Source organism: Triticum aestivum, chromosome 2D, assembly GCF_018294505.1.
Source record: "Triticum aestivum cultivar Chinese Spring chromosome 2D, IWGSC CS RefSeq v2.1, whole genome shotgun sequence".
Lineage (NCBI taxonomy): Eukaryota > Viridiplantae > Streptophyta > Magnoliopsida > Poales > Poaceae > Triticum > Triticum aestivum.
This window is the reverse complement of record NC_057799.1, coordinates 570,828,876-570,900,964: the sequence shown is the minus strand read 5'-3', so window position 1 is coordinate 570,900,964 and position 72,089 is coordinate 570,828,876.

Below are 72,089 nucleotides of genomic sequence, written 5' to 3'. Positions count from 1 at the left end.
CCTCAACACACGTATTTCTACAATCCACAACTACCCACTAGCATGACTCTAATATCACCATCTTTATATCGCAAAACTATTGCAAGGAATCAAACACATCATATCCAGTGATCTACAAGTTTTATGTAGGATTTTATGACTAACCATGTGAATGACCAATTCCTGTCATCTCTCTAAATAGATATAAGTGAAGCAAGAGAGTTTAATTCTTTCTACAAAATATATGCCCATGCTCTAACAAATATAAGTGAAGCAAAAGAGCATTCTACAAATGGCGGTTTTCTATGTAAAGAGAAACAGGCAATCCAAACTTCAAATGATATAAGTGAAGCACATGAAGCATTCTATAAAGCCATACTCAAAAGATATAAGTGAAGTGCAATGAGCATTCTATAAATCAACCAAGGACTATCTCATACCAGCATGGTGCATAAAAGAAAAATGAAAACTAAATGCAAAAGACGCTCCAAGATTTGCACATATCGCATGAACGAAATGAATCTGAAAACATACCGATACTTGTTGAAGAAAGAGGGGATGCCTTCCGGGGCATCCCCAAGCTTAGACGCTTGAGTCTCCTTGAATATTTACTTGGTGTGCCTCGGGCATCCCCAAGCTTGAGCTCTTGCCTCTTCCTTCTTCTCACATCGAGACCTTCTCGATCATCGAACACTTCATCCACACAAAACTTGAACAGAAAACTCGGTAAGATCCGTTAGTATAATAAAGCAAATCACTACTCTAAGTACTGTTGCAAACCAATTCATATTTTGTTTTGGCATTGTGTCTACTGTAGTATAACTTTTCCATGGCTTAATCCACTGATATAAATCGATAGTTTCATCAAAACAAGCAAACTATGCATCAAAAACAGAATCTGTCTAAAACAGAACAGTCTGTAGCAATCTGAACATTTACCATACTTCTGATACTTGAACAATTCTTCCAAAATTAGGAAAAATAAAAAACTTGTATAGAAATACAGTGCAAAAAGAATCAGAACCATTTGACGTCCCAGTAAAAAATGAAAAATCGCGCACTATAGCCAAAGTTTCTGTCCTGCACCGTACAAACCAACAAGTATTGTAAACATCCTAAAGGCAAACCTTGGCACATTATTTTTATAATACAATGTAATTGTACAAGGGGATAATTATTTTTGTTGAAAAGTTTCTGTAATCAAGATTCACAAAGTTGCCGTGAGCATGAACAAAGTTCAAGGAGCTCTCCCACTTCAACAATGCTTGTCTTTCTCACTTTCACTTTCCTTTTTGAAAAGTTTTGGGTTCCCCTCTTTATTTTTGTTGTTTTTAAACTATATGAAAGCACTCAACAGAAATAAATGACCCTCTAAAACTTCCTGGTTGTCTCCCTGGCAGCGCTTTCTTTAAAGCCATTAAGCTAGGCATATAGTGCTCAAATAGTGAATCCACCCGGATCCCAAGGTATATCAAAGCCAATTTTAATTAGCAATGATTTGTAATTTAGTAGTGAGCACAAAGTAACATATATCATGTAATGACGAAGTCTAACTCTCTTCCTATGCAGCGGCATGTCATAAAAGAACAATTCATGCACACATAGTAAAGGCCAATGCGTAGTATAAACAGTTTCTTGCAATTTTATCGTGTGGGAAACATAGAGAGGTGGAGATATAGTTCCTCTCTCATAATAATTGCAAGTAGGAGCAGCAAGCACATGCATATTATATCTATCAAAATCATCCTGTGCAACGGTAAAAGGCAACCCATCAATGTAATCCTTAATAAGTGCAAACTTCTCCGATATAGTGTAGTTTGGAGAATTCAAAAAGATAATAGGACTATCCTGTGTGGGTGCAATAGCAACAATTTCATGTTTAACATAAGGAACTATAGCAAGTTCATCTCCATAAGCATAATTCATATTGGCATCTTGGCCACAAGCATAGCAAGCATCATCAAAAAGGGATATTTCAAAAGAGTCAACGGGATCATAGCAGTCATCATAGCAATCATCCTTCGGTAAGCATGAAGGGAAACTAAACAATGTATGAGTTGAAGAGTTACTCTCATTAGAAGGTGGGCACGGGTAGCTAATCCGCTCTTCCTCCTTTTGTTCTTCGCTCTTCTCATCATCTTTTTCATCCAGTGAGCTCACAGTTTCATCAATTCTTCTTCCATAGACTCCTGCAAAATATTAGTATCTTCTTGGACAGCGGAGTAGTCCTCAATATATGGTTCAACATAGGCATTAGAAGCATAATTATCATAGCAATATTTAAGTATGGCAAAATTTTCAGATTTGTAAAGAGTAGCACCATACTTTTCAATCAAAGAAGCAATTTCATAAGCACCCTTAAAAGCAACAAATTCTTCAATTTGTTGAACATCATAGTAATTATAAACACCCTTAGCATACGAAGATACGATTCCATTATCACTAAACTCACATTGGTAGGGAAGGTGTTTCTTAGGGTTTTCAGAACAACAAGTAAAATCATATATTTCACATAAATTCCAAGCATAGCATTGCAAACGATGAATTTGACCTAGTAAAAGTTTCCCTTTTTCAGATATGCGGTGTCGCACATAACAAGCATGCTCATCTAAAGATTTGCCCTCAACTAAGCTAGTTGGGGTTTCAGCACGAGCACATAGGGATCGAAGATGATCCAAGTAAAAAGCTTCAGGAGTGTGATAGATTTTGAGTGGTTCTTCAACCATTGGTTCAGTAGGTACAACTATTTTTTTTGGTATTTTGCGTTTCCTACCCATAACTAAAGATAGAAAACAACTAAGAACAGCAAATGAAAATTACTTAGTGATAAAGCAAACAAGCACACACGAGAATATTCACCCCACGCTATGACTCCCCGGCAACGGCGCCAGAAAAAGGTCTTGATAACCCACAAGTATAGGGGATCAACTGTAGCCTCTTTCGATAAGTAAGAGTGTCGAACCCAACGAGGAGCTAAAGGTAGAACAAATATTCCCTCAAGTTCTATCGACCACCGATACAACTCTACGCGCACTTGACGTTCGCTTTACCGGAAACAAGTATGAAACTAGAACTACTTTGTAGGGTTTTTTGGATAGGTTTGCTAGAAAGTAAAGAGCGAGTAAATAAAAGCTAGGGGCTGTTTAGATGAGGACACAACTAAATTAGTTTTAGTAGAGAGCTTTTTGTTATGAGAAAGTTATTTGTCCATAGGCAATCGATAACTAGACCGGTAATCATTATTGCAATTTTATTTGAGGGAGAGGCATAAGATAACATACTTTCTCTACTTGGATCATATGCACTTATGATTGGAACTCTAGCAAGCATCCGCAACTACTAAAGATCATTAAGGTAAAACCCAACCATAGCATCAAAGCATCAAGTCCTCTTTATCCCATACGCAAACAACCTACTTACTCGGGTCTGTGCTTCTGTCATTCGCGCCACCCACCATAAGCAAATCATGAACACATTGCAAACCCTACAGCGGGGATCCCTCACGCTTGCGCGGCACGGAGAGTACCATAGGACAGCACCAATAATAAAACATGCAACTCAAACCAATCTTGATCATCAAATAACCCATAGGACAAAACGGATCTACTCAAACATCATAGGATAGCCATACATCATTGGGAAATAATATATAGCGTTGAGCACCATGTTTAAGTAGAGATTACAACGGGTAAGAGAGAGGTTACACCGCTACATAGAGGGGGGAAGAGTTGGTGATGATGGCGGTGAAGTTGTTGGTGAAGATTGCGGTGATGATGATGGCCACAGCAGCGTTCCGGCGCCACTGGAAGAGAAGGGGAGAGGGGGCCCCTTTGTCTTCTTCTTCCTTGACCTCCTCCCTAGACGGGAGAAGGGTTTCCCCTCTGGTCCTTGGCCTCCATGGCGTGGGAGGGGTGAGAGCCCCTCCGAGATTGGATCTATCTCTCTGTTTCTCTCTGTTTCTGCGTTCTGTTCTGCTGCCCTTTCACCGTTTCGTATATATATGGAGATCCGTAACTCCGATTGGACTGAAACCTTCGCCGTGATTTCTTTACCAAAAAATAGCTTTGTTGCGGCCGAAGAAGGGCATCAACCGCCATACGGGTGGCCCATGAGGGTCAGGGGCGCGCCTAGGTGGGGCAGGTGCGCCCCTGCCTCGTGGCCACCTCGGGCACCGTCTCGCGTGGATTTTTCTTCCGGAATTTTCCAAATATTCCACAAATAAGCTCCGTCCATTTTTATCCCGTTTGGATTCCGTTTGATATGGATATTCTGCGAGACATAAAACATGCAACAAACAAGAACTGGTACTGGGCACTGGATCAATATGTTAGTCCCAAAAATAGTATAAAAAGTTGCCAAAAATTATATGAAAGTTGAATAATATTAGCATGGAACAATAAAAAATTATAGATACGACGGAGACATATCAGCTCACAGCCACGGCCTTCTCCCCGCGCCGCGACTGGACGGCGCCCCACTCGTGCCCCCTTACCTTCCTGGCCAACCACTGCGTTCGCCGTCACCGCGCCTAACCCGCAAGTGGCCTGGCGCGGGCCCACTGCTCTGCTGTCCTCTGGCTGCTGATCTTGCCTACTGCTGCTGCCCATTCTGCTGCCACCCAACCGCGCCCCTTGCCTCGCCTCCAACTGATGTTGCTGCCCCCCAGCTGCCTGCGCCCGCCGCCGTCTCCACCCTGCGGTGCCTGGTCGCGTCCGCCAGGGCCGTCGCCGTGCGGGGCCTCACCCCACTCCCGCTGCGTCCGCCGTCCACCGCGGCGGCCCTCTCCGCTAACCTCGCCGCCCTGCTCCGGCCGTGGCCATGGCCGCCGGAGCCAAGCCGCGTGCCAGCCCCTTCGCCCGCTGCCCCACAGCGCCCTGTCGGGCTGGCGCTCGTCGCCCATTCTGCCCGGCGCCCGTAACCGTGCGCCCGTTAGGCCCTTGGGCTATGACATGTGGGCCCCCCTGTGAAAAAAGGAATTAAAAAAAATAGTAGAAAATTAATCAATTAAATAATTAAATTAATTAATTTTGTTTAGATAACTAGTTAGACTTAATTAACCTGCTAATTAATCTAAATTGATGTTAATCAGTTAACAGCCATTGACGATCGGGCCCCATCTGGTAGTTTGACCATTCAACGGTCAGCTTTGACTGTTGACATCACGCTGATGTCATGATGATGCAGTAATTATTTTCAAATTAATTAAATAATAATAATTCTAGAAAATGATTGAATCTTTAAAAATTACTGTGTACATGAAAGTTGCTCAGAACGACGAGATGAATCCAAGTACGCGACCCGTTTGTCGGCCACACGTCCCTAGCATAGCAAACATGCAACAATCCACCTATGTTTCATGTGTCCGAAAATGCGAAACATCGGGAATTCTTTCCCGGTTGTTTCCCCATTTCGGGTCGGCTCGTTGAGTACCCGCGAGTGATTCACGGATTGGGGGCTGAAAGGACATGTTTTCCCGACGGCCCTCTGCATGGATCTTTGTGGCGGAGCAACAGGGCAGGTTGAGACCACCTAGGTGAGAGGTGGGCCTGGTCCTGGCCGGTGTCCGCAGTTACTACAAATTAACATGCTTAACGAGATCTTGGTATTTGATCTGAGTCTGGCTACGAGCCTATATGCACTAACCAACTACGTGGGAACACTTATGGGCTCTCGACGTCGTGGTATCAGCCGAAGCTCTTTTTGATGTCGGCGACGGAGCGGCGCACGCTGGATTGGACTGGAACGCCTGCTCTTGTATTAGGGAGGCTAGGTCTGCTTCCGGCCGCCATCACAACATGCAGGAGTGCAATGGGCGATGGGCCCAGACCCTTCCCGCTTAGGATTTAGACCGGCGTGCTGACCTCTCTTTGAGTCTAGGTGGAGCTGCGACGTATTCTTCTTCCGAGGCCGGGTATGACCTAGGAAAGTGTGCCCGGCCAGAGGGATCGCGCGAGTTGGGCAATGTGGTGCACCCCTGCAGGGAAGTTTATCTATTTGAATAGCCGTGTCCCTTGGTAAAAGGATGACCCGGAGTTGTACTTTGACCTTATGGCAACTAGAACCGGATACTTAATAAAATACACCCAGACAAGTTCAAGAGACAACCCGGTGATCGCTTTCCCATAGGGCGATGAGGGGAGGATCGCCGGGTAGGATTATGCTATACGATGATACTTGGTGAACTTACCAGCTACTCTCTTCTAGATGCTTCAAGATGGAGGCGTCCAGAAGCGTGTGTAACACCCCGGTGTAATGATGCTGCAGTAATCCCTGAGATCAAGCTAATCATTTTGCTATAACAGTGCTTAGTCACTTTAATCAATATTCCATTTCAAATTCCAGTTGAATTCAATTTCAATTTCTGAGCGAAATTCAAAATTTCTCAAACATGAAAACAAAAATGTTCATCATGTGCCCAATATTCCACAAGTAATATTGGTGGTGAAAAAACATTTTGTCAAAGGGTTAAGTGGCCTAAACTACTTAAAACAGTGACCTAAGCAATAAATTAAATGCCCTTGTTAATTTATAAAATTGGCAACTATTCCAAAAGCCTCCCAATCTTTTTGTGGCAGTGCACTTTAATTCTTTGACATTGTTTTGGCTAGTGGCATAATTTTGCAAAGTCATTATTGGCTAAAAAGAAAATGCAAAAGCTGCTGAAAATAAAAAGAAAAACTAAAAGAAAAGGAAAAGGGTGAGAGAGAGAGCAACCCCCCTCCTTGGACTAAACCCACCTGGGCTGGCCCACCTAACCCACCCGAGCCAGCCCAGTTGCCCCCTCGCAGTGGTCTCTCTCCCCCGCCCTGTTCCTCGGTCTTAGACCGCAACAGGGGCGTCGCCGCCGAACCACCTCGTCGGCCACGCCGCTAAAGGCGCCGCGGGGAGGATAAGGACGGCAGCGACGACCCCCTGCTCCCCCCGAGAGATCTTTTCCCCCCTACCCCACGAGCTGTTGCTTGCCCTCTCCGCCTCTCCCTTTGCCACCGCATCCGAGCGCTGCCGTGGCCCTGCCGTCGTAATGCACGCGGTCCCCGACACCGCCTCGCCTCTCCTCCGCGCCAAGAAGGACCGCCTTGACCTCCTCTTCCTCCCCGATGAATCACCCGAGCAGGAGCGCCTCTACACCGTCCCCTACGTCGTCGTCTTCCTCCTCTGCTCCGACGAGCTTCGCCATCGATTCCGCCGCACCGAGCCCTCCTCGAGCATGCTTGAGCACATCTACAGGAGCACTATGAGCCTGCGCTTCTTCCCCTCTCTCTCCCGAGCTTTTCCGCTGCCGTAGCCGCCACTCTGCTAGCACCCGCACCCCTCGCCATTGATGAGCTCGGCGCCGTGGACATGGTCACCTTCACATGCGGCCGAGCACCGCGTCATGCTCCTGGCGTTCCCAGGGGCCCAATGCGCGCGTCTGCTGCTCTCGCCGAGCCCCATAGCCCGATCGCCGCCAACGCCCGTCCCGGCCGTCCGCCCCGCTCGTTGCTGTCATCGTTGCAGCCCGCCCCCGTCCGAGCTAAGGTCGCAGTTGGATGCGCCGCTCCTCCCGCGTCCAAACGAGCCTGGCCGTGCTCGAAACGGCCCCCTGTGGCACTTTTTCGGTGAAGTCCGGCGAGCCCCACGCTGTTTTGGTCACCGGCGGCGAAACCCCGACGCCGCCGACGCAGCACACCTGGGGCCCGCCTCTGGGTCACTGCCCGTGGACCCCTTGGCCCCAGTTGACCACGTTGATCATGGTCAACTGTGCTGACTGGGCACACAGTGTCACTGACACGCGGGCCCCACCGCATATTTTGTTAACTAAACGTTTTGATAAATAAAAGGGGGATGCTAGGCGCCGGCGCGCCGGCCAAACAGTTGGGCCAGTCCAGCTTCAGCCGTCCGATGCAGACGCTTAAAGCCGTCAGATCTTTCCCAGTGCTTCGTCCTTCTCGCGAGTCGTTTTCTTCTGAAAAACTGAACGCCCCGAGCGCCGCCAGACACCCTGCCCCGAGCTTGAAGCAGCACCGCAGCGCCCTCGTCGCCGGTCGGTGCCCTTGCTGGCCGTCCTCGTCACCGGTCGGCACCCTCGCCGGCCGTCCTCGCCGCCGGTCGCCGCCCTTTTCCCTTGCTCTACCCATGCAACAGCTGCTCTGGGCGATAAAGCCGTCGCAACTCCGCCGCCGCCGGCCATTGACGCATGCAACACTCGCCACGGTTGCAGCTAATCCGTGAATGGACGTAGCAAAATTTAAAGACAGTTGTAGCAAAAACGCCGTCGGAACTTGTCGCCGCGCTTGAAGCACCATGGCCCGGTGAATGGATGTAGCAAAAACACGTCTCCAGTAGTAGCAAAAAACAAGGTTGTTGCAACAAAAATGTCGTCTTCGTCGTCGTCGCCGGTCACATCTTAATCGTAAAAAAGCACCACAGCTTCATGAATGGATGTAGAAAAACACACAGACGGTAGTAGCAAAAAAATGACATGGTTGTAGCTTTTCTCACAAATGGTTGAAGCATTTCCCCTCTACGATGGAAGCTTTTCTGCAAACCATTGAAACTTTTTTCGTTTTGAGCAGCGCCTGGGTGAAATCTTCCTCTATCGTTCGGTTGCAGCAAAAATAACAGAGAGACGCCATGGCTGTCATCGAGGAAGATTTCTCAATCTCTAGTTGAAGCTTTTTCATCTGCAGGTTGAAGCTTTTTGTCAAACGGTTGCAACTTTTCCTGTATTTTGTTGTCTGGTTGAAGCTTTTTTATCCACTCGATGTAGCTTTTTGTGTCCATGGTTGTAGCACGGGAAAACACCATTTGCAACTCTCCCAGTACCGCGGTTGCAGCTCCTCCCCGTGGCCATGGTTGTAGCACGGGCACCTCGGTCCTCCCGGTGTTTTGCCTGTCGCCGGTTGCAACAAAAAGGGAACAGAGGAGGAGGAAAAGGGAAGGGAGGGAGAAGGAAGAAAAAGGAGGTGGGAAGGCGAGCGCAGCTGCAATCTATATCCATGGCCGACGGCGAGCTGCTCCACGCGCTACAATGGGGGAGACGAGATGGGGGTCAGACGGCTGGCAGAAGGAAGAAGAAGCAAAGAAAAAAGAAAAAAAAGTGAAAAACGTTTGGGTTAACTAAGAGCGCGCCTGCCAGCGTGTCCCGCGCGTGAAAAGGGAAGCGACCGGCCGAGCGCTTCGGCTGGTGCACCGGGCCCAAACACTTCCCTAAATAAAAATAATTAGTTAAGCTAAATAGTCACTGACATGTGGGGCCCAGCTGCTAATTAACCACGTTTAATTAAAATAACCCATTGTTAGTCCACTGTCTATGACAGGTGGGACCCGCTAGTCAGTTTGACCTGGTCAGCCATACTGTTGACTATTGACGTCACAGTGATGTCATGCTGACATAGTATTTCTTTTCTGATAATTTATTTAATTCCAGAAAATGTTTAAACCTTTAGAAATTCATATAAAATAATCCGTAACTCGGATGAAAATGTTTTCTACATGAAAGTTGCTCAGAAAAATCCAACGAATCCGAATATGCGGTCCGTTCATATGTCACATGCCCCTAGCATGCTGAACCTGGAACATTCCCTCTCCGGTCATCTGTATGACACAGGTCCGGAACCGGGGAATCATTCCCGGTTGATTTTCCCCCTTCCCCTTTATCGTATAGCCATACGTTAGGTCACACCCGGCATAGCATATTGCCACGTTATGCTTTGTGATGCTATGTTTGCTTTATATTTACTGTTTCTTCCCCCTCTTCTCTCCAGTAGACCCCGAGACCGATGCTGCCCCTGTGATCGACTACGTCGACAACGACCCCTCCTTGCCAGAGCAACCAGGCAAGCCCCCCCCTTTGATCATCCCGATATCGCCCATTCCATTCTCTCATGCTTGCATTAGATTTTGCTACTGTTATTGATTGCTCCTATTCTGATGCATAGCCTGCTTTTGTAGCCTACTTATTGTTACCTACCTGCTTATCCTAAACTGCTTAGTATAGGTTGGTTAGTGATCCATCAGTGACCCCACCTTGTCCTTGTTGCCCTTGCTTCATCATCGAAGACCCGATCAACGGGATCGAAGACCAGGCCCCGGCACCGCACATCACTTTCCCCTTAGTTGCTCGACACTACTAGGTTACTATTGAGTGCCGAGGGTGAGACCTCTACAGCACTTCTGATGTTAACCCTGTAGTGTAGCTATTCGGTCATGATCATCGAGGGTGATTCCGCCTTAACCACTTCCGATACGACTCTGTCGTGCAACCCCTCAAGTGTGAACCTCGGGGGTGATTCCTCTTACGTTCACCTTGATGATTACATCAAGTAGAACCTCGGGGGTGATTCCTCGGGTTTTCCCCTTGATATTTGGACACACAGTTACTATGGTTACTATGACTTTACACTGAACCATGTTACTAAAGACGGGTCGGCCCTGAGGGGTACCCGCGCGAGCTTAATTGCGAGTGATGTGGAGACGGGTTGACCTGGAGGGTGCCCGCGAGATAATTACGAGGCGTGGCCGGGCATTCCTAGCCCTTGCCGCAAGTCCTCAAGACGGGGCAACGGGGTCACATCTTTCGTGAGTCTCTGCTTGTTACCGCGCATTCCTAATCCACTACGATTAGGATATTTGATCCGAGGGGCCTCTAGCCTGATAGCACTAACCATCACGTGGGCATAGTATGGGCGTTCTGCGTCGTATACATCAGCCGAAGCTTAATAGACGTCAGCGACTGAGCGGCGCGCGCCGGGTTGGATTGGTAAGCTCTTGCCTTTTTAGGGAGGTAGCTAGGTCTGCTCACCGGCCGCGTTCGCAACGTGCAGGAGTTCCCGGGGCGATGGCCCATGACCCCTGGGGGCATAGGTTTAGTCCGGCGTGCTGACCTCTCTATTAAGCCTAGGTCGGGTTGCTGTGTATTGTTTGGCCAAGGCCGGGCATGACCCAGGAAAGTTTGTCCGGCCGGAGTTAATCGAGCGTGGTGGGTAAGTTGGTGCACCCTGCAGGGAAGAAAACATATATCGATAGCCTGTCCTACGGTAACGGACACTTGGAGTTGTATCCCCATCGATACAACTAGAACTGGATACTTGTGATGAGTAATGGATTGTGATGATAACTGGATGGTATGGCTCTGGGATTGCTTTCTTGCAGGGAGTCGAGAAAGGATCTCTGGCCGAGGTTGATAACACTACTACTACTTTAGTTATGCTACTCTACTCCCTCCTGTTGCTGCAAGATGGTGGTTTCCAGAAGATGCTAGTCTTCGATAGGACTAGGCCTTCTCTCTATTCTGGCATTTCTGCAGCCCAGTCCACATATACAACCTTCCTTTGATAATGTTGCATATGTAGTGTAGATCCTTGCTTGCGAGTACTTTGGATGAGTACTCACAGTTGCTTTGCTCCCCCTTTGCCCCTTTCTTCTTCTTTCCGGTTGATGCAACCAGATGTCGGAGCCCAGGAGCCAGATGCCACCGCCGATGCCTACTACTACGTGGAGACCGACGACGACCAGGAGTAGTTAGGAGGCTCCCAGGCAGGAGGCCGTGCCTCTTCGATCGTGTTGCTTTTGTGCTAGCCTTCTTAAGGCATCCCTGTTCAACTTATGTCTGTACTCAGATATTGTTGCTTCCGCTGACTTTTGTGTATTCGAGCTTATGTATTCGAGCCCTCGAGGCCCCTGGCTTGTAATATAAAGCTTGTATTATTTTAATTTGTGTCTAGAGTTGTGTTGTGATATCTTCCCGTGAGTCCTTGATCTTGATCGTACACATTTGCGTGTATGATTAGTGTACGATTGAATCGAGGGCGTCACACGTAGTCTACGATAGGACTAGCTTTCCCCCCTCATATCCTGGCATTCTGCAGTTTAGCCCACATATATTACCCCTTTATACAGATACCAATGCATATGTAGTGTAGATCCTTGCTTACGAGTACTTTGGATGAGTACTCACGGTTGCTTTGTTCCCTCTTCCCCCCTTTCCATTCTTCTCGGACGTCGCAACCAGATGTTGCAGCCCAGGAGCCAGACGCCATCGTCGACGACGACCCCTACTACACCGAGGGTGCCTACTACAACGTGTAGGCCGCCGACGACCAGGAGTACTTTAGGAGGATCCTAGGCCGGAGGCCTGCGCCTTCAATCTGTATCCCAGTTTGTGCAAGCCATCTTATGGTACCTTGTTTAACTTAGGTCTGTACTCAGGTATTGTTGCTTCCGCTGACTCGTTTATGATCGAGCTTATGTATTCGAGCCCTCGAGGCCCCTGGCTTGTAATATGAAGCTTGTATGATCTTTAATTTGTGTTTAGAGTTGTGTTGTGATATCATCCCGTGAGTCCCTGATCTTGGTCATACACATTTGCGTGCATGACTAGCGTACGGTCAAATCGGGGGCGTCACAAGTTGGTATCAGAGCCGACTGCCTATAGGAATTCCCCTTCCACACTCCTTGGCCGAAGTCGAGTCTAGACATTGCAAAACTTTTACAAACATGGTTGTGTGTCTTACGGGTCCACGTCGCCATTGGGTGGTATTAGGATCCTTTATTCCTCGTCTATACTCCGGGACTCTGATCTATCTTCTATTCAGGTTAAATGATTTTACTAACTCTGACTCTAGGTTCTCGTCATTACTTCCTCCCGGAGAGCCCCTCACTACAGATGATTGCTCGGTGCACCAGAAGATTTCGTAGATACTCTCTGATGTTCTCTCAAGACATTGTGCCCCTCGCTTTTGCAATTCCCTACCACAGTTATATCCCTATGGATAAATACATACACATGTCGTTCTTACTTTTATTCCAAGTTGATCTTGTTATTACCAGATACCCCGAAATTCTCTCTATTGCTCCGAGAAAACTTTGTGCCTACTGCCTTGCAGTTCTAAGCCACCTAAATACCCCTACAAATAATTTCTTGCACCTATCGAGTATCCGCTCATCCCAGTTGATTCATGTATTTCACAAAAGTCTTCGAAATACCATTCGTTCTTCCTAAAGTCCTCAACAACCTGTCTTGAAATTCTTGCTTGCTAGCATTATGATTAATCCCATAAGTCTGGTAATCTTATTGTCATCCTTTGTCATTATCATTTTCAGTCCATTGATTCAATATGTTGCAAATGCTTGCAATCCTCCATAAGAACCTAGAATTTATCCTTCCGTCTCAGACATCATTTTAAACATGAGCTGGATCTTGACCAACCCAATTGCTGTCGATTGTACCCCCTAAGCCTAATCAACTTATCCATCCTTAATCAGAGCGTTTGCTTCTGATCCCTTGATTTGGAAATCATAATTTATTTGCATTTCAGCTTTGAATTAGTCAGATGATTCTATAATCCGATGCCTTTGCATTCCTTCTTCCTCTGATTGAGTAATGATGCTCACATCAGCTCCGTTGTGGACCGCCAGACCCATTGTCGAGTTATTATCCGATAGTGGCCTTCACATTCACAACTCGTGTGAGTTCTTCCTTGATACATAATGCCTTTGGTAAACCGTACCCTCTACTTTGTCAACCATGCTCTGCTTTAGAGCTTGTGTTAATAACTCTTGAAGTTTGTTGTATATGTTCCTAAGATGCCCCGATGGGTTGGACCTATGTCTTCCATATTCTGAGTGAGCCTGAAGATTATGCGGATTATATCTACTGGCATTTCACTAGATAAATTTTCAACACTACAACTTCTTTGAAGGCGAGAAGTGGATGAAAAGTTGTGCATCGGAGAAGTGGGAGTCAACCTTGAACTTTGTGTTCATGCCCATGGACCCGATGTAGATCTTATCTTGGAAGCTTCTCTTAAAAAAATTATTCCTTGGTATAAGTTCATCTTATATCTGGGATCTGGTCCTTTGTAATCGTGGTTTCGGCCATACTGATATTCTTTGAATCCTTTGCTCGGACAAGTTGGAATACTTGTCTTCTGAAGATTAATACACCTGTCCAACCTTTATGCTGTCCTACCTTCGAGTATTACCCCGTGGTATATTGATATATCATAGAACCATGTTTCTTAACATGAGTCTTCTTCAAGTATTACATTCTCACCAATTCCAATTTTCCCGGGTTCTGAGTTATTAGACACTCATGGACACCGATAACTGGATCGAGTCCGCATGGCGATTAAGCAACTCTTAGTAATCTTCTTTACTTACGAGTTTGTACTCGATCACGTCATTCCTAGCTTGATGGCTATATCATTATTTTGTTGGATTTAACCACTACTGCAGGATGCTGCTAACGCGACACTACGATCAGAGACCCTTCGATGAAACTGTGTGCGATGCCATAATCGCAAATGATGGTGTAAAAAACTGTCAAAAAAGGTGCAAAACTCTTGCGATGGAGTATGCATCAAACACGGTTCAGATTTTAGTTGCGTGTGCGATGCAGGGCATACGGTTCAGCTCAATTAATCGTTTCCGACGAGGAGGAACAAAAGAAACGGGCAGCCATATGAAGGTGTGTGCAAAGCATACGACTCACTCAGATGAACTGTTTGTGATTAGGCAACACAAAAGAAACGGCCAGCTAGATGAAAGGTGTGTGCGATATACGGCATGCGATTCACTCAGATGAACTGTTTGCGTTGAGACATGAGAACAGAAATGGTTTGAATGAACAAGATGTGTGTGATACGAGGCAAACAGGTCTGTAATCGGAAACGTGTGCGAAGACCGATAACAACACAGATGATTACTGCTAACAAGCCGTGTGTGCTGTGAGCAAACGATTGCTGTTATACTATTGTGAGTGATTGATGAAAACATCACCGACGGGTTCCATTGTTTAGTCCGTGTGCGATGTGATTTTCTTTGTCCGCACAACATATACGCTCTGTCTACAGAGCATCAACATATATACTTAAAAAGACAGCATTGCATAACCAAATTAAGCATACAATTACACAAGTGACTACACACATAACATTTTCACACACCAAAGAAAGCAATTACATGCATACTAAAGTAGGAGAAACGAGGATCTAATCATGTACTTATTGTTGCGATGACGCTTGGCATTGCTCTGCTTCCGGCTAGATCCCTGACGGTTTTGGGGAAGGAGGCACTTCCTCATGTCAACGATCCGCCTGTACATGTCGCAACTTCTGTACGCCTCCTTGGCCGCGTACACGACGTGAGCTTTGTCGAGTTTGTCCATCCAGGCCGAGTGCAAGGAACGCTTGTCCTTGTTGCACGAATCCTTCATGTGTCTGTAGTAGGGGTCGATGATGGCCTCGGTGAGGTGAACCAGTGAGTCCTTCTCATGCTCCTTGCTGCCCCAGATCTTGTATTGGCTCTGGATGTCGACAAGATTCTGGCACGCGATGCCCGAATTCTCGAGCGCCTTTACATCGTTGGTGATGTCCACCATAGCGAACATGTAGTGGGGGCTGTTGAAAAACCTGGCGAAACGCTCGCAAGGCCTTGTGGCCAGGAAGTAGTGGTAGACGAGGACGTGGTGGCACATGCACATCTGGGTGACGGTGACCTTGGGACGAGACCCGACACGAGCACGGGTGTACTCGAGGTCGAACCCGACCACCTTGTACTTCTCCGTGGCAAGCAACATCTCCATGATGTGGATAGAGTGCTCCACCTAGACCGGGTCGTTGGTGTACACCACCGAGAGGTCCATGAACCTTCTGTGGGTGTCCACCACGGCACGCATGGTGAACTGCTGCTCATCGTCAGCAGCCGCTCGGAGCGCCATTGGAGTCGTGCAGGATACCCTCTAAGAATATCTTGTCATGGGTGTGCTTCTTGCAATGGTGGGGCGCGATCGAAAGGTTGAAGAGACACAAGGGTAGGTTAAATGGCCGCTGTAATAAATGGGGGCCGACCGGCCTGTAATCGTCACGTCTTGTCACAGCGTTCATAGCGAAGGATTCCAGTGCATGCTTGACAACACCACACCGCATGTGTGGGCTCGAAAAGGCGCCAAATGTATCGTCTGTGAGCCTGTTCCCGCGCTACCGCACTGTTTACCGTGCAAGCTTCCCGCCCGGCTAGTTTGGCCACGCGGCGGCTAGAAGAGGAACAAATCGTGGGCGTTTATTGGCAAAAAGATTTGTAAAAACAAAGTGTGTGGAATGACTTCGGTCATAAGTTTACCCTTGGGTGATGAGGTCAAAGTTACACAGAAGGGTGATGATGGACACTCGAGGTGCGTTAATTAATTCATCGCTCTACAGTGCACACGATGGAAGAAACCAACTGTGTGCAATAATGTCGAAGATCGCAGTCGAGTTAGCCATACAGATCGTGTGGTGTGAGATCGACAAGGTAAACTGATTCGAGAATGGTTAATAAAATCTAAGACCATTGCATATTAAGGTCAAAATAGTGCTAGCAATATACGAGTCTCATACGATGCCATTTCAACGATTGTACCACAAAAGCTCGAAATGTTACAAGGTTCAAATTCCAGAGTTATATGGCTCAAATTTGAAGATTACAAGGTTCAAACTGATATTAGAAATGAAATTCAGCTCATCAGCTGCAAACGCTCACGCTGATCCGCTGAACATGGATATCAGAGAGGTTCAAACTAATATCACCGCTTCTAAGTCCGGTTTTGAAACCTCATAATTTTTGCAAAGGGGTCAGCCACTGAGAAGTCATGTATGGGGTTGACACGATGACTTCTGATTACTCTGTCATCTGAAGTTCCGAAATGAAATTCACCATTTTTGGAGCCTACTCCATTCTGCCGCAGGCGCCGGCGCTGATCAACAAACCATTCATTTTTGCGAAATAAATGTAGGGCAAACCTCATTTCCTTCATCACCCTTGCTCTGAGAACAAAGAACCCGGGGAATATAATCTCCGGTAAGGTCCCTCGGTAGGAGTTCAAAGTAAATTCTGGGAGATGCAGATCTAGGCATTCGACGTGATTGTTATATTGTATCACATTATCCACCACCGGGCCTAATCTTATCTGCAAAAGAAGAAAACGTGTTAGTGCCTACATGCAGTTTTGAACATTACTACAGGCTAGCTATTTGGTTTGCAGGATTTGTAAAATGCACCAACATGCCATCTTCGATCTAACATGATTAACATGGGCATTTGATTACATTCTAAAAAAATGTAGCCTTCTTGACAAGAGGTTGGAGTGGATGAAAAGTTCCCTAAGTAAACTAGTACAGATGAATCCAAAGGAGAAATGCTTATTGATTGTAACCATATGGATCAAGCAACCAATATGGGGGGGGGACATGTATGTACCGAAATCCTCCAAAAGAACCTTCAGAAATCGTAGTACATTGTCATTGTAAACTTGGAAAAGGGTGTCACAAATTGAACTCCCTTATGGTTAACATATAACAGGAAAGGAACATCACCTCGATATATAGCTTCTCCAGGCACGGAAAGCATCTCAAGAAACTGACAACTTGCTCCAGGTCGGGGCCGATAGGTTCTAGTGCCAAGACCTTCACTGTCCGCAGTTTCGGGGTCAAGCTTGTCGGAATCATTTTCTGAATGACAGACGAACAAACATCTTCAAAATTAGAAATAATGTTAATTTGTAGAAGGAGAGGTAGAAGGCGGTTGTTGTACCTGAACGGGTGTGGATCCAATAACAAGTTCGGAGTATTTGTCAGACGAGTAGCCCACCACTGTCAATTTTGGCGCAGAAATGACATTGATTCTTGTTGGACCTTCTTGATCAACTACAAGTAATCTCTCAAGTGCAGGTGTGCCCTCAATGACCATACCGCGGTACACATCTTGTGATGTCTTCCTGCCGCACCAGCAACACACATAAATATTTCGGAGAGTCATGGAGGTGATGTGGAAGGTACTCAACCCATTGATCGCCTGAAGACGAAGGTACTCGAGTGCAGTACAACCATGGAGCAGGCGCTCCATGTCACCCTTTGAGAGCCAGACGGCGACGAGCTCGAGGTGCTTCAGTCGTGGTAGAATAAGAGCGGGTGCGTCATTAAGGGGCGAGAAATGACAGTTCCTGAACTTGGCAATGCGCAGCGTGGGTGCGAGGCGGAGTGCGGACATTGGCAGCGACCGCATATGCCCGTCATCAAAAGTGAGCTCCTCGAGCTGATCTAGGGCGGGGGATCGGAACTAGTCGTCAAGCTTGGCTCGGTCCTTGCCGTTGGAATGGAACTTGCCCATTCTAAGGCCTTTGGTTGGGCCAAGGTGACTATCGAGGATCTTGAAGAACGCATCCAAGCTTTTGCGATAGCCATGGCAGAGCTCGTGGGTGTCGATGAGGTCGAGATGGCTGGAGTTTCATAGGGGGCGCCACCGCTGGGAAAGGACGGTTGTCCGCGCCCCATATTTGATTGGGAGGAGGGACATGATGACTATCAACATATCATCGGGGAGGCTGCTGATGAAGTCTAGGCCTGCTGGAGTCGCTTGCGGTTCTAGCTTGCCCCGCCTCCGCTTTTTGGCAGCCCCGTTCTCCACCTCCGGAGTCTCCTTGTCAGCGGCGCTTTCTGATAGAAATGGGAGTATAGGGAATATTTAGTTAAAACAGGGCAATAGAAAAGTGTATTGGTAACTAGAAGTTATTAGGTAGGAATATAGTTAGAAAAGGGAATAACAATTGGTTGCTGAAATACTACACAATTCATCTGACATTGCTGGGTAAGTCGACATATGCAGATAGTTGAAAACAGAACTTACTTCGAACAAAGTCTGGACGGATGATTTTGTCGGGGAAGTTAGCTTATATCTCATGACCAGGCCCTTTTATGTACAGTGCAATTTTAGTGCCAGCTTTCAGTACATAAAACTTTGCAATTTCTTTCCAAAAGCCAGTGCCAAAATAGGGGTCACCATGTTCATCAAGTCTTACAGTAGCAACGATTGTAAATCCATGGTTTGTGCGCAGTATGACATCCGTGGAGCCTTGATGTATGTAAAGGGAAAAATGCACTACATAATCTGTTGCATAGCAAGGGTTGTCCTGCATAAAATGGTAGGATTGTTAAAGAAAAAATATGGTAACATGCAAATATGGGCCCAAATTGAAAGAACTATACAACAGTTGAAATCGAAGGACAATAATCTATAATTAAATAGATAGGGTAAACATGATGTCATGGAAATATGAGAGTAATCGAAAGAACAATACATCATTAATTTGCTATAGAAAGAAGAGGGGAAAATCCCCTTTGACGTATATGGTGCATGTGGCACCTTTTATCCAAATGTAGCAATATTTAGAATATGTTGAGGAAAGTAGGCCATGCCAACCGATTTAGGGTGAGACTGAACATACCGCGCGCGTCCTCAAGTTATCTGGTACGGTGAGATGGAATCTCTGGCGTCGGTCGCAAAGTCCTAAAGTGTCGGCGCACTGTACATTCTATGAATGAAAGAAAACCCTTAAATCAGCTCGAATAAAAATGAATTCACGGCGATTTCCGCCGGGTGATTAAAGGAGGCAGATGAACTGGGATATGAGATGAGATACTATCTCGTTAAATTAATTACATTGTCGTCCATGAGAAAGAACCCTCAGTACGGCAGATACCCCAATCAAGTAGAGCTGGGTCGACCGCGAGCAGCGTCGAGAAAGTCGATGGCGATAGGCAGCGGCAAGCGGAAGTGGCGAAATGCGGTGGGCTTTGCCGGCAGCTTGGGGGCGGCGGCAGGCGTCGAGCTAAGTGTTTACCGTCGCGATAGGCGGTGCCATGGCATAGACGCAGAGGAGCTTGTGCATATGTGAATGGGGAACGTGCCGGAGGGGCCGAGGGGGTGGCGGGCAGGGTGAGGGTTTTTGCGATGTGGGGATGGTGAGGGTTTTCTTTTTTATTTTTTGAATTGGGTGGTGAGGGTTTTCTGTCCCACAAAGAATTTTGGGGGCGATGGTTTGCTAAAGCAAACTGTGTGTGATTGACACAGCAGGCAAAATGAAAGTCATTGCACACGGTTCCAATTTTGGGAAATGTGTTTGATTAACGTACTACCTCTGTCCTGGTTTATTGGTCCCCCGTTGTAATTTTTACCAAAATTTGGCGAAATATTTAACATACTCAGACATAGATAATAAGCGTACATGTACATAAGCATAGTTCAACCATAAGTACATAGTTCAACCTTCATTAAGCATACTCAAGCGTACAAAGTTCGATCCATCCCACATATCATCTCACATGCGGCCGGCACGATCCTGAAGCTTCTCCAGGTACTCGGCGTACGTGCCGTGCGCCACCTTGCGAGAATACTTCTGCTTGAAGGAGCCAACGGCCCGTTCTCTTGCGCCAGAACACTTAGATACGCGTCATGAAGCTTCTGGTTGCAAAATGGGCATCCATAGCCGACGTTCCAGGTCCTAATACGCCTGTTATGCATTCTCGCATAAAGCTCCGTCAGGATTTGCCTCTTGTACCTCCTCTGGCCATCTTCATCCTCGCTGCCCACATCGTCAGACAACACCTATACAAATTGTAAAAAAAATTGGCATCAAATCAATGATTACATGCCATGAAGTAGGATTAGGAATTTATGGCTATTTATTTATACATATCCAGAGATTATGGTTTGATTTTTAAGCACACTCGTCTATGTACAAACCAATCTTGAAGAAAATAATGGCACAAACATATGTAGGTCATTCAAAATCAATTGTCAAGCCCTGGCTAGGAATTATTAGCACGAATACTAATCCTAGTCGGATTACTAGCAGAAATCATTTGCACAGATGAAACAACTAATCACTTCTCACCTGTACCATTGAAACAATCAATACACTAAACGGATCTAACGAAACTTACTCAGATTTCATGGATTGAGAGAACATAACCATAGGATTTCTTTTCCAAAAAGGGGAGGCAGGAGTCACTAGAGAAACCCTATGATCTATTTGACACATAAATGGGTATAGATGACTAACCAGCTGTCCGTCGTCGTCGGAGTCATCGCCGGAGTGGTCGCCGGAGTGGTCGTCAGAGTCGGTGTGGAACTCCGCCTCCGGCTGTGGAAGCTCGACACCGTCCATGACGTCAGGGTGCAGCGATAACTCGCCTGCGGTGACGGAAACCTCTGTCTCCATATCCACGCCGTGCTCCGGTGCTTTAGCAGCCCCGGCGTCGCCACTCCCTCCGATAGGGCGCTTCAGCGACAACCTCATACACTGACGGCTTTGAGGACTGACAGCGGCGTCGAGGATGCAAGCGGAGAGAGAGGATTGTGCGTGCGTAGTGAGGATGGGGGTGCGGTCACTCGGGCACACCATTAATATGGAGTAGTGGGAGTTGTGGGAGAGAGGCGGGCGGCGGTCAAACCGATGGCTCGCACCAAAGTTTCACACAGCTACTCGCATGCCTCCCGATGACACTGTGCAGCAAGCACGCCTCCGTCAATTCACACACATGCACGCACGCCTCCCCGTCTACCTGCGCGGCGGACTGCTCGCATGTGTCCCGTCAACTCACGCCTGCTCGCACGCCACACGGGTCGCGCGGCGGCACGTATATTGTTTTTCTATTTGGATGATTAATGCTGCCGCTTTATTACTTAACCGAAGCATGGCACGTATCCATTGTTGGTCTAACGCTCACGGTTCGAATAAATAATCCGTTTGGGATATTGGTTTCCAATTATTAATAGTCTCCCGTTTGTAATTTGATAAAGATTACATCAAAACTGGTCTCAAATTTGACAAAAAAAGTACAATGCCACTTTGTATTGGTGTCCATATGACAACACGATAAGTTTCATGAACTTCAAATAAGTTTTGGATGTACTAGAATTTAAAAATCAAGATTTTGAATGTTTGAAATTTGTTGCACAGGGAGTAAACATGCACCCAGTGAGACACATGTGTTTTTGCAATCCATTTAGGTGCACTGTCACATGTGCATGTAGATCAAATTTCATTTTTGCACATTATACCCGTAAAATCAATCAATCAATGTACTAAAACGTCTTAATGATCTCTATGATTTTTTTGAAATTAAAACGTCCCTCCTTTGGTAACATGTATGTTCACCGCGGGATAATTAATTTCAAATGCATCATAGTTGCTGTGGATTCGCGGTGTGTGTGTGTGGGTGTGCATCTGGGGGTGGCAGGTGGCTCGCAGTACACTACGAGTTGTGAGCCACCGTGTGGGTTGGCCGTTTTGTTAGGCAGGCCGGTGCCACGTGAGAGTCGTGAAATCATTATTTAAAACATTACACAACCCTTTCATACATAAATGTTTTGGCCACATGCAGTCGATGGTTGTCCTACACGACACTCGATACTCGCGTGTGACGCTTTCTGTGGGCCCGCGAGGTCGTCGTCCATCACTTTGACGAACAGCCGGTAGTGAGGTTAATTTGACCAGCAAGGTAGAATCTTTTTTGTTTGTGTTATGGTGGTATATAGTACGCGTCGAAGAGGTGGCAGGGCACTAGCATATATACTATACGGATGCGTCCGTGAACAAGTACACCTCACTCAGTGTCGGGCCTTTTTGGTTACCGAGGCACGTGCCACATAAAAATTGTGAAATTGGATATTCAAACATCACACAACACCTTTTTGGGCCACATGCATATCCTAGCTAGGACACTCACATGTGACGCTTCCATCTGTGGGCCCACGAAGCCATCATCGATGCATGCATGCATCACCTTGACCTACATCGGGAGAGGTTATACTACTAGGAAAATGCTTATACACAGTAGCATAGTAGTAGCGCTAGAAAATAGTAAACGGTGCTGCTATTTAGCAGTAACGCTTTTCCTGGAAAGTGCTACTAGTAACTCCATAGTAGTAGCGCTGTGAAGTAGAAACGCGCTACTACTATGTGGGACCAGACGAGGCCACCGACAGTCGCCGTAGTTGTAGTGGTGTACACAAAAAGCGCTACTACTAACAGTTTAGTAGCAACGCTCTGTTTAAATGCGCCGCTACTGCTAGTGGGCCCCACTTAGGAGTAGCGCTTTTCCTAGAGAGCGCTACTACTAAGTCAAATAGCGCCAGCGCTTTTTGCAAAGCAGCGCTACTGCTAGTTGCGGCTGGTGCCACCTTTTCCACCCCCCTCCTATCCCCCACCTTGCCCCCTCTCCCCCTCCTTTCCCCTCTCCCCTCTCCACTCTGCACCATTGTTGCTCTTCTTCTCTCTTCCTCCTACCTCTCTTCTCTCCTCATTAATGGCACCCTCCTCCATAAATGGCCTCTCTCTTTCTCCTAAACCTCTCTTCTCTCCCCCATTACTGCCCCCTCCACCATAACCCCTCTCCATTAGTTAGCTAGCTAGATTCACCTCTCCTTCCAAACAACTAGATCTAGCTAGTTATTTAGCCAACCACACATGCTCACTCGATTGTTCTCTCTCATCATCTAATTAACCGCGTGCTCTCGGTCTCTCTCGGGATATATGTATATATATATATATATATATATATATATCCCAAGCACACATATTTATATATATATATAGAGAGAGAGAGAGAGAGAGATTTGTGCGAGTGACATGCCCTCGAGTTGCTTATGTTTTGCCGAAATGTCGATTTATTTCTGTTTCGGCGAATTTCGAGCAAACTCAATATGTCCTATTTTCAGGCAACGTCATGCAATTTTTTTTATATATATGACTTTGAGGCATGCATTATTTATTTTATAACTCTTGCTTGTTATACCGTGCAGTCGGTCATGAAGGTGAGTGGATGGAAGGTGGAGCGGTACATGCAATCCGCGGTGATGGGCATGTATGCAAATAATCGGACTAGGATTAGATGTCCATGTGCAACATGCAAGGAAGGAGTCCTTTTGGACCCTTTTTATCGTGGCACTTTGAAGGCGCACCTGCTGATGAATGGTTTCATGGATGGCTATACTCAGTGGATAAGTGAAGAAGATGATGATGAGGAGGACGTCCACATGGCAGGGAATAACAACATGGGGCTAGATGAAGAGATGACCGATCAACATGAAGACGATGGCGCCGGACATGTCGGAGGGGAAGAGTCCGGAAATGATGACGGCGGCGGAGAAGATTCTAGACACGGTGAAGAAGAGTCCGGACATGGCGGATAAGAGGAGGCGGTCACGCCGCAGTCTTCGATGCTACTAAGTGCAGTCGTGCAGGACCCTCATGTTCGAGACCTCCTTCGCAAGAGTACGACTACCGAGAGAGCTGCTTCTAGAGAGGAGGCCAAGCTGGCGCAACTTGAAGTAGACTTGAGGACTACATTGTATGATGGTTGCGATCCCGAGGTGACCCGCTTGAGTTTCACGCTCGAACTTCTAAAGACGAAGGCCAAAAACAAATGGACAGACAAAAGCCTCGATGAGCATTTGAAGTATCTATTCCCTCCGTTCGGAATTACTTGTCGTAGAAATGGATGTATCTAGACGTATTTTAGTTCTAGATACATCCATTTCTGAGACGAGTAATTCTGAATGGAGCGAGTACATAATAAAGTTCTTCCCGCGGGGAACCTGTGTCCTACTAGTGTCAAGGAGGCCAAGAAAATTGTTTGCCCTTTTGATTTGCCGCACATTAGGTACGACGCATGCATCAACAATTGTATCATTTATCGGGGGGAGCACGCGGAAAAAACCAGCTGTCGAGTGTGCAATGCTTCTCGATACAAGAAGGTAGGAAAGAAAGCTCCTCTGAAAGTTGTATGGTACTTTCCAATCACTCCTCGTCTGTAGCGGTACTTCGTAGATCCTAAGGAAGCAAAGCTCATGCGCTGGCACGCGGAGAGGAAGAAGCCCGACGATGGAGATGATCCGAGGCCGAGACAGCTCGTGGATGGTAGCAAGTGGAGAGCATTCAACGTCGTATATGGATTTGCTGCAGAAGATCCAAGGAACATCATGCTTGGTGCGAGTACCGATGGCATGAATCCGTTTGGAAACCAGAACACCAACCACAGCACATGACCCGTGTTTGTATGGATGCACAACCTCCCCCCATGGAAGTGCATGAAGACAAAGTACATACACATGAGCATACTAATTCAAGGGCCAAAACAACCAGGAAATAGTATTAACCTGTATATGGGGCTTCTGCAAGACGAGCTAGACACATTATGGAAAACACCGACATGGACATGGGACGCCAGCAAAGGAGAATATTTCCATATGAGAGCCATGCTAATGACGACGGTGCACGACTATCTCGGTTACCGGTACACCTCAGGCCAGGTGTGCCACGGATACAGTGGATGCACGAGGTGCATGGATGATACAACGTCTCAGCAGCTTACGTCAACGAAAGATAGCAGGTCCGGGAAAATCATGTACATGGGGCATCGTAGATGGCTCGAGAAGGATGACCCGTGGAGAAAGCCTGGAGATCTATTCAATGGGTTGGCCGAGCTTCGAGGACCTCCACGTCAGAGGAGCAGCGCCGAAATCGACGAGCTGTTGAGAAACTGGGAACAATGCCCCGCGTCGGTAAAGATCCAAAAGGCGTCGGAGCCACTGCTGAAGGTATGGAAAACGAGGTCTGTTTTCTGGGACATGGAGTACTGGCCCAATCACGACATGCCTCATTGCCTTGATCAAATGCATATCACGAAGAATGTCCTCGAGAGCTTGCTTGGCACACTGATGAACATGCCGGAGAAGACCAAGGATGGGCCGAAGGCAAGGAAAGACTTGGAAGATTTGAAGATCAGGAATGAGCTCCACCGTAAAAAGTCGATGGAGTAGACGGAGAGGGAGACGAAGGAGGGGGAAAGGGCAGAAAAGTCAACAAGGAGGAGAATTATTGCTCCCCTTCTTGCTTCACCTTAAGTGCGAAGGAGATCGATCAATTCATCAAGTGCCTTATGGGAATCAAAGTCAGTTCCAAGTTACTGTGGGAAGATAAGCAGATTTCTAGACCCCAAGAAGAAAAGGTTCAGCGGGATGAAGTCTCATGACTATCATGTGATGACGCAGATACTCCCGGTTGCCATAAGTGTGACACGCTTACTGGTCTCTGCAACTTCTTTGACGTTATATCTCGAAAGTCCATAAGAGTGAAGCAGCTCCGAAGACTACAGGAAGAGATCGTTGTCATACTATGTGAGCTTGAGATGTACTTCCCGCCCGTGTTCTTTGACGTCATGGTGCATCTGTGTGTCCACATCGTGGACGACATCATCGACCTCGAACCGGCATTCCTTCAAAGCATGATGCCGTTCGAGAGGATGAATGGGGTCATCAAAGGATTAGTTCGTAACATGTCCCGTCCCGAAGGGAGCATCGTCCAGGGGTATCTGACGCATGAGTGCGTCTCCTTTTGCGAGAATTATATAAGCGTCGGAGACCCTGTTGTTGGTTTGCCCGTCAAGAAACACGATGGGAAGCTCGAAGGAGATGGTCACAACAACGGCCGAAGGGAATTGCACGTGGACTACTCGGATCGACAGAACGACTTTGACATGGCTAACTTAGTAGTGCTACAAGACAAAGAAAGCATCACAAAGAAGTACCGTGATAAGGGGATGCTCAAGATGGATGACGAAGTTACTGTAGAGCACAACGCCACTTTCTTGCGTTGGTTCAAAGAGCAAGTTCTTGAAAATCCCCGGAAGAGGGTAGTTTGGACGGATTGGTCATACAAGCCTTAGCACATGGCCCCGCGCCCAAGCTCGCGGCCTATCAGTCCTACGATATCAATGGGTACACGTTCTACACGGAGGCCAAAGACATGGACAGTGATTAGCAGAACTCCGGGGGTGACAATTCAATGCGTGACTGACGCCAACGGCACAACTGAGAGATTCTATGGAAGGGTCGAAGAGATCTGGGAGCTTGACTATGCTGGAATGCACGATGCGACGATGTTCCGTGTTAGATGGGCCAAGGACGTCGTAAGAGAAAACAAGTATTTCACCACCATGTCTATACCCGACACGAAGAGCACTCCCGTGAACGTTAACCTCATCGCCAAAAATGAGCCATGGGTACACGCTATGCACGTGACACAATGCTTCTTAATAACCGACCCGACCAATCCTAGCCGTGTTGTCGTGAGGAGATCCAAAAGGAGCATCGTCGGAATGGATGGAATAGCCAACGAGGAAGACTACGACCAATACGGCAACCCGATGATGGAAGATGACGATGACGATGAAGCATACGTGAAAAGAGAAATCAATACTACATTACCTAAGAAAGACAGTAATCCATGGCTCCGGAAAAGTCACAAGGAGGGGTTCAATTACTCGGCAACGAACAAGAAAGGGAAGAAGCTCAATGTGAAACATCGTCGACGCAGCTGATCAGAAACCTACATTTATATATATGTATCTATTTTGTGTACGCACTTAAGTAACCATTATCGGTCAACTGATACGTTACCACCACATGCATGGTTCCGGTGATATTGCGGGACACGCCGTCGTCGGGAGAAAAAAAACATAAACAAAAGGGAGAAAGCAGTACGAAAGAAAAAGAAAAGTAAACAGAAAAGAAAAGGAAAATAATAAAAGAAAATAAAACTAAAAACTAGAAAAGGAAAATAATAAAAAGAAAAGAAAAAAATTGGAACAGTTAGCAGTAGCTCTGGATTGAGAACCAGCACTATAGCTAATATAGCTATAGCGCTGTGTTCTAAAAAACCGCTACTACAATGTGCCATTAGCAGTAGCGCTGCATTACAACCGAGCGCTATAGCTAAGTTATCTATAGCGGTGGCTCACAATCCAGCGCTACTACTATTTTGAGTTAACCTCAAATTTGGCCAACTGCCAAGTTCCAATTCCCCCACTCCCCACACCCTCTTCCCCCCACTCTGTCTCCACCGCCGTCGCCCTACCCGCCCTCGCACCGTCCCTCGCCCTGCTCGCCCTCGACCACCGGCCGTCGCCGCTGGCCGCTGTCGACCTCGCCGCCGGCCGTCTCCCGAGCCCGCGCCCTCGACCACAATGCCGCCCCGCCTCTCCCTTGCCCCTGCGCCCGCCCTCGACCTCGTCGGCCGTCGCCCGTGCGCCCGCCCTCGACGCTGCCGCCCTCTCCACTGCCCCGTAAGCCTCGCCCTCTCCTCTTCCCTTCCCTCCTCTCTGTCTCTCTCTCTACCCTCTGTTCTCTCTAGGGAAATTTTGTTTAGGAAATTTAGTTTAGTGCAATTTTTTAGGGCAATTTAGTTTAGGAAATTTAGGAAATTTAGTTTAGTGCACTTTAGTTTAGGGCAATTTTTCTAGGGAAATTTAGTTTAGGGTATATAAAATACCTATAAATTTATAAAAAAACAGTAGCTAAAACAGTAGCAAATTGGTTTTTGTAGGTATAAAAAACAGTAGCTAAAACTTATAACAAACAGTAGCTAATTAGTTGTTGTTGGTATATAAATTAGCTATAAAAAACAGTAGCAAAAAAATATAAAAATTAGTAGCTAATTAGGGCAGTAGCAAATATAGCTAGGGCCAACTTTTTAAGAAAATGAGCAAATTTAGCTAGGGAAAATTTGTTTAGGGCAAATAAAAACTAGTATCAAATAAAAACCAGTAGCAAATAAAACCCAGATGATAATTTAGGAGCATATAGCCTATACAATGTTGCTGTTTTTAACACTTCATTAATTTGCTAAGTCCTGGAAATTTGTCATATGATGTTGCCATGTTCTCTTGAGATAGCATCAAATCTGTTATATGAACTTGTGCCAATTGTCGAAAAATATCCGAGTGGCCTATGTTTTGCCAGAATGTTGATTCATTTCCGTTCCGGCAAATTTCACGTGCTCCATATGTCCACTTTTTAGCAAAGGTCATGCCGACAATTTCTATGATTTTTGGCATGACTTGTGCTAGAAACTAGGACATATGGAGTACCCGGGATTTGCCGGAAGGGGAATGAATCAACATTCCGACCAAACATAGGCCCCTTTTTCCTCTTCATTATATCTTTTATTTACAATTGTTGATCAATAGGAAACATGTCTACCGACGCCGAAGTCGTGGGTGGTTCTGCTCCCCTCGAAGACCCCATCGAGGCAGCATATCATTGTTTCGATTACTTGGACGAACACCAGATGGGGTTTTATGTTGGCGGCAGTGGCACCAACCCCAACATCGACGCTGACACTGGCACCGGGACCGACACCACCCCCGAGACCAGCAACGATGCTGTCATAGCAGGTAAAGCACCGAAGAAGAAGAGGACACGAAGACCAAACGAGCTTGGCATCGGACAAATTGTGGTCACGGAGATGAACCTCAAGAAGTTAGAGCCAACGGCGCCGGAGTATGCGCTCTCTTGCTGGGCAATCAACTTGGATGCATCCTCAGGGAAACCGCCAACATGAACGACAAGAGGTTGAGGCAGATACCACATATGGATCACATGCTCCTAAAGAAGTTGCACAGTAGGTTCCTGTTCCCCGGCCGGAATGAAGGCGAAGATAAAGAGTCGTCGGACGATCCTGGATGACAAAGATAAATGACAAGGCGATGGTGACGTTCACCAACAACTTGTCCTCCTAGAAAGTTCGGGTGAAAAAAGCAATGTAGAAGAATGAACCGTGGTCCAAGATTGATGCTGATAATCCGTCAATAACGGAAGAGGACTTTGCAAAATTCAAGGAGAATTGCGGTAAAGAAGAAGTCAAGGCAAGGTCGGAGAAAATGAAGGCACTCCAGGCCAGGAACACGCCTCCCCACTGCCTCGGAAGCCGTGGTTATGAGGGGAAGCGACACGTATGGGCCAAGGAGGACGCCGAACATGAAAGTCACGGAATCCCAGACCCCTTGGCGGAGTTCACCGACCCGCTGGAGCATGATTGGATCAGGGCCCAGTACAAGTGGGAGAAAGTCAAAAATCTCTTTTACACGGACCCGAACACGAGGGAGTTCATGAGACTTCTGGTAATTGTTATATTACCACATTATCATATTATAGTTGCCAATCAATTCAACTACAATTTTTGTCACATTAGTAAATCATCCACGTTCCTTTTGCAGAAAGAGCAGCACCAAAAGGTAGCCGAAAGCGACGAGCCATCACAGTCGTCGGCGAGGCCCAAGTGGGACACCCCATTCAACCGGGCCTTGAACATACTGAAGAAGGTCCCGGTGGACAAGCTGCCGTCCTATGGAAGTGTGCACGGCGTTGGAGATGGCGTCTCATGGAAGACGTGCTACCACGAGGAGCCAGAGGAAAGAAGGAAGAGACACTCGGTCATCACTCAGCAGAGCATCGACGAGAAGGTCAAGATTGCGGTCAATAAGGCCAAAGCTGAGTCCAAAGAAGAGTTGCTCGGGGCCGTCAATGCAGCGGTCACTAACGCGGTGGTCAGCTTGCTTCCAGCACTTTTTGATTTCACGGAGAACAATCCAAATGCACTGCCGGAGGACTTTCCCCTTCCCAGCTTTGTCGGGAGCAATTCGGCGAACACCAGAGCACCAGCACCTGCTCAAGCAACCGCAAAATGTCCCGCTCCTGTTCATAGCAGCCCGACCTCCATCTCTTGCATGCTCGCCGGGCCTTCATTGCTGGCTGAGGTCGATGCCCTCACGGTAATTACGCGTCATACCCTTTTCACCAGCCTGTCTATAGTCTTCCATTTCAGTTGCCTTTCAGATGTTTGACGTCGCAGACATGTCTCCTTCGTAGGCCGACGACACCCCGTGCACCCTACTCTACGACATCAAGGGCCAGAAGGTGGCCGTGGGAAAGGCAACGATCGTGAAGCCTAAGTACCGCATGTTCCACAACCGAGAGATGCCCGATGGAGTCTTCAAGGTTAACGTGGCCAGTGTCTTAGCGGGCTTCGAGGATTTGCCTCCTCCGATACAAGTCAATGACGACGAGACCCCTAAGATGATTGGCGCATGTAAGAACTGGTTCTTGCCTTGGCCCAAGTCTCTTCTTCATCTCGAGGCGCCCAGTATCACTCCAACACCACCTTCTCAAGAAGGTATGAACACCACCCCACCTACCAAATTACCTGCACCTGTCGTGGCGGGTGATAGCAGAAGACGCGAGGGAGAGCCTCCATTAGTGCCAGATGATGTCGCCCCCGCTGTTAAAGAAGCAAATGTTGATGATGACATGGAGGATGATGATGAGGACCCAGACAAGTATTTCAATACCGCCTATGATGATGGAGGATTGATGGCTCAGGATGACGAAGACTCCGGCTATGAGCATGAAGATGATGACTTGATGCTGCCTGATTTGTCGGAACCAGAATATCCTAAGGCGGAATGCAAAAAGTCTCTCTTCAAGCGATCCTAGCAGGAGACGCCTCCAGATGCTGCATGTACCCAGCAACCCCCTGAGGGCCGTCCACTGATTAGCCCAACGACACTGGGGGTGGCGGTTAGGGAAGGTATGGTGGGCTCACTACTGCCACCCCGGCAAGAAGCAAAGGAGGAGACCGGACAAGAAAGGTCCTAAAGGCGCCAGAGCTGCTTCAAGCAGCCAGCCGCCTCTGAAGCCCCGGCTGGTAGACAGAATACCTGTCGAAGGTAAGAAGCGTTTCCATGTCACCGGCGACCCGATCCTACCTGCCAAAGCTCTAGAGCACATACAAAGCAATGATCTAAGGAGACTCCATGAAGATGTGCTGGCCAGAGAGAAAAACCTTCTGATCGTGGAAAACCCAGGATACCCGCTTTACGCGCGCTAAGGTGCCGGCTGGGAAGTTGTACGTCGAGAACTGGCCCGCGAATCAGTTCATCATGCGATTTGACTACATCTACGACATGTTGCACATGACCAAGCTGGATTTCCAGTTCATCCGCATGTATGCGATGTATCAGAACTACTTCATCAGGGTCGAGAACATCAAATATATCTGCGTCGCGGACCCATACTATATGCACGAGAGCTTCTTGGAAGTTTGCAAAGAGCACCGTGACTATGCGAGCAAGTACCTCCGCGAATTCATGATCGCTAATAAGGACAAGGAAGCGATTCTCGTGCCTTATCATCCCACGTAAGTCATCCGCACATATCCTTTCGTAAGTGTTAATCATTCCTTTGCAAGCATGGAGGCTAATTTGAGGTGTACTTAATTTGCGTAGCGGGGGGCGCCGTCCTCATCGTTTTGTACCTGGAATACTCCCATGCTATGTACTTGGACTCATCGAAGAACCTTAAGAAAAAGGATTACAAGCACATAAAGAGTGTTCTTGATAGTGTCGTGTTAACCTTCAGCCTGTCTGCTGGATATATCAAGGTGAAAAAGTACAGGAATTGTGGGCTGGCTTTCGGTCATAAGACCGACTTTCGCTGCATCCAGCAACCGCACACCAGTATGGATGGTGGATTCTACCTCATGCATCACCTGCTCGAGTACAGAAGGGATAATCAACGCCTTCGCATGTCACCTACTACCAACGGTGCCGAGATTGTCAGCTGGGCAACAAGCATAGGAAGTACACCGGATCATCGAATCAGAGCTGAATTTTATCACGTACAGTGTGAACTTGCGCAAGTGATCATGAAGCAGGTCCTCGAACCAACATGGATGTTCTACCATGGGCCAATCACGCGGGAAGATTTCCGAGCACTGCTACTCGCTCAGTGTCAGGACCTGAAGCCTTTCAAGAAGCTCGGGTGCTTCCTCCTTGACTATGAAGATTGGACCGCTGACATGGAGGACTGATTGTTGATGACAATGCATGTGTCACTACTGTCTTATTCTATGGCAAAACTTTGAATTTATGCACGGCGAAACTATGTGATGTAACTAAACCGTGGTCCTGAACTAGCGTAGATCGCTCTAGTTAATTAGTTTGGGTATGAGGAAATTCGTCATTTATGTTTACTATTGGTTGCTTGTATTTTTCTAATTATGCCTCTTTGTTTTCTTAAGTACATTATGTTGCATATTGTCGTTCAATTCATCAACTCACGATGCAGGTACATAGATCAGAGATGGCGAAGGGTTACTACGCCCTGTACGTTGGGAGGCTTCCAGGAGTCTACGACCACTGGCCAGCCGCTCAGGCCCAGGGGCACAGGTACCCGGGTGCTAGCCACAGAGGGTTCGACAGCAGAGCCGAAGTGGAAAGTAGTTATTTGAGGTGGACACTCGAGCATGAGCAGGGGCGGGACCGCCGGTACTACATAGTAGCGCTCTTGCTCATGTTGATCGCTCTTCTCTTCTACATCATGGTTTAGATAGAGATGATGAAACTTGTGTGTGCGCCATGACCATGCAGTTGCACTTATTTGAGACATGCCATGATCGCACTTGTGTATCGCTATTTTCGAGATATGATGATATTTGTGTTGAATGATGATGATGATGGTATGAAGAGACTACAGTATATCTATGATATGATGAGAATAGTGTATGTTTAGTATGATCTGATGAAACTATTGTATAGAGCCTGTATAAATATATCACAAATACGTAGGGGGGTGCGATTCGGCGAAAGTGGGAACATTAGCAGTAGCGCTGGAAGGAACCTAGTAGTAGCGCTGGTTTAGCAGCAGTGCTTCATGTGAAAAAGCACTACAAAGAGTTATCAGTAGCGCTGGTCCCGGAGGCGCTACTTGTGACGCCCCCGATTCAATCGTACACTAATCATACACGCAAACATGTACGATCAAGATTAGGGACTCACGGGAAGATATCACAACACAACTCTAAAAATAAAATAAGTCATACAAGCATCATAATACAAGCCAGGGGCCTCGAGGGCTCGAATACAAGTGCTCGATCATAGACGAGTCAACAGAAGCAACAATATCTTAGTACAGGCATAAGTTAAACAAGTTTGCCTTAAGAAGGCTAGCACAAACTGGGATACAGATCGAAAGAGGCGCAGGCCTCCTGCCTGGGATCCTCCTAAACTACTCCTGGTCGTCGTCAGCGGCCTGCACGTAGTAGTAGGCACCTCCGGTGTAGTAGGAGTCGTCGTCGACGATGGCGTAGCTCCTAGGCTCCAGCATCTGGTTGCGACAACTAGGTAGAAAGGAAAGGGGGAAAAGAGGGAGGAAAGCAACCGTGAGTACTCATCCAAAGTACTCGCAAGCAAGGAGCTACACTACATATGCATGGTTATATGTGTAAAGGGCCATATCGGTGGACTGAACCCCAGAATGCTAGAATAAGGGGGGGGGTTGCTAGTCCTGTCGAAGACTACGCTTCTGGCAGCCTCCATCTTGCAGCATGTAGAAGAGAGTAGATTGAAGTCCTCCAAGTAGCATCGCATAGCATCATCCTACCCGGCGATCCCCTCCTCGTCGCCCTGTTAGAGAGCGATCAACTGGTTATATCTGGCACTTGGAAGGGTGTGTTTTATTAAGTATCCAGTTCTAGTTGTCATAAGGTCAAGGTACAACTCCGGGTCGTCCTTTTGCCGAGGGACACGATTATTTGAATAGATAAACTTCCCTGCAGGGGTGCACCACATAACCCAACACGCTTGATCCCATTTGGCTGGACACACTTGCCTGGGTCATGCCCGGCCTCGGAAGATCAACACGTCGCAGCCCCACCTAGGCACAACAGAGCGGTCAGCACGCCGGTCTAAATCCTATGCACGCAGGGGTCTGGGCCCATCGCCCATTGCACACCTGCACGTTGCGAACACGGCCGGAAGCAGACCTAGCCTAGCAGGCGTTACAGTCCAATCCGGCGCGTGCCACTCCGTCGCTGACGTCACGAAGGCTTCGGCTGATACCACGACGTCGAGTGCCCATAACTGTTCTCGCGTAGTTGGTTAGTGCGTATAGGCTAGTGGCCAGACTCAGATCAAATACCAAGATCTCGTTAAGCGTGTTAAGTATCTGCGAACGCCGACTAGGGCCAGGCCCTCCTCTCTCCTAGGTGGTCTCAACCTGCCCTGTCGCTCCGCCACAAAGTAACAGTCGGGGGCCGTCAGGAACCCAGGCCCACCTCTACCGGGATGGAGCCACCTGTCGTTTCAGCCCCCTCATCAGAATCACTTGCGGGTACTCAACGAGCCGACCCGACTTTAGTCACCACATGTGTCATGTATATAATGTATATAGTATATAGCCGTGATCACCTCCCGAAGTGATCACGGCCCAGTAGTATAGCATGGCAGACGAACAAGAGTGTAGGGCCACTGATGGAACAGTAGCATCCTATGCTAAACAGTAGGATAGCAGGTAAGGGTAACAACGTTAGCAACAATGACAGGCTATGCATCAGGATAGGATTAACGTAAAGCAGTAAGATGCTACACTTCTCTAATGCAAGCAGTATAGAGAAGAATAGGCGATATCTGGTGATCAAGGGGGGGCTTGCCTGGTTGCTCTGGCAAGAAGGAGGGGTCGTCAATGGCGTAGTCGGTCGGGGCACCAGCAGCGGCGTCGGTCTCGTAGTCTACCGGAGAGAAGAGGGGGAAGAAACAATAAATACAATGCAACAAATGCATGATGATGCATGACATGACAAAGCGTGATGCTAGGCGTGCCCAATCGCGGTAGTAGGTGATACCGGCGAAGGGGGGAAACATCCGGGAAAGTATTCCCGGTGTTTCGCGTTTTCGGACAGATGAACCGGAGGGGGAAAGTTGTGAGTTCGATAGGTTAGGGATGTGTGGTGGATGAACGGACAGCGTATTCGGATTCGTCTCGTCGTTCTGAGCAACTTTCATGTACAAAACATTTTCATCCGAGTTACGGTTTATTTTATATTAATTTTCAAAGTTTTAAACATTTTCTGAAATATCTGGATTTATTATTAATTTCGCAATTAAAAATGTAAATTTACTTTTGTCACCTAGCGTGTTGCCAGCCACAGTCAATGACATGTGGGGCCAGGTCAAAGTCAACAGTACAATCAACTGTTGACTAGGTCAACCAGTGAATAATTTCTGTGGGTCCTGCATGTCATAGGCTGTCTAATTAATTAACAGTAGTTAATTAGGTTAGTTAGTTATTAGGTTAATTAAATACAATTAATTAATTTAGTTAATGAATTAATTAATTGATTAACATTTTTATTTAGTTATTATTATTAATTTTCTTCATTCACTTTTTTTTAACGTTCTGGGGGCGGCCCCACATGTCAAAGGCCCAGGGGGCCGATGCGGGTTAGCGGGCGATGGGGCGCTGGAGCTGCCCAACCCGGGCGAGGGACAGTGGGCACGGAGGGGCGCCGGGCGCCGGAGATGGCACCGGTGAGGCCACGGCGGGGCAGCACCGGGGCGTGGCGACGACCCGGCCTCGCGCAGGCGGGCGCGTAGCGATACGGGCGAGGCCAGCGGCGGCCGGAGCGTGTTGGCGGAGTTAGAGCAGGGCGACGCGGTCGCGGCTATGGGCGCACGGGAGCGGGACCGGGCGTGGGGTGAGCGCGTGCTGCCCAAAGCGCGAGCTCCGGCAAGCAGGCGCGCGCGCGAAGGCGCGGCCGTGGGTGCGGCGGGGTCGTGGTGAGCGTGGTCAGCGTGCACGGGGACAGAGGGGAGAGAGGAGGTCCGGGGTCCTCACCGTGAGGCGTAGGGACGGGGCAGTGGGGCGCGAGGTGGAGGTCGGAGACGACGCGAACAGAGTGGAGGCAGTCCGGCGAGGTGGTCGTCGACGAGGTAGGGCGCGGCGGTGGCGTTCCGGGCGGCGGCGGCGGTTCGATCCCCCCGATCCAATCGGGGGGGGGGGGGCGCAGAGGATGGGAGAGGGGAAGGCGCGGGCATCAGGGGATGGACGGAGACCAGATCTGCGACGGGGTCTCACACTACTGCTAACAATACTTACCAGTAGCGCTGCCCATAAAAGCGCTAGTCCTACAACTTAGCTGTAGCGCGCTAGCAGTAGCGCTGGACCCTGCGCTACTTCTATGCATATTTCAAGTGCTACTACTAGGGTTTTCCCTATTAGTGTTAATTAATTTCACCATCGATGAGGATTCTTTTGGGTTGGACATATATTACTGCAGGAGCATATAGTATGCGGTGAAGAGGGGGGAAGGGGACCATCATATGTAGTACGCTTGATATGAACCTCACTTTGTGTGGGTGCATGGTTTACGGTTTTTGAGGCATGTGGCACATCAAAGTTGTGCATTTTGGGTATTCAACATATATATGTTTGGCCCACATGCAAAGCGGTGGTGGTTGTCCTCTCGCACCCACTTAAGCGGTTATCAGCGATATTGATGCTTTCCATCTGTGGGCCCGCTTGATCCGTCACTACTTTTCGCCTGACAACAAGAGAGGTTAATTTGACTTAGGAGGGGATTATTATTTTTGCTCTGGGTACATTTTGAGCACACACACATGCATGTGTACGTATGAATCCCTCCCATCGAGTCGAAGTGGCTAGTGCAACGACACATCATGAACCGATCTCACTCTGTGTGGGGAGCTAGTGCACGATTTTTGACACACGCGCCACATCAATGTTGTGTATTCAAACATGCATGCACGCATCACCTCCATACATATGCATGTAGTGGTTTCCTTCGAACGATACACTCCCTCGTGCGGTTATCGGCGACAAGCCTATATATTCATGGGCCCGCGTGGACATCCATGATCACCTTGACCAACAACAAGATAGGTTACCCTGGCGGATTCTTCATTTGGTTCGTGTTATCATAGTATAGGTCATGGTGAGATTCTGACCTAATTAAGTTTGAGCGCATATACTATGCATGCATGCATGAATCCCCACCGTTGGCTTGAAGTGTGGTGTAACATACATATGCATCGTCAACCTAACCCTCACTCACTGTGGGGATTTCTAGTTCGAAATCACGGTGCCACATCAAAGTTGTTCCATTGTTACTCAAAAACACACCTCTCCATACATATGTTTGGGCCACACGCATGCAGTGGTTGTCTTCGGGGACTAGCTACTCGCATGATTATTGGCGAGCTAGCCCATCTCCGGGGTCGCATGGACGGCCATCACTTTGACCAACAACAAGAGAGAGGTTGTACGACCAAGGTGGATTATTCTTGGTCCATTTTACGATCCATCTTGGTGAGATATATGCCTCTCTGGCCCGCCGACTGAAAGTGTGTGTGTGGGGAGGGGGGGGGGTTGCTACTTCACACTTTGCTAGGTGAACCTCGGTTGGGGGGGCATGCATTCATAGCTTAGGATTCCCTTCATGGCGACACAAGGGGGGTGGGGGGCTACTAGCTACTTCCCACTTTGCTAGGTGAACCTCGGTTGGGGGGAGGGGGCATGCATTCATAGCTTAGGATTCCCTTCGTGCCGACACGAGGGGGACAACTAGCTAATTCGCACTTTGCTAGGTGAAGCTCAGTTGGGGGCATGCATTCATAGCTTAGGATTCCCTTCATGCCGACACGAGGGAGGGGTGGCTGCTAGCTACTTCGCACTTTGCTAGGGTGAACCTTGGTTGGGGGGGGGGGAGGGCATGCATTCATAGCTTAGGATTCCCTTCGTGCCGCCACGAGGGACGGGGCTACTAGCTACTTTGCACTTTGCTAGGTGAACCTCGGTTTGGGGGGCATGCATTCATAGCTTAGGAATCCCTTCGTGCCGACACGAGGGAGGGGGGCTGCTAGCTACTTCGCACTATGCTAGGTGAACCTCGGTTTGGGGGCATGCGTTCATAGCTTAGGATTCCCTTCATGCCGACACGAGGGAGGGGGGCTGCTAGCTACTTCGCACTTTGCTAAGGTGAACCTCGGTTGGGAGGGGCATGCATTCATAGCTTAGGATTCCCTTCATGCCGACACGAGGGAGGGGGGCTGCTAGCTACTTCGCACTTTGCTATGGTGAACCTCAGTTGGGGGCATGCATTCGTAGCTTAGGATTCCGTTCGTGCCGACATGAGGGTGGGGAGCTGCTAGCTACTTCGTGCTTTGCTAGGTGAATGAACCTCGGTTGGGGGGCATGCATTCATAGCTTAGGATTCCCTTCGTGCCGACACGAGGGAGGAGGGGGTCTGCTAACTACTTCGCACTTTGCTAGGTGAACCTCGGTTGGGGGGGCATGCATTCATAGCTTAGGATTCCCTTCGTGCCGACACGAGGGGGTGGGGGAAAGCAATATCGTGCGCTTTGCGAGAGAGGTGCCACATCGAAGTTGCATTTGGTATTTGAAAATCAAACCACCCTTTTGATACATAAATTGGGTCCACATGCAAGTGTGTTCGTGTTTTGACCCTCTCCCGCGTCATTTTTCGCCACATTTATGAACATTAGACAAGTCGGATGACGCAATAGACACAGTTCACTAAAACTAACTGTGTGGCACGATACGTCTCTGTCGTATCTATTTTTCCAAACACTTTTGCCCTTGTTGTGGACTCTAACTTGCATGATTTGAATGGAACTAACCCGGACTGACGCTGTTTCAGCAGAGTTGCCATGGTGTTATTTTTGTGCAGAAACAAAAGTTCTCAGAATGACCTGAAAATCGACAGAGATTATTTTTGGAAAATATAAAAAATACTGGCGAAAGAATCAAGACCAGGGGGCCCACACCCTGTCCACGAGGGTGGGGGGCACGCCTCCCTGCCTCGTGGGACCCCTGGAGCTCCACCGACCTCAACTCCAACTTTATATATTCACGTTCGGGGAGAAAAAAACCAGAGAGAAGGATTCATCGCGTTTTACGATACGGAGCTGCCGCCAAGCCCTAATCTCTCTCGGGAGGGCTGATCTGGAGTCCGTTCGGGGCTCCGGAGAGGGGAATCCATCGCCGTCGTCATCATCAACCATCCTCCATCACCAATTTCATGATTCTCACCGCTGTGCGTGAGTAATTCCATCGTAGGCTTGCTGGACGGTGATGGGTTGGATGAGATTTACCATGTAATCGAGTTAGTTTTGTTAGGGTTTGATCCTAGTATCCATTATGTTCCGAGATTGATGTTGCTATGACTTTGCTATGCTTAATGCTTGTCACTAGGGCCCGAGTGCCATGATTTCAGATCTGAACTTATTGTGTTTTCATGAATATATGTGAGTTCTTGATCCTATCTTGCAAGTCAATAGTCACCTACTATGTGTTATGATCTGGCAACCCCGAAGTGACAATAATCGGGACCACTCCCGGTGATGACCGTAGTTTGAGGAGTTCATGTATTCACTAAGTGTTAATGCTTTGTTCCGGTACTCTATTAAAAGGAGGCCTTAATATCCCTTAGTTTCCAATAGGACCCCGCTGCCACGGGAGGGTAGGACAAAAGATGTCATGCAAGTTCTTTTCCATAAGCACGTATGACTATATTCGGAATACATGCCTACATTACATTGATGAATTGGAGCTAGTTATGTGTCACCCTATGTTATAACTGTTGCATGATGAACCGCATCCGACATAATTATCCATCACCGATCCAATGCCTACGAGCTTTTCACATACTGTTCTTTTCTTATTTACTTTACCGTTGCTACTGTTACAATCACTACAAAACCCAAAAATATTACCTTTGCCACTGTTACCGTTACTATCATATTACTTTGCTACTAAATACTTTGCTGCAGATATTAAGTTATCCAAGTGTGGTTGAATTGACAACTCAACTGCTAAAACTTGAGAATATTATTTGGCTCCCCTTGTGTCGAATCAATAAATTTGGGTTGAATACTCTACCCTCGAAAACTGTTGCGATCCCCTATACTTGTGGGTTATCAAGACTATTTTCTGGCGCCGTTGCCGGGGAGCATAGCTCTATTCTTTGAGTCACTTGGGATTTATATCTGCTGGTCACTGAGAAGAACTTGAAAGACGCTAAAACAAAAATTTATCCCTCAACTACGAGGGGAGGTAAGGAACTGCCATCTAGCTCTGCACTTGATTCACCTCCTGTTTTGAGTAAGCTTGCGACCCCTAAACCTGCTTCTGCTATTAATTCTGATATGTCGCATGTTATTGATGATGCCACTTCTGCTATGCATGATACTTATGATGAAACTACTTCTATGCTTGATACTACTGTGCCACTAGGTGAATTTCTTGATGAACAACTTGCTAGGGCTAGAGAGAATGAAATTATTGAAACTGATAATATTGATGAAAGTGATGATGAAGATTCTCCCCCTAAGTATGAATTGCCTATTGTTCCTGAAGGTTATGCTATGGATGAAGAAACTGCTAGAGACTTTCTTGCTTGCAATGACAGGAGTGATCTTAAGAAATTATTAGTTAAGCTGAAACAAAAATCTCTGAATGCTAGAATGAAATATGATCCTGCTTATGCTACTTCACCTATCTTTGTTACTGATAAGGATTATGAATTCTCTGTCGATCCTGATATAATTACTTTGGTTGAATCTGATCCTTTCTGTGGCTATGAATATGAAACTATTGTGGCACATCTTACTAAATTAAATGATATAGCCAGCCTGTTCACTAATGATGAGAAAAATCGCTACTACTATATCCTTAAATTATTTCTGTTCTCATTAAAGGGTGATGCTAAGACATGGTTTAATTCTCTTGATCCTGGTTGTGTGCGTAGTCCCCAGGATATGATTTATTACTTCTCTGCTAAATATTTCCCCGCTCATAAGAAACAAGCCGCCTTAAGGGATATATATAATTTTGTGCAAATTGAAGAAGAGAGTCTCCCACAAGCTTGGGGGAGGCTTCTCCAATTACTTAATGCTTTGCCTGATCATCCTCTTAAGAAAAATGAAATACTTGATATCTTTTATAATGGACTAACCGATGCTTCCAAAGACCACCTGGATAGTTGTGCTGGTTGTGTTTTCAGGGAAAGAACAGCTGATGAAGCTGAAATTATATTGAATAATATGTTGACTGATGAAAATAATTGGAGACTTCCTGAGTCAACTCCTGAGCCAATTCCTAAGCCAACTCCGAAGAAAAGGGGTGTTCTATTTCTCAGTCCAGAAGATATGCAAGAGGCAAAGAAATTTATGAATGAAAAAGGTATAAAAGCTGAAGATGTTAAGAATTTACCTCCTGTTGAAGAAATACATGGTCTTATTTACCTCCTGTTGAAGCAACACATGGTCTTGATAACCCGACACAGGTAGTGAAGGTAAATTCTCTCTATAGATATGATAAAGCTGAAATCCCTCCTACTAAGTTTGATATCCAATGCTTAGATGAGTTTGATAATTTTATGGTTAAGCAAGAGGATTTCAATGCTTATTTTGGTAGAGAATTAAAATGCAATGCTTATATGATTGAACACTTGAGTGATTATATGTCTAGAGTTAAAGGTGAACTTAAACTCATTAGTAACATGCTTCTATGGTTACCACTCAAGTAGAACAAGTACTTCAAGCTCAGAATGATTTGCTCAGTGAATTAAATAGTAAGAAAAATGATAATGCAGTTGTGACTAGAGGGGGTAGAATGACCCAGGAACCTTTGTATCCTGAAGGTCACTGATACGTCTCCAACGTATCTATAATTTTTGATTGTTCCATGCTATATTATCTACTGTTTTGGACATTATTGGGCTTTATTATTCACTTTTATATTATTTTTGGGACTAACCTATTAACCGGAGGCCCAGCCCAGAATTGTTGTTTTCTGCCTATTTCAGAGTTTCGTAGAAAAATAATATCAAACGGAGTCCAAACGGAATGAAACCTTCAGGAGCGTGATTTTTGGAACGAACATGATCCAGGAGACTTGGACCCTACGTAAGAGAAGCTTCCAGGAGGCCACAAGGTAGGCGGCGCGCCCACCCCCCAGGGCGCGCCCTCCACCCTCGTGGGCCCCATGTTGCTCCACCGACGTACTTCTTCCTCCTATATATACCTACGTACCCCCAAACGATCAGATACGGAGCCAAAAACCTAATTCCACTGCCGCAACCTTCTGTACCCACGAGATCCCATCTTGGGGCCTGTTTCGGAGCTCCGCCGGAGAGGGCATCCGTCACGGAGGGCTTCTACATCAACACCATAGCCTCTCCGATGAAGTGCGAGTAGTTTACCTCAGACCTTCGGGTCCATAGTTAGTAGCTAGATGGCTTCTTCTTTCTTTTTGGATCTCAATACAATGTTCTCCCCCTCTCTCGTGGAGATCTATTCGATGTAATATTCTTTTTGCGGTGTGTTTGTTGAGACCTTGTGGGTTTATGATCAAGATTATCTATGAACAATATTTGAATCTTCTCTGAATTCTTTTATGTATGATGGGTTATCTTTGCAAGTCTCTTCGAATTATCAGTTTGGTTTGGCCTACTAGAATTATCTTTCTTGCAATGGGAGAAGTGCTTAGCTTTGGGTTCAATCTTGCGGTATCCTTTCCCAGTGACAGTAGGGGCAGCAAGGCACGTATTGTATTGTTGCCATCGAGCATAACAAGATGGTTTTTTTTATCATATTGCATGAATTTATCCCTCTACATCATGTCATCTTGCTTAAGGCGTTACTCTATTTTCATGAACTTAATACTCTAGATGCATGCTGGATAGCGGTCGATGAGTGGAGTAATAGTAGTAGATGCAGGCAGGAGTCAGTCTACTTGTCTCAAACGTGATGCCTATATACATGATCATACCTAGATATTCTCATAACTATGCTCAATTCTGTCAATTTCTCAATAGTAATTCGTTCACCCACCGTAAAATACTTATGCTCTTGAGAGAAGCCACTAGTGAAACCTATGGCCCCCGGGTCTATCTTCCATCATATTAATCTCCCTACAACAAGCTATTTCTGGCGCCGTCTTTATTTTGCTTTCTTTACTTTGCATCTTTATTACAAAAATACCAAAAATATTATCCTATCATATCTACTAGATCTCACTCTCGTAAGTGACCGTGAAGGGATTGACAACCCCTTATCGCGTTGGTTGCGAGGATTTATTTCTATTGTGCAGGTGCGAGGGACTCGCGCGTAGCCTCCTACTGGATTGATACCTTGGTTCTCATAAACTGAGGGAAATACTTACGCTACTTTGCTGCATCACCCTTTCCTCTTCAAGGGAAAACCAACACAGTGCTCAAGAGGTAGCAAGAAGGATTTCTGGCGCCGTTGCCGGGGAGGTCTACGCAAAAGTCAACATACCAAGTACCCATCACAATCCCTTATCTCCCGCATTACATTTTTTGCCATATCCCTCTCGTTTTCCTCTCCCCCACTTCACCCTTGCCGTTTTATTCGCCCTCTCTTTTCCGTTCACCTCTTTTTCGCTTGCTTTTTGTTTGCTCGTGTGTTGGATTGCTTGCTTGTCACGATGGCTCAAGATAATACCAAATTATGTGACTTTACCAATACCAACAATAATGATTTCCTTAGCACTCCGATTGCTCCTCTTACCAATACTGAATCTTGCGAAATCAATGCTGCTTTGTTGAATCTTGTCATGAAAGATCAATTCGCCGGCCTTCCTAGTGAAGATGCCGCTACTCATCTAAATAGCTTCGTTGATTTGTGTGATATGCAAAAGAAGAAAGATGTTGATAATGATATTGTTAAATTGAAGCTATTTCCTTTTTCGCTTAGAGATCGTGCTAAAGCTTGGTTTTCGTCTTTGCCTAAAAATAGTATTGATTCTTGGAACAAGTGCAAAGATGCTTTTATCTCTAAGTATTTTCCTCCCGCTAAGATCATCTCTCTTAGAAACGATATTATGAATTTTAAGCAACTTGATCATGAACATGTTGCACAAGCTTGGGAGAGGATGAAATTAATGATACGTAATTGCCCTACTCATGGTTTGAATTTGTGGATGATTATACAAAATTTTATGCCGGATTGAATTTTGCTTCTAGAAATCTTTTAGATTCGGCCGCGGGAGGCACTTTTATGGAAATCACTTTAGGAGAAGCTACTAAACTCCTAGATAATATTATGGTTAATTATTCTCAATGGCACACTGAAAGATCTACTAATAAAAAAGTGCATGCGATAGAAGAAATTAATGTTTTGAGTGGAAAGATGGATGAACTTATGAAATTATTTGCTAGTAAGCGTGTTTCTTCTGATCCTAATGATATGCCTTTGTCTACTTTGATTGAGAATAATAATGAATCTATGGATGTGAATTTTGTTGGTAGGAATAATTTTGGTAACAACGCATATAGAGGAAACTTTAATCCTAGGCCTTATCCTAGTAATTCCTCTAATAATTATGGTAATTCCTACAACAACTCTTATGGAAATTTTAATAAGATGCCCTCTGAATTTGAGACTAGTGTTAAAGAGTTTATGAATTCACAAAAGAATTTCATTTCTTTGCTTGAAGAAAAATTTCTTAAAGTTGATGAACTGGCTAGGAACGTTGATAGAATTTCTCTTGATGTTGATTCTTTAAAGCTTAGATCTATTCCTCCTAAGAATGATATCAATGAGTCTCTCAAAGCCATGAGAATTTTGATGATGAGTGCAAAGAAAGAACCGCTAGGAGCGTGCTAAGAAAGATTGCTTTATGAAAGCGTGTTCTTCACATTTCTATGAAAATAAAGATGAATATCTAAAAGTTATTAATGTGTCCCCTATTAAATCTTTGTTTTGCAATATGAATCTTGATAATGATGGGACTGAATATGATCCACCTTTACCTAGAAGGCGTTCCAAAAATTTGGAGTTTTTAGATCTTGATGCTAAAATTGATAAAAGTGGGATTGAAGAGATTAAAACCCTAGATGTTGCTAAACCCACTATTTTGGATTTCAAGGAATTTAATTATGAAAATTTCTCTTTGATAGATTGTATTTCCTTGTTGCAATCCGTGCTAAATTCTCCTCATGCTTATTGCCAAAATAAAGCGTTTACTAAACATATCGTTGATGCCTTGATGTAATCTTATGAAGAAAAACTTGAGTTGGAAGTTTCTATCCCTAGAAAACTTTATGATGAGTGGGAACCTACTATTAAAATTAAGATTAAGGATCATTAGTTCTATGCTTTATGTGATTTGGGTGCTAGTGTTTCCACTATTCCCAAAACTTTGTGCGATTTGCTAGATTTCTGTGATTCTGATGATTGCTCTCTAAACTTGCACCTTGCGGATTCCACTATTAAGAAACCTATGGGAAGAATTAATGATGTTCTTATTGTTGCAAATAGGAATTATGTGCCCGTAGATTTTATCGTTCTTGATATAGATTGCAATCCTTCATGTCCTATTATTCTCGGTAGACCTTTCCTTAGAACGATTGGTGCAATTATTGATATGAAGAAAGGGAATATTAGATTCCAATTTCCATTAAATAAAGGCATGGAACACTTCCCTAGGAAGAAAATACAATTGCCATGAGAGCCACTTATGGATTACCTACCAAAGATGGCAATACCTAGATCTATCCTTGCTTTTATGCCTAGCTAGGGGCGTTAAACGATAGCGCTTGTTGGGAGGTAACCCAATTTTATTTTTAGTTTTTTTGCTTTTTGCTTCTGTTTAGGAATAAATCTTTGTAATAGCCTCTGGTTATATGTGTTTTTATGTTTTAATTAGTGTTTGGGCCAAGTTAAACCTATAGGATCTTCTTGGATGATAGTTATTTGATCTTGCAGAAATTTCCAGAAACTTTCTATTCACAAAAAATTGTTAAAAATCACCAGAACGTGATAAAATACTGATTCCAATTTCTGCTCATCAATAAAAAAATTGCCTAGGTCTTCCTATTTTGTCTGATTTTTTGGAGTTCCAGAAGTTGGCGTTAGTTACAGATTACTACAGACTGTTATGTTTTTGACAGATTCTGTTTTTCGTGTGGTGTTTGCTTATTTTGATGAATCTATGCCTAGTAAAATAGTTTATAAACCATAGATAAGTTGGAATACAGTAGGTTTAACACCAATATAAATAAAGAATGAGTTCATTACAGTACCTTGAAGTGGTCTTTTGTTTTCTTTCGCTAACGGAGCTCACGAGATTTCTGTTGAGTTTTGTGTTGTGAAGTTTTCAAGTTTTGGGTGAAAGATTTTGATGCATTATGGAACAAGGAGTGGCAAGAGATTAAGCTTGGGGATGCCCATGGCACCCCCAAGATAATCTAAGGACACCAAAAAGCCAAAGCTTGGGGATGCCCCGGAAGGCATCCCCTCTTTCGTCTACTTCCATCGGTAACTTTACTTGGAGATATATTTTTATTCACCACATGATATGTGTTTTGCTTGGAGCGTCTTGTATAATTTGAGTCTTTGCTTTTTAGTTTACCACAATCATCCTTGCTGTACACACCTTTTGAGAGAGCCATACATGATTTGGAATTTGTTAGAATACTCTATGTGCTTCACTTATATATTTTGAGTTATATAGTTTTTGCTCTAGTACTTCACTTATATCTTTTAGAGCACGGTGGTGGATTTGTTTTATAGAAACTATTGATCTCTCATGCTTCACTTAGATTATTTTGAGAGTCTTAAATAGCATGGTAATTTGCTTAAATAATCCTAATATGCTAGGTATTCAAGAATAGTAAAAACTTTCTTATGAGTGTGTTGAATACTAAGAGAAGTTTGATGCTTGATAATTGTTTTGAGATATGGAGGTAATAATATCAAAGTCATGCTAGTTGAGTAGTTGTGAATTTGAGAAATGCTTGTGTTGAAGTTTGCAAGTCCCGTAGCATGCACGTATGGTGAATGTTATGTAACAAATTTGAAACATGAGGTGTTCTTTGATTGTCCTCCTTATGAGTGGCGCTCGGGGACGAGCGATGGTCTTTTCCTACCAATCTATCCCCCTAGGAGCATGCGCGTAATGCTTGGTTTTTGATGACTTGTTGATTTTTGCAATAAGTATGTGAGTTCTTTATGACTAATGTTGAGTCCATGGATTATACGCACTCTCACCCTTCCATCATTGCTAGACTCTTCGGTACCGTGCATTGCCCTTTCTCACATTGAGAGTTGGTGCAAACTTCGCCCGTGCATCCAAACCCCGTGATATGATACGCTCTTTCAAACATAAACCTCATTATATCTTCCTCAAAACAGCCACCATACCTACCTATTATGGCATTTCCATAGCCATTCCGAGATATATTGCCATGCAACTTTCCACCACTCCGTTTATCATGACACATTCATCATTGTCATATTGCTAGCATGATCATGTAGTTGACATAGTATTTGTGGCAAAGCCACCGTTCATAATTCTTTCATACATGTCACTCTTGGTTCATTGCATATCCTAGTAGACCGCCGGAGGCAATCATATAGAGTCATACTTTGTTCTAGTATTGAGTTGTAATCATTGAGTTGTAAATAAATAGAAGTGTGATGATCATCATTTTCTAGAGCATTGTCCCAAGTGAGTAATAAAAAAAAGATAAAGGCCATAAAAAAGAAAGAAGGCCCAAAAAATGAGAGAAAAAGAGAGAAGGGACAATGCTACTATCCCTTAACACACTTGTGCTTCAAAGTAGCACCATAATCTTCATGATAGAGTCTCTTGTTTTGTCACTTTCATATACTAGTGGGAATTTTTCATTATAGAACTTGGCTTGTATATTCCAACAATGGGCCTCCTCAAGTGCCCTAGGTCTTCGTGAGCAAGCAAGTTGGATGCACACCCACTTAGTTTCTTTTGTTGAGCTTTCATACATTTATAGCTCTAGTGCATCCGTTGCATGGCAATCCCTACTCCTTGCATTAACATCAATCGATGGGCATCTCCATAGCTCATTGATTAGCCTCGTTGATGTGAGACTTTCTCCTTTTTGTCTTCTCCACATAACCCCCATCATCATATTCTATTCCACCCATAGTGCTATGTCCATGGCTCGCGCTCATATATTGCGTGAAAGTTTATAGGTTTGAGATTTCTAAAGTATGAAACAATTGCTTGGCTTGTCATCGGGGTTGTGCATGATGAGAGCATTCTTGTGTGACGAAAATGGAGCATGACTAAACAATATGATTTTGTAGGGATGAACTTTCTTTGGCCATGTTATTTTGAGAAGACATAATTGCTTAGTTAGTATGCTTGAAGTATTATTATTTTTATGTCAATATGAACTTTTATCTTGAATCATTCAGATCTGAATATTCATACCACAATTAAGAAGAATTACATTGAAATTATGCCAAGTAGCACTCCACATCAAAAATTATCTTTTTTATCATTTACCTACTCGAGGAAGAGCAGAAATTAAGCTTGGGGATGCTTGATACGTCTCCAACGTATCTATAATTTTTGATTGCTCCATGCTATATTATCTACTGTTTTGGAAATTATTGGGCTTTATTTTTCACTTTTATATTATTTTTGGGACTAACCTATTAACCAGAGGCCCAGCCCAGAATTGCTGTTTTTTTGCCTATTTCAGAGTTTCGCAGAAAAATAATATCAAACGGAGTCCAAACGGAATGAAACCTTCGGGAGCGTGATTTTTGGAACGAACATGATCCAGGAGACTTGGACCCTACATAAGAGAAGCTTCCAGGAGGCCACGAGGTAGGGGGCGCGCCCACCCCCCCAGGGCGCGCCCTCCACCCTCGTGGGCCCCACGTTGCTCCACCGACGTACTTCTTCCTCCTATATATACCTACGTACCCCCAAACGATCAGATACGGAGCCAAAAACCTAATTCCACCGCCGCAACCTTTTGTACCCACGGGATCCCATCTTGGGGCCTGTTCCGGAGCTCCGCCGGAGAGGGCATCCATCACGGAGGGCTTCTACATCAACACCATAGCCTCTCCGATGAAGTGCGAGTAGTTTACCTCAGACCTTCGGGTCCATAGTTAGTAGCTAGATGGCTTCTTCTCTCTTTTTGGATCTCAATACAATGTTCTCCCCCTCTCTTGTGGAGATCTATTCGATGTAATCTTCTTTTTGCGGTGTGTTTGTTGAGACCGATGAATTGTGGGTTTGTGATCAAGATTATCTATGAACAGTATTTGAATCTTCTCTGAATTCTTTTATGTATGATTGGTTATCTTTGCAAGTCTCTTTGAATTATTAGTTTGGTTTGGCCTACTAGATTGATCTTTCTTGCAATGGGAGAAGTGCTTAGCTTTGGGTTCAATCTTGCGGTGTCCTTTCCCAGTGACAGTAGGGGCAGCAAGGCACGTATTGTATAGTTGCCATCGAGGATAACAAGATAGCGTTTTTTTTATCATATTGCATGAATTTATCCCTCTACATCATGTCATCTTGCTTAAGGCGTTACTCTGTTTTCATGAACTTAATACTCTAGATGCATGCTGGATAGCTGTCGATGAGTGGAGTAATAGTAGTAGATGCAGGCAGGAGTCGGTCTACTTGTCTCGGACGTGATGCCTATATACATGATGATACCTAGATATTCTCATAACTATGCTCAATTCTGTCAATTGCTCAACAGTAATTCGTTCACCCACTGTAAAATACTTATGCTCCTGAGAGAAGCCACTAGTGAAACCTATGGCCCCCGAGTCTATCTTCCATCATATTAATCTCCCTACAACAAGCTATTTCTGGCGCCGTCTTTATTTTGCTTTCTTTACTTTGCATCTTTATTACAAAAATACCAAAAATATTATCCTATCATATCTATCAGATCTCACTCTCGTAAGTGACCGTGAAGGGATTAACAACCCCTTATCGCGTTGGTTGCGAGGATTTATTTCTATTGTGCAGGTGTGAGGGACTCGCGCGTAGCCTCCTACTGGATTGATACATTGGTTCTCAAAAACTGAGGGAAATACTTACGCTACTTTGCTGCATCACCCTTTCCTCTTCAAGGGAAAACCAATGCAGTGCTCAAGAGGTAGCAGTCACCCTAAGAGAATTGAGCAGGATTCTCAAAGAACTAATGTTGATGCACCTAGTCCTTCTAAGAAAAAGAGAAAGAAAAATGACATGACTTTTGCATGATTCTGGTGAACCTATTGTTGACACCTGAGAATCCCAATGATATTTCTATTTCTGATGCTGAAACACAATCTGGTAATGAACATGAACCTAGTGATAATGTTAATGATGATGTTCGTGTTGATTCTCAACCTAGCAATGACAATGATGTAGAGATTGAACCTACTGTTGATCTTGATAACCCACAATCAAAGAATCAACGTTATGATAAGAAAGACTTTGTTGCTAGGAAGGACGGCAAGGAAAGAGAAGCATGGGTTCAGAAACCCATGCCTTTTCCTCCTAAACCATCCAAGAAAAAGGATGATCAGGATTTTGAGCGCTTTACTGAAATGATTAGACCTATCTTTTTGCGTATGCGATTAACTGATATGCTTAAAATGAATCCTTATGCTAAGTATATGAAAGAAATTGTTACAAATAAAAGAAAGATACCGGAAGCTGAAATTTCCACCATGCTTGCTAATTATACTTTTAAGGGTGGAATACCCAAGAAACTTGGAGATCCAGGACTACCAACTATACCATGCTCCATTAAAAGAAACTATGTTAAAACTGCTTTATGTGATCTTGGAGCCGGTGTTAGTGTTATGCCTCTCTCCTTATATCGTAGACTCGATTTGAATAAGTTGACACCTACTGAAAAACTTTGCAAATGGCCGATAAATCAATGGCTATACCTATCGGTATTTGTGTGGATGTGCCTGTTGTGGTTGCAAACGTTACTATTCTAACGGACTTTGTTATTCTTGATATTCCCGAGGACGATAGTATGTCTATTATACTTGGAAGACCCTTTTTGAATACTGTAGGGGCTGTTATAGATTGCAACAAAGGCAATGTCACTTTTCATGTTAATGGTAATGAGCATACGGTAGACTTTCCGAGGAAACAACCTCAAGTCCACAGTATCAATTCTATTGGAAAGATTCCAACTATCACTATTAGAGGTTTTGAATTTCCTCTTCCTACTGTCAAGAAGAAATATGATATACTTATTGTTGGGGATGTGCATATCCCCATTGAGGTAACCTAGTGCTATTCGAAAATTCTCCGGTTTCATGCAAATCGGAATGAGTTTGTTAACAAGACCTGATCAACCTTGTTAGTGGATTCCTTTTGATGAGAATGAGATGGATGAAGTTAGAAAGCACAACTTTCTGTACCCTCCTTTTACTTTCTGTTATTTAGTTGAAATAAAGTAAAAATATTATTTTTCTGTCTGTTTTCTGAATTATTCGTGCAATAAAAAATACCCCGAAAATAAATTTCTCCAAATGCCCCGAAAATGAAATATGAATTTTTCTAGAATATTTGAGAATATCTGGCACTGAGTACACATCAGGGGGAACAGGCACCTGGCCACGAGGGTCCAGGGCGCGCCCACCCCCCTGGGGCGCGCCCCCCTGCCTCGTCGGCCCGTGGTGGCTCCCCTCCACTTATTCCAGCCACCACACACTCCTTCTTCCTCCCAAAAAAATCACCAACCAGCTCAAGCACGAGTTCTAGCTAATTTTGCTGCGATTTTCGATCTCCTTGCTCAAAGCTCCATTCACAAAATTGCTTTGGGGGATTGTTCTTGGTATGTGACTCCCCCAATGGTCCAATTAGTTTTTGTTCTAGTGCTTTATTCATTGCAATTTTTTGCTGCTTAGGTGACCAGGTTCTTGAGCTTGCATGTCAAATTTAATTGGTCCTAAGTAATTCTAATGCATGATATATTCTCTAGGCAGTTGTGGGAGTAGTTGCTATCAATCTTGTTGAGTTTGGTTCACTTTTATTTGAAGTTACTAAAAAATTCAGAAATTTTTCAAAGGAAGAAATATGTTTAGGAAAATGTATCAAGGTGGTTCTTCAAGGAAGCAAGTGTGACGCCCTCGATTCAATCGTACACTAATCGTACACGCAAATGTGTACGATCAAGATCAAGGACTCAAGGGAAGATATCACAACACAACTCTAGACACAAATTAAAATAAAACAAGCTTTATATTACAAGCCAGGGGCCTCGAGGGCTCGAATACATAAGCTCAATTACACAAGAGTCAGCGGAAGCAACAATATCTGAGTACAGACATAAGTTGAACAGGGATGCCTTAAGAAGGCTAGCACAAAAGCAACACGATCGAAGAGGCAAGGCCTCCTGCCTGGGAGCCTCCTAACTACTCCTGGTCGTCAGCGGTCTCCACGTAGTAGCAGGCATCGGCGGTGGCATCTGGCTCCTGGGCTCCGACATCTGGTTGCATCAACCGGAAAGAAGAAGAAAGGGGCAAAGGGGGAGCAAAGCAACCGTGAGTACTCATCCAAAGTACTCGCAAGCAAGGATCTACACTACATATGCAACATTATCAAAGGAAGGTTGTATATGTGGACTGGGCTGCAGAAATGCCAGAATAGAGAGAAGGCCTAGTCCTATCGAAGACTAGCATCTTCTGGAAACCACCATCTTGCAGCAACAGGAGGGAGTAGAGTAGCATAACGTAAAGTAGTAGTAGTGTTATCAACCTCGGCCAGAGATCCTTTCTCGACTCCCTGCGAGAAAGCAATCCCAGAGCCATACTATCCAGTTATCATCAATCCAGTCTCATCACAAGTATCCAGTTCTAGTTGTATCGATCGGGATACAACTCCAAGTGTCCGTTACCGTAGGACAGGCTATCGATAGATGTTTTCTTCCCTGCAGGGGTGCACCAACTTACCCACCACGCTCGATTAACTCCGGCCGGACACACTTTCCTGGGTCATGCCCGGCCTCGGCCAAACAATACGCCGCAACCCGACCTAGGCTTAATAGAGAGGTCAGCACGCCGGACTAAACCTATGCCCCCAGGGGTCATGGGCCATCGCCCCGGGAACTCCTGCACGTTGCGTGGGCGGCCGGTGAGCAGACCTAGCTACCTCCTTAAAAAGGTAGGAGCTTACCAGTCCAACCCGGCGCGCGCCGCTCAGTCGCTGACGTCTATTAAGCTTCGGCTGATGCATACGACGCAGAACGCCCATACTATGCCCACGTGATGGTTAGTGCTATCAGGCCAGAGGCCCCTCGGATCAAATATCCAAATCGTAGTGGATTAGGAACGCGCGGTAACAAGCAGAGACTCACGAAAGATGTGACCCCGTCGCCCCGTCTCGAGGACTTGCGACAAGGGCTAAGAATGCCCGGCCACGCCTCGTATTCAACTCTCGGGTACCCTCCAGGTCAACCCGTCTCCACATCACTCGCGGGTACCCCTCAGGGTCGACCCGCCTTTCCAAGTAACAATTGTAAAGTCCAAGTATCCGTGTGTCCAAACATCAAGGGGAAAACCCGAGGAATCACCCCCGGTGGATTCCACTCGATGTAATCATCAAGGTGAACGTAAGAGGAATCACCCCCGAGGTTCACACTTGAGGGGTTGCACGACAGAGTCGTATCGGAAGTGGTTAAGGCGGAATCACCCTCGATGACCACGACCGAATAGCTACACTACAGAGTTAACATCAGAAGTGCTGTAGAGGTCTCACCCTCGGCACTCGATAGTAACCCAGCAGTGTCGCGCAACTAAGGGGAAAGTGATGTGCCATGCCGGGGCCTGGTCTTCGATCCCGTTGATCGGGTCATCGAAGATGAAGCAGGGGCAACAAGGTCAAGGTGGGGGTCACTGATGGATCACTAACCAACCTATACTAAGCAGTTTAGGATAAGCAGGTAAGGTACAATGAGCAGGTTACAAAAGCAGGCTATGAATAGGAGCAAACAATAACAGTAGCAAAATCTAATGCAAGCATGAGAGAATGGAATGGGCGATATCGAGATGACCAAAGGGGGGGCTTGCCTGGTTGCTCTGGCAAGGAGGGGTCGCCGTCGACGTAGTCGATCAAAGGGGCGGCATCAGTCTCGGGGTCTACCGGAGAGAAGAGGGGGAAGAAACAGTAAATATAAAGCAGACAAAGCATCACAAAGCATAACATGGCAATATGCGGTGCCGGGTGTGACCTAACGTAAGGCTACACGATATAGGTGAAGGGGGAATTCAACCGGGAATGTTTTCCCGGTTTCGGACCTGTGTCAGACAGATGACCGGAGGGGGAATGTTCCATTTTCAGATAGCTAGAGGCATCCGACTGATGAATGGACCGCGTATTCGGATTCGTTGGATTTTTCTGAGCAACTTTCATATAGAAAACATTTTCATCCGAGTTACGGTTTATTTTCTATGAATTTTCAAAGATTAAAGTATTTTCTGAAATTATTAATATTAACAGAAAAGGAATTATGACGTCAGCAGGGTGTCAGCATGACATCAGCAGGTCAACAGACCCGCTGACTGGTCAAACTGACCAGTGGGTCCCACCTGTCATAGACAGTGGATTAACATAACTTTAAACTAACTAAAAAGAGGTTAATTAACAGCTGGGCCCCACATGTCAGTGACTGTTTAGCTTAACTAATCACTTTTATTTAGAAAAACGTTTATTTAACAAAATATGCGATGGGGCCCGCGTGTCAGCGACACTGTGTGCCCAGTCAGCACAGTTGACCACGGTCAACGTGGACAACTAGGGCCAGGGGGCCCACGGGCAGTGACCCAGAGGCGGGCCCCAGGTGTGCCACATCGGCGGCGTCGGGGATTCGCCGCCGGCGACCAAAACAGCGGCGGGGCTCGCCGGACTTCGCCGGGAATCGCGCACAGGGGGTCTTTTGGCCCGGGACTTGGCGCGTTCGAACGAGGAGATCCCGCCGCGTCGCGTGGTGAGGCCGGCCGGAGCTGGAGCTGCCGGAAACGGCGTCGGCGACGAGTGGAGGCGGTGGTGGCGTTCGGGACCTCGTCGGGGTCGCGCTAGGGGGGTCGACGAGGTGGGCAAGCGGCACGGGCGGCCTCGGCGGGCTGCACTGAGCACGTTCCCGTGCGCAGGCGAGGATGGCAACGACGGCGGCCAGCTGCTCGGCGGAGCCGAGCTCGGCCATGGCGGCGCGGTGGCTATGGTAGCGCAAGAGGCCAGGGGAGCGAGGGGAGAAGAAGAGGGGCTCACCGCGCGGCGCAAGAAAGGCCCTCGACAGGTTAGGAGCGCAGGGGAAGGCCGAATCGACGACGGCTGCGTCCGGCGACCCGGGGAGGAAGAAGACGGGGATCCAGTGTTGCGGGGCTTGCCAGCTCGCGTTCGTGGCCGTAGTCATCGTAGCGGAGCGCGGCGGAGTGGCTGGTTACGTCGGAGGAGCACGAGGGAGGCGGTCGCCGCGGTGATGCGAGGTGGGACGGCGGTGATGGCGCTCGGGTCAGAGAGAGGGGAGTGAGCGAGCAGGAAGAGAGATTGACGAGGGAGAGAGGGGGCAAGTGGGCGAGTGGGGAGGGAGCCCGAGGCGTCGGGGCTGCCCTTATCCCCTCGCCGGCGACGTGGCAGTGCGGGGCGCCGCGCCGGGTCCGGTGGGAACGAGCTGGGGGGGCTCGGTCGCGTGAACAGAGAGGAGAGGGATGACCGAGGAGGGGGAGCGGGCCGGCCTAGCTGGGGTGGGCGGAGGCCCAATGGGAGGCCAGGGGTTCTAGCCCCTTTTCTCTCCTTTTGTTTTTGTTTTAACTTTTGCTTTCTTTTTTTAACAACTTTCTGTTATAGCTATTTTAGGCCATTTAGGTACTTTGCAAAAAAATGTTGGTTCACCACCAATATTACCAGAAGAATATTTTCCACACGATGAACATTTTAGTTTTCATGTTTGAGCATTTTGAATTTCACTCATAATTTGAAATTGAATTCAACTGGAATTTAAAAAGAGAGAGGAGAAAATGATGATCAAACACTTGTTTAGCAAAATGATTAACTTAACCCCAGGGGTTACTGTAGCATCATTACACCGGGGTGTTACAACTCTCCTCCTCTAAAAGAAATTCTCGTCCCGAGAATTAAGAGGTAGAAGGGAACAGGTCGGGGTATTCAGCCCGGAGGTTATCTTCGCGTTCCCAAGTGGCTTCCTCTTTAGTATGATTCGACCATTGCACCTTGAGGAACTTGGTAACCTTCTGGCGTGTTCGACGTTCAGCTTCTTCAAGAATGCAGATCGGATGCTCCTTGTATGTGAGATCATCTTGAACTTCAATCAATTCCGGATCCACTTCACGTTCCGGATCCTTGAAGCAACGACGAAGTTGTGACACATGGAAGACGTCATGGACGTGAGAGAACTGAGGTGGCAACTCAAGTTGATAAGCCACCAGCCCACGACGGGCCAGAATGCGGAAAGGACCAATGTAGCGCGGAGCTAGCTTGCCCTTGACTCCGAACCGATGAGTGCCTCTCAAAGGAGTGACACGCAGATAAGCTTGTTCACCAGGTTGATAAGTTGAACCCCAGTGTTTCCGGTCATAGTTGCTCTTCTGGCGGGACTGGGCCGCCTTGAGATTATCCCGGACAATGCGAACCTGCTCTTCAGCTTGTTGAATAATGTCTGGACCAATGAGCGTCCGTTCCCCAGTTTCTGACCAATTCAGAGGGGTTCGGCACTTACGTCCATAGAGCACTTCAAAGGGTGCCATCTTCAAGCTGGCTTGATAGCTGTTGTTATAAGAGAACTCCGCATAAGGGAGAGATTCTTCCCACTTCTTGCCGAAAGAAATAACACAAGCTCGAAGCATGTCTTCAAGAATTTGATTGACTCGCTCGACTTGGCCTTGGGATTGGGGATGATAAGCAGTGCTCCAGGTAATATGAGTTCCCATTGCCTCTTGGAAACTATCCCAGAACTTTGAAGTGAATATACTGCCGCGATCTGAACTGATCTCCTTCGGAATGCCGTGGAGTGACACAATTCTGGAGATATACAAGTTTGCTAATTGACTAGCAGTGATTGTCTCCTTGACTGGCAGAAAGTGAGCAACCTTCGAGAATTGGTCGATGACGACAAAGATAGCATCGTTACCTTTCTGAGACTTGGGAAGGCCAGTGACAAAGTCCATTTGGATCTTATCCCACTTCCATTCAGGAATCGGAAGTGGTTGTAGAAGTCCAGCCGGTTTCTGATGTTCTGCTTTGACGCGACGACAAACGTCACATTCTTCGATATATCGAGCAATGTCTTGCTTCATATTAGACCACCAGTACTTCTGACGGATGTCTAGATACATCTTGGTACTTCCCGGATGAATAGAGAGAGGGGTGTCATGCGCTTCTTTCATCACCTTCTCTGTCATAAGCTCGAACCGGGGCACTACAATGCGATCTCTGAAGTATAAGGTTCCATCTTCACCAAGTGAGAAATCTCTAGATTTCTCTAATGCAAGATCCTTTTTCATCAAATCAACGTGAGCATCTTTGGCTTGAGCAGACTTAATTGCTTTCAGCAGAGTTGGTTCCAGGACAAGGTTATTCAGAGAACCCTGTGGAACTAGTTGAAGGTTCAGCTTGCATAGCTCTTCATAAAGGCGGGGTTGAGCTTTGTAGACCATGTGATTGTTGCAATAAGACTTACGGCTCAGGGCATCGGCCATTACATTAGCCTTGCCAGGGGTATAGGATATACCGCAGTCGTAGTCAGCAATAGCTTCCATCCACCGCTGCTGACGGAGGTTCAGATCTGGCTGAGTAAACAGGTACTTCAGACTCTGATGATCAGTGAAGATCTCACAACGATTACCGAGAAGGTACTGTCGCCATAGCTTCAGTGCAAAGATAACCGCAGCAAGCTCGAGATCATGAACTGGGTAGTTCTCTTCATGAGGACGCACTTGACGGGAGGCATACGCAATTACTTTGCGCTCTTGCATTAGGACACAGCCTAATCCTTGACGTGAAGCGTCGCAATAGATGACGAAGTCCTTGCGAGAATCAGGGGGAGCAAGCACTGGGGCAGAAGTCAGCTTGTCCTTGAGTGCCTGGAAACTTTCCTGACATTTGTCTGTCCAATCAAACTTAACGCCCTTGTGCAGCAGATTAGTCAGGGGCTTGGCAATCTTGGAGAAGTTCTCGACGAAACGGCGGCAATAACTGGCAAGTCCGAGAAAGCTTCTGACTTGCTTGACAGTCTTCGGAGGGGTCCAGTCAAGAATAGCCTGAACGCGCTCTGGGTTGACGGCAATACCATCCTTGGAGATGACATGACCAAGGTAGGTGACTTCGGGTAACCAGAATTCACACTTGGAATACTTGGCATAAAGTTGATGCTCTCGAAGCTTCTCTAGAACAAGTCGAAGATGTTCAGCATGTTCTTCTTTGTTCTTCGAATATACCAGGATATCATCCAGATAGACTACGACGAACTTGTCGAGGTAATCCATGAATATGTAGTTCATCAGACGGGAGAATGTGGCTGGAGCATTGGTCAAGCCAAAAGACATGACGGTGTACTCGTAAGAACCATAACGAGTGACGAATGCGGTCTTGGGAATATCCTCTTCACGAACACGGATCTGGTGGTAACCCAACCTCAAGTCGAGTTTAGAGAATATCGATGAACCAGCCAGTTGATCATACAGATCATTGATCCGAGGAAGGGGATATTTGTTCTGAATTGTAGCCTGGTTGATAGGACGGTAGTCTTGGACCAAACGGTTCGTTCCGTCCTTCTTCTTGACGAAGAGAGAAGGTGCTCCCCAAGCAGAGGAACTTGGACGAATGAAACCCTTGCGAAGAGATTTGTCGATTTCCTCCTTAAGTTCAAGGAGTTCATGAGGTGGCATCTTGTACGGTCGTTTGGCAATAGGAACGGTGCCTGGTTTCAAGTCGATGACGAACTCGACAGCCCGGGCAGGGGGTATTCCTGGAAGTTCTTCTGGAAATACGTCTTGGAAGTCGCGAACGACTGGAATCTTTTCAATTCCCTCAAGAGGTGCTGCGTTCAACGCATTCAAAGCATAAAGTCGTGCTTCAGCGTTTTGAACAAGCTGAGCATGGTAGGTTACTATCTCATCGGAAGGATGTAGGAGGTGAACGACCTTGGTGGCGCAAACGATAGAGGCAGTATGCGCTTTCAACCATTCCATTCCCAGAATGAGGTCAATATTGGAAGACTCCAGAATAATGGGAGAAACAAGGAATTCCAACCCTTCAATTTCAACGGGGACGTCGCGACCAATCATGGTAGTTCGACACTGACCCGCAGGGGTGCGTACCACTATCGGGGTGTTCATGGGCTCGCATCGAATGTCGTGTGCGTATGCAAAATTTTCTGACATGAATGAATGCGATGCTCCTGAATCGAATAAAACAGAAGCCGGTACTGAATTAACGAGAAGAGTACCCATCACAGTGGCAGGCTGGTCTTGAGCTTCATTCAGATCAACATGATTAGCCTGACCACGACCATAAGGTCTGGCATTGTTGTTATGGGGCTGATTGTTACGGCCAGTAGAAGGCAGAGCCAACTGGCTCTTTTTCTGATTGCATTCTTTAGCAAGGTGGCCTGGGCGGCCACATCTGAAGCACAGACCATCATTGGGATCGGGAGCAGGAGCTTGGGATGGTACAGTTCGAAGAGGCTGTCTCTGCGGTGGAGGGGGAAGACGAGGTGCAGCATAGGACTGTCTTGGTGCGGGTGCAGTAGGACGATACATGCTGTGGGGGATCCATATCCGACGCTTCTGCGCGGACGGGCCCGAAGATGAGCCAGCGTCACGGCTGTGCCTGAGGGATCCCTGATGTTCCTGCAGACCAGTTTCGACATGAATGGCCCTGTTCACCAAGGTGGCGAAGTCGGCAAAGTCATGAACGAGCAGTGCTAGCTTGATATCAGGGTGAAGTCCATCACGAAACTTCTCTTGCTTGCGAGCATCAGTTGCGATGTCTTCTTCAGCATAACGAGACAAGTCCAAGAATTCCCGCTGATAAGCATCTACAGACTTGTTGCCTTGGGTGAGGTTGCGGAACTCTCGCTTCTTCTTGTCCATGATTCCCTGAGGAATGAAGCGGGCACGGAAGGCAGCTTGGAAATCCGGCCAAGTGATGACCGTTCCAGCAGGTAGGGTACGCCTGTGGCTGTCCCACCATTGAGCAGCGGGACCCTTCAGAAAGAAAGATGCAAAGGTGACATAGCTAGCAGGGGCAACACTAGCAGACTCCATTTCATACGTGATGTCGCGGAGCCAGTCATCAGCATCAAGGGGTTGAGTTGAGCTGTGGTAGATAGTTGGGTTGAGGCGCATGAAGTCCTGCAGAGTTACTGGGGTTGGTTGTTGATTCATGTTCGGACGAGGAAACTGAGCCATCATTCCTTCCATGAACTGGCGGTTCAGCTCAAATTGTTGCATCATTCCAGCAAAGAATTCGGGCGGTGGTGGATCGTTGGCACCACGGCCACGACCAGCGGGTCTAACCATCCTGCTAACATGTAACAGGGGGGTAGTTCAGCATTGAGCATTTGCAAAGACAAGGACCATTCATGATGAAACATGCATAATGAAAGAGGTACGATGGATACCACTTCGTAGTCAACACGACAGTGTGTGTACTATTCAGAATACTATTCTAAGGAATAACTATGGCTTATCCAACTTTGGGGTGAATGTGGTCACGGGATCCTAATGTTAGAGTTAGTAAATTCGTTTAACCCGAATGGAAGAGAGATCAGAGTCCCAGAGTATAGATGAGGAGTAAAAGATCCTAATACCACCCAATGGCGACGTGGGCCCGTAAGCCACACAGCCAATGTTAGTAAAAGTTTTTCAGTGACTAGACTCAACTTCGGCCAAGGAGTTGGAAAGGGGGCTACCTACAGGCAGTCGGCTCTGATACCAACTTGTGACGCCCTCGATTCAATCGTACACTAATCATACACGCAAATGTGTACGATCAAGATCAAGGACTCACGGGAAGATATCACAACACAACTCTAGACACAAATTAAAATAATACAAGCTTTATATTACAAGCCAGGGGCCTCGAGGGCTCGAATACATAAGCTCGATTACACAAGAGTCAGCGGAAGCAACAATATCTGAGTACAGACATAAGTTGAACAGGGATGCCTTAAGAAGGCTAGCACAAAAGCAACACGATCGAAGAGGCAAGGCCTCCTGCCTGGGAGCCTCCTAACTACTCCTGGTCGTCAGCGGTCTCCACGTAGTAGCAGGCATCGGCGGTGGCATCTGGCTCCTGGGCTCCGACATCTGGTTGCATCAACCGGAAAGAAGAAGAAAGGGGCAAAGGGGGAGCAAAGCAACCGTGAGTACTCATCCAAAGTACTCGCAAGCAAGGATCTACACTACATATGCAACATTATCAAAGGAAGGTTGTATATGTGGACTGGGCTGCAGAAATGCCAGAATAGAGAGAAGGCCTAGTCCTATCGAAGACTAGCATCTTCTGGAAACCACCATCTTGCAGCAACAGGAGGGAGTAGAGTAGCATAAAGTAAAGTAGTAGTAGTGTTATCAACCTCGGCCAGAGATCCTTTCTCGACTCCCTGCGAGAAAGCAATCCCAGAGCCATACTATCCAGTTATCATCCATCCAGTCTCATCAAGTATCCAGTTCTAGTTGTATCGATCGGGATACAACTCCAAGTGTCCGTTACCGTAGGACAGGCTATCGATAGATGTTTTCTTCCCTGCAGGGGTGCACCAACTTACCCACCACGCTCGATTAACTCCGGCCGGACACACTTTCCTGGGTCATGCCCGGCCTCGGCCAAACAATACGCCGCAACCCGACCTAGGCTTAATAGAGAGGTCAGCACGCCGGACTAAACCTATGCCCCCAGGGGTCATGGGCCATCGCCCCGGGAACTCCTGCACGTTGCGTGGGCGGCCGGTGAGCAGACCTAGCTACCTCCTTAAAAAGGTAGGAGCTTACCAGTCCAACCCGGCGCGCGCCGCTCAGTCGCTGACGTCTATTAAGCTTCGGCTGATGCATACGACGCAGAACGCCCATACTATGCCCACGTGATGGTTAGTGCTATCAGGCCAGAGGCCCCTCGGATCAAATATCCAAATCGTAGTGGATTAGGAACGCGCGGTAACAAGCAGAGACTCACGAAAGATGTGACCCCGTCGCCCCGTCTCGAGGACTTGCGACAAGGGCTAAGAATGCCCGGCCACGCCTCGTATTCAACTCTCGGGTACCCTCCAGGTCAACCCGTCTCCACATCACTCGCGGGTACCCCTCAGGGTCGACCCGCCTTTCCAAGTAACAATTGTAAAGTCCAAGTATCCGTGTGTCCAAACATCAAGGGGAAAACCCGAGGAATCACCCCCGGTGGATTCCACTCGATGTAATCATCAAGGTCAACGTAAGAGGAATCACCCCCGAGGTTCACACTTGAGGGGTTGCACGGCAGAGTCGTATCGGAAGTGGTTAAGGCGGAATCACCCTCGATGACCACGACCGAATAGCTACACTACAGAGTTAACATCAGAAGTGCTGTAGAGGTCTCACCCTCGGCACTCGATAGTAACCCAGCAGTGTCGCGCAACTAAGGGGAAAGTGATGTGCCATGCCGGGGCCTGGTCTTCGATCCCGTTGATCGGGTCTTCGATGATGAAGGAGGGGCAACAAGGTCAAGGTGGGGGTCACTGATGGATCACTAACCAACCTATACTAAGCAGTTTAGGATAAGCAGGTAAGGTACAATGAGCATGTTACAAAAGCAGGCTATGCATCAGAATAGGAGCAAACAATAATAGTAGCAAAATCTAATGCAAGCATGGGAGAATGGAATGGGCGATATCGGGATGATCAAAGGGGGGGGGCTTGCCTGGCTGCTCTGGCAAGGAGGGGTCGTTATCGACGTAGTCGATCACAGGGGCGGCTTCAGTCTCGGGGTCTACCGGAGAGAAGAGGGGGAAGAAACAGTAAATATAAACCAGACAAAGCATCACAAAGCATAACATGGCAATATGCGGTGCCGGGCGTGACCTAACGTAAGGCTACACGATATAGGTGAAGGGGGAATTCAACCGGGAATGTTTTCCCGGTTTCGGACCTGTGTCAGACAGATGACCGGAGGGGGAATGTTCCATGTTCAGATAGCTAGAGGCATCCGACTGATGAATGGACCGCGCATTCGGATTCGTTGGATTTTTATGAGCAACTTTCATATAGAAAACATTTTCATCCGAGTTACGGTTAATTAACTTTAAACTAACTAAAAAGAGGTTAATTAACAACTGGGCCCCACATGTCAGTGACTGTTTAGCTTAACTAATCACTTTTATTTAGAAAAAACGTTTATTTAACAAAATATGCGATGGGGCCCGCGTGTCAGCGACACTGTGTGCCCAGTCAGCACAGTTGACCACGGTCAACGTGGTCAACTGGGGCCAGGGGGCCCACGGGCAGTGACCCAGAGGCGGGCCCCAGGTGTGCCACATCGGCGGCGTCGGGGATTCGCCGCCGGCGACCAAAACAGCGGCGGGGCTCGCCGGACTTCGCCGGGAATCGCACACAGGGGGTCTTTTGGCTCGGGACTTGGCGCGTTCGAACGAGGAGATCCCGCTGCGTCGCGTGGTGAGGCCGGCCGGAGCTGGAGATGCCGGAAACGGCGTCGGCGACGAGTGGAGGCAGTGGTGGCGTTCGGGACCTTGTCGGGGTCGCGCTAGGGGGGTCGACGAGGTGGGCAAGCGGAACGGGCGGCCTCAGCGGGCTGCACTGAGCACGTTCCCGTGCTTAGGCAAGCATGGCAACGACGGCGGCCAGCTGCTCGGCGGAGCCGAGCTCGGCCATGGCGGCGCGGTGGCTATGGTAGCGCAAGAGGCCAGGGGAGCGAGGGGAGAAGAAGAGGGGCTCACCGCGCGGCGCAAGAAAGGCCCTCGACAGGTTAGGAGCGCAGGGGAAGGCCGAATCGACGACGGCTGCGTCCGGCGACCCGGGGAGGAAGAAGACGGGGATCCGGTGTTGCGAGGCTTGCCAGCTCGCGTTCGTGGCCGTAGTCGTCGTAGCGGAGCGTGGCTGGTTACGTCGGAGGAGCACGAGGGAGGCGGTCGCCGCGGTGATGCGAGGTGGGACGGCGGCGATGGCGCTCGGGTCAGAGAGAGGGGAGTGAGCGAGCAAGAAGAGAGATCGACGAGGGAGAGAGGGGGCAAGTGGGCGAGTGGGGAGGGAGCCCAAGGCGTCGGGGCTGCCCTTATCCCCTCGCCGGCGACGTGGCAGCGCGGGGCGCCGCGCCGGGTCCGGTGGGAACGAGCTGGGGAGGGGGGCTCGGTCGCGTGAACAGAGAGGAGAGGGATGACCGGGGAGGGGGAGCGGGCCTGCCTAGCTGGGGTGGGCCGAGGCCCAATGGGAGGCCAGGGGTTCTAGCCCCTTTGCTCTCCTTTTAATTTTGTTTTAACTTTTGCTGTCTTTTTTTAACAACTTTCTGTTATAGCTATTTTAGGCCATTTAGGTACTTTGCAAAAAAATATTGGTTCACCACCAATATTACCAGAAGAATATTTTCCACACGATGAACATTTTAGTTTTCATGTTTGAGCATTTTGAATTTCACTCATAATTTGAAATTGAATTCAGCTGGAATTTAAAAAGAGAGAGGAGAAAATGATGATCAAACACTTGTTTAGCAAAATGATTAACTTAACCCCAGGGGTTACTGTAGCATCATTACACTGGGGTGTTACAGCAAGGACCCAGGCTTGCAATGCGTGATGCGGACGATGAACCACCGAGGGAAGCTCAAGTGCGGGCTTGTGAATGGCCTTCACAGGACTTTATGGATCGAGCAGGAATTAAGGAAGAATTTAACGCATATGTGTGTAACGCTGATCTTGTGAGCTTCGAGGCAGATAAGTGCCGTCAGTACCACTATCTCACTGATTCTTTTGTGAGGAGGTTTGAATTTTCATCATCACGCAATTCTCAAACTGTCATGTTTGATCTTTATGAAAATTCTTATACCAAGGACTTAGAGGATTTTAATACTGCTTACAAACTTCCACAATGGGGTAGTCCTAGTGAACCTCGCAAGTCTGAGCTTAGAGATTTTCTTGCTAGTATAACTGTGGGGGAATCTAGAGATATAACACAAGCTACCATAGGGAGCATTCATTTTCCTGCTATACATTATTTTGCTCTCTTCATAGGTAGGTGCATAAACGGTAAGGATGAAGCATGTCACATGTGTGTTCCTGACCTCAGTGTTCTCAGGAGTGCTGTATTAGGAGATAAACAATATAATTTGGGAGCCATTGTTGCACGTAGGTTGCATAATAATAGAATTAATGGAGATTTCTTTGGTGGAATTAATGCAACCCGTTTAGCTAATTTTCTTGTTATATCCATACGTGAGGATGATATTGAGTTGCCTCCTGCTTATTTAGATTATGGTGCTATGGTTCATCATCAGTTTGTTGAGAGGGACGAACCGCCCTTCCAGTACTGACTAATCTTTGACAGACGCCGTGTTGTCCATATTACTCTCCCTGCCCCTACATTCTTTGACTTTCAGGCAAAGGGGAGACATGTTATAACCAGGGAGGAGGCAAACGAGTACGAGAGGACGACGAGAGCAGCTCGCCTCCAAGCTGCAGCCCACGATGCAATAGCCGCTGCATCTCAGTACGACCCCAACTACAACTTTGGATATCCGCGAGGCCAACCGTGGCAATAGACCAACTTAGGCCAAAAGCCTAAGCTTGAGGGAGTACATATTTCCCACCGACATTACATTCATGTTCACACACTCATTCTAGTTGTCGGTGCTCATACTTTTTCAATGTACTATCCATGCTAGTTTATTTTCTTTTTCCTTTTCTTCTTATTGTGTGTTAGAAAAACCTTAAGAAAAAACAAAAAAATTAGTTGTAGCTTTTAGCTAGTTTACTTTTCATGCTCGTAGTAGTAATAATTAAAAGAAAACCCAAAAAGATTTCTCGTTCTTCTTTTTCTTGTTGGGAGCTTTCCCGTGTAAATAGTTTTATTTCTTTTCTCTGGGGGGTTGAGAGGAGAAGACCATAATTAAATTGTTGAAGTGGCTCTTATATGCATTATTGTAGATTTAACCAAGAGCCCATATTGCCTTGTCTTCTCCTGTTTATTGAATGCTTGCAGATTCCAGCTTAGTCCAATGCACGTGCACTATTATCATTTTACACACCGTTCGGTCGTGCAAGTGAAAGGCAATAATGACGATATATGATGGACTGACTGAGATAAGAGAAGCTGGTATGAACTCGACCTCTCTTGTTTTTTTTAATATGATTAGTTCATCGTTCTTGATTCAGCCTATTATCAATAAACATGTTTGCAATGACAATTAGAGATTATAGTTGCTTATGCCATGCTTAATTATCTAGGAGTTTATAATGGTTTACCTTGCGTGCCAACATGCTATTAAAATGGTTGTGATGTGGTATAGTGGGGTGGTATCCTCCTTTGAATGATTCAAGTGGCTTGACTTGGCACATGTTCACGCATGTAGTTGAAACAAAATCAACATAGCCTCAATGATATTTATGTTCATGGTGGATTATATCCTACTCATGCTTGCACTCAATGTTTATTAATCTTCATGCATGTTCATGACTGTTGTCGCTCTCTAGCTGGTCGCTTCCCAGTCTTTTGCTAGCCTTCACTTGTACTAAGCGGGAATACTGCTTGTGCATCCAATCCCTTAAACAACAAAGTTATGCCATATGAGTCCACCATACCTTCCTATATGCGGTATTTACCTGCCGTTCCAAGTAAATTTGTATGTGCCAAACTCTAAACCTTCAAATGAAATTCTGTTTTGTATGTTCGAATAGCTCATGTACCAACTAGGGTTGTCTATATCTTCAATGCTAGGTGGGTTATTCTCAAGAGGGGTGGACTCCGCTCCTCACTCACGAGAAAATGGCTGGTCACCGGGATGCCCAGTCCCATGCTTTATGCAAACCAAATCAAAATAATTGCAAACAAAACTCCCCCGGGACTGTTGTTAGTTGGACGGTACCCGTTGTTTCAGACTAGCCGTGGAGTGTGCTTGTTGGTGGTGGGGGAGTATAAACTTTACCATTCTGTTTGGGAACCGCCTATAATGTGTGTAGCATGGAAGATATCGCCATCTCTTGGTTGTTATGTTGACAATGAAAGTATGCCGCTCAAAATATTATTTATCTCTATTTCAAAATCGGGCTCTGGTAGGTCTACAAATCCCTGCTTCCCTCTGCGAAGGGCCTATCTATTTACTTTTATGTTGTGTCATCACCCTCTTATTAAAAAGCACCAGTTGGAGAGCACTGCTGTCATTTGCATCCATTACTATTAATTTATATTGGTATGACTGGATCTCTTTTACCATGAATTACAATGTCTAGTCAGTCCTTGATCTTTAAAGGTGCTCTGCATTTATGTTTTGCGGTCTCAGAAAGAGCTAGCGAGACACCATCTTGTTATATCGTATTATGATTGTTTTGAGAAAGAGTTGTCATCCGAGATTTATTATTATTACTCGCTAGTAGATTATGCCATTGATATGAGTAAACATGAGACCTAAGTGTTATTGTGAGTATGGTTATTCATAATCTTTGCTGAAAACTTGAATGCTGGCTTTACATATTTACAACAACAAGAGCAAACAGAGTTTGTAAAAGTTTTCTTTATCACTTTCAGTTTATCAACTGAATTGCTTGAGGACAAGCAAAGGTTTAAGCTTGGGGGAGTTGATACGTCTCCGTCGTATCTACTTTTCCAAACACTTTTGCCCTTGTTTTAGACTCTAACTTGCATGATTTGAATGGAACTAACCCGGACTGACGCTTTTTTCAGCAGAATTGCCATGGTGTTATTTTTGTGCAGAAACAAAAGTTCTCGGAATGACCTGAAAATCAACGGAGATTATTTTTGGAAAATATAAAAAAATACTGGTGAAAGAATCAAGACCAGGGGGCCCACACCCTGTCCACGAGGGTGGGGGGCGCGCCCACCCCTAGGGCGCACCTCCCTGCCTCGTGGGCCCTTGGAGCTCCACCGACCTCAACTCCAACTCTATATATTCATGTTCGGGGAGAAAAACACCAGAGAGAAGGATTCATCGCGTTTTACGATACGGAGCCGCCGCCAAGCCCTAATCTCTCTCGGGAGGGCTGATCTGGAGTCCGTTCGGGGCTTCGGAGAGGGGAATCCGTCGCCGTCGTCATCATCAACCATCCTCCATCACTAATTTCATGATGCTCACCGCCGTGGGTGAGTAATTCCATCGTAGGCTCGCTGGACGGTGATGGGTTGGATGAGATTTACCATGTAATCGAGTTAGTTTTGTTAGGGTTTGATTCCTAGTATCCATTATGTTCTGAGATTGATGTTGCTTTGACTTTGCTATGCTTAATTCTTGTAACTAGGGCCCGAGTGCCATGATTTCAGATCTCTACCTATTATGTTTGCATGAATATATGTGAGTTCTTGATCCTATCTTGCAAGTCAATAGTCACCTACTATGTGTTATGATCCGGCAACCCCGAAGTGACAATAATCGGGACCACTCCCGGTGATGACCGTAGTTTGAGGAGTTCATGTATTCACTAAGTGTTAATGCTTTGTTCCGGTACTCTATTAAAAGGAGGCCTTAATATCCCTTAGTTTCCAATAGGACCCCGCTGCCACGGGAGGGTAGGACAAAAGATGTCATGCAAGTTCTTGTCCATAAGCACGTATGACTATATTCGGAATACATGCCTACATTACATTGATGAATTGGAGCTAGTTCTGTGTCACCCTATGTTATAACTGTTGCATGATGAACCACATCCGACATAATTATCCGTCACCGATCCAATGCCTACGAGCTTTTCACATACTGTTCTTTGCTTATTTACTTTATGGTTGCTACTGTTACAATCACTACAAAACCCAAAAATATTACCTTTGCCACTGTTACCGTTACTATCATATTACTTTGCTACTAAATACTTTGCTGCAGATATTAGGTTATCCAGGTGTGGTTGAATTGACAACTCAACTGCTAATACTTGAGAATATTCTTTGGCTCCCCTTGTGTCGAATCAATAAATTTGGGTTGAATACTCTACCCTCAAAAACTGTTGCGATCCCCTATACTTGTGGGTTATCATGCCACGTCGGTGCACCTGTCACGCACACATCCGCACAGTACATTGGGCTCCACGAGGCTCCCCTTCTCAAAAATATCTGCCCGCCTCGAGGGTTTTTCTGTTTCATAACACATGGTTGTTATCTCCGGACCGTGTGCGATGTTTCTTGTTCCCAATCCCGCCTGCATCCCTAGAAATTATCTGCCCGCCTCGAGAGTTATTCTGTTTCATAACACACGGTTGTTATCTCCGGACCGTGTGCGATGCACTATCATCAAAATTTTCAATAGCCCGGCATTTCACTCCCGCGTTTGACTCCCGCGTAGTAAAAATTTTAGTACCCGCGTCACTTCCTCAAACACCCCGCGCCCCCTCCACACACACACACACACATACACCAAAACCTCCTCGGGCGTGCGCGCGCGCACACACACACACCCTCCCTCGCTCGAAACCCTAGCAAGGTCCCCGCCGCCGCTGCCGCAAGGCCTCCATTGTCAACATCTGCCGGTTTTGCCTTGCAGCTTACCCACCAATCTCCATACCCAGGCCGCCCTGAGTTTCTTAGATGACGCCTGCCAAACGCCCCCTTTCCCATAGATCCCCATCCCCCACTCCAGAGCGTCGCAGCCTAAGCCCGGCTACGCTTCCTGTGGAGCTCGAGGAGCGACTGGCCCAAAAGAGGTGTATAGTGGTCTCTTCGCCCGAAGTCGCCGAGGAAGGTGACGACTATTACTGGCGGCAGGCACTCAAGCAGTGCGCTAGAGTATGCGGGCATGTCTCGGTTGCCGGCTACGACATCGAGGTCATCGATAGCGACGGCCTGAGGCGGGCTGTGTCACATTAAGTGGCCCACCCCCAACCCCTCAGGTTCAACCGCCGTCGATCTCATCTATGGCCCCGCCGCTGATCTCCTCTGGATCGCTGTCAACAATTTGCCATTCTACACCGCCATTGAGCCCCTTTTGTCATTTCTGAAGGACACGTTCTGCCACGCTGGCTTGGGATCCACAGCTTCCAAGTCAGACCTCATCGACGGCGACCACGAGGAGGGCACCCTCTCCAGCTCTTCCAAGGGGAAAGAGCCCATCTGCTCTTCCAAGGGGAAGCGCCCGTCTGCGATATCAGGGAGGGCACCCTACAGCTGTGCTCTTCCAAGGGGAGGAGCCCATCTGCGACAACATGGAGCGCATCAAGGGTCGTGGTCTTCCCACGGGAATGAGCCCATCTGTGACAAGTGAGGAATCCCATGATTTGTTCTGCCGTGCCTCTTCACAGGGGGAAACTCATGATTTTTTTTGTCGAGTCCCTTTTGTAGTGTAGTGAGAATATGTCCAGTTTTACTTGCTATATCTGGTTGTTTGCAGTATGCCTTGTTTATTTCAGTTGTTCACAATGTGATGCTCTATATGTGCAATTATTTACTGTGCAGTACATTTCATCAATCCAGTTTTAAACATACCGATAGGAATGCATATATTTGCTTGTTGTTAAGCCTGTTATAGCTAGCACATGCCTCTTTTAAAGTTTTTTGATTGTTCGGTTGTTTATAGTTAGCATATGTTCAGTTTAAAATGCTATCTTTGGTTGTTCGTAGTATGCCTTGTTTATTCCAGTTATTCACAACGTGATGTTCTATATGTACAAGTATGAACTGTGCAGTTCAATTTCATCAGTACCAGTTTCAACAATACCACTATGAATGACTACATTTGGTTGCTGCATCTTGTAGTTAACACGCCTTTCCATTTTTATTTAACCATAACCAGTGTACTTAGACCGGCACAATACCAGTTTGAATGACTACATTTGCTGGTTGTTAAATGTCAGGCCTATTGCAGTTAGCACACCTTTCACTTGTTTTGCTTTACTAGCGTGCTTAAACCTGCACACTGAAGCTATCTTTTGGAGATTATTTTGTCTGCCATGTATAATTTTGGTTGATGTTTAGCCTGTTGTGCTTAACATGCTTCTCGATGTACCTACATAGGATAATTTTGGGAACGACTGCTGTTTTCCATCGAGGTTAGTTTCATCCCATGGCTTATGTCTGCTCACTGTTCAGGATATCGGTAGCTGGTACCATATAGGCCGACGGCTGATAAGGGACTAACCGGTGAATCGGACTTTTAACTGAATATATCTACAACCCATTTTTCGTTAGGTTAACTAGGGCCATAAGTAATATATCTGAGGCTACATAGCAACATGCACTATACTTAATGTCTAAATATGCAATCCTAGGCTACATAGCAACAAGGAAGAGTGTTACATTAATGTTCTAATGATTTCTAGATATACGTAGAAGAGCAGCAGCAACAACAACACAGCCCTGTTTGGATACTCAACTTAGCTAGAGGTTAGAGTTAGTTTCTGGCTCATTACTAACCCTGAACTAACTCCATCCAAAGAGTTGTTTGGATGGCAGGGTTAGATTGACAATAAATGCACTAGGAGAGCTAGCTCCAATTAACACCTCTTGGTTTGGATAGTTTTTTGGGTGGATTATAGATGCAACTAGCTCAAACTAGCCCTCATGTTTAGATATACTTTAGGGCTATTTGAGCCCAAACTAGCTCAAACTAACTGTAACCCATGGAAAAAACAGCAGTTAATCAGCCGATAATTTGTAAGAATGAACTAAACTCCTTCC